The sequence below is a fragment of the Candoia aspera genome, chromosome 1 (genome assembly GCF_035149785.1).
Source record: "Candoia aspera isolate rCanAsp1 chromosome 1, rCanAsp1.hap2, whole genome shotgun sequence".
NCBI classification, from domain to species: domain Eukaryota; kingdom Metazoa; phylum Chordata; class Lepidosauria; order Squamata; family Boidae; genus Candoia; species Candoia aspera.
In genome coordinates, this window is record NC_086153.1 from 231,147,744 (window position 1) to 231,208,691 (window position 60,948).

At 42.8% G+C, this 60,948-nt stretch overlaps 1 protein-coding gene and 1 gene segment (V, D, J or C); one reads left to right on the forward strand and one right to left on the reverse strand.

Annotated features, from left to right (window-relative positions):
- LOC134487343 (Ig lambda-1 chain C region-like) overlaps nt 1-6,392 on the forward strand; it is an 11,305-nt gene extending 4,913 nt beyond the window's left edge. Inside the window, 3 exon segments of the C gene segment in view lie at nt 4,810-5,148; nt 5,881-6,003; nt 6,374-6,392. Coding sequence covers nt 4,810-5,148; nt 5,881-6,003; nt 6,374-6,381 — 470 coding nt within the window.
- A 17,831-nt stretch (nt 6,393-24,223) lies between these two features.
- SLC43A1 (solute carrier family 43 member 1) lies at nt 24,224-53,307 on the reverse strand. Its single transcript, XM_063289094.1, has 16 exons — nt 53,006-53,307; nt 52,261-52,326; nt 45,282-45,460; nt 43,766-43,949; nt 43,260-43,315; nt 42,633-42,709; nt 33,757-33,849; nt 33,143-33,276; nt 31,406-31,587; nt 29,806-29,952; nt 29,305-29,340; nt 28,256-28,394; nt 27,992-28,133; nt 27,742-27,815; nt 26,892-27,015; nt 24,224-26,306 (listed from the first exon to the last, which is right to left on the reverse strand). Exons 3-16 carry the CDS (start codon nt 45,433-45,435, stop codon nt 26,133-26,135), a joined length of 1,716 nt encoding a protein of 571 aa, XP_063145164.1. The 5' UTR covers nt 45,436-45,460; nt 52,261-52,326; nt 53,006-53,307; the 3' UTR covers nt 24,224-26,132.
- Between the last annotated feature and the right edge of the window lie 7,641 nt (nt 53,308-60,948).

Consider the following 60,948-nt stretch of genomic DNA (forward strand, 5'->3'; position numbering starts at 1 on the left):
TTTTTTTAATTATGTAAGTACTAAGAGGAAGAAAAAGGAAGGTGTGGGCTTGCTACTTGGAGAAGATGGCACGGTGACAGGGAGAGGACAGAGCTCATCGGCTCCTAGTTTGCTTGGACTTCTCTGCAAAGGAGAATGGGGTTCAAATAGACCTAAAGATAACATTTGATACAAGCAGGAAGTGGCAATCCAAGGTAAGTAAAGGGAGCACCAGGCTACCATGAACAAGTTAAACCTCTAAGACAAAAGTCTTGACAGAGCTTGTAGATATCACTGAGGGTCATTTTTCTGTGATCTTTGAAAATAATTTGAGTCACACATAATGCCAGACAATTGGAGAGGAATAAATGCTATTCCAAAAGTGGGGAGGGGAAGAGGACCTGAGTGCAGACTTTCTTGACAGTAACCAGTTAATTAACATGGGAATGCAGTGGACATAGTATATCTTGACTTCAGTCAACCATTCAACAAAGCCTTCCATGATACTCTAATCAAGAAGATGGCCAAGTGTGGACTGGGTTAGGCTACCATTACTTGAATGCACAGTTGATTGAACATTCATCAGTAGCTCCATATCAGGCTGAAAGGTGTTTCCTATCATAGGACTCCATGCTAGACCCTGTATTGTTCATAGATTTATAAATTACTTGGATAAAGGGTTAAAGCATATTATCAGATTGGCAAATGACAAAAACATAGGATAGCAAACCCCTTAGAGCAGGTGCGGTGTACCTCCCTTGGGGAGATGCAGACAGAATTCAGGGAAGGTGTGAAGAACCTTTTAGTTGTATATTGTTACAATAAATCCCCCTTTCCCAAAGTTTCATTGTATTGTTTTCATTGTTCATTTGTCTTCATACTGGTGTTTGGATTTTTAAGGGAGATGTGTACATTAAGTACACACTAAAGGGAGGTGTGATGGCAAAAAGTTTAGGAACCCCTGCCATAGAGGGAATATTCAGTAACAAACTAGAACAATGGACAGAAACCAGCAAGAAGAATTTCATCAGGAAAAAATACAAAACCTTTCATTTGGGTAGGAAAAACTAAAGGCATCAACATAGGATGAGGGAGTCCGTACTGAGCAGCAGAACATGCAGAAAAGATCTGGGGTCCTGGTGGATCAACATGAGCCAACAGTATGAGTCCCTTTTGGGAGATGGGCGGTGATCAATTTGATTAATAAATAATAAATAAATAAATGATGTAGCTGTAAGAACCAGCAAATACAACCCTGCAGCAACAGAAGTAAAATGTAGGGATCAAGAGAAGTCACTGTTCCTCTCTATTCTTTGTTGGTCTGACCACATCTGGAATATTGCATCCAATTCTGGGCCCCTGTTGTCAAAAGGACACTGACAAACTGGAGCATCTGGGTTTTTAAAGAAGTGAGCAACCAGAATGATAGGAAGAAAAAAAATCATGAATAACAGTTGGTGACATTGGATATATTTGTCTAGAGAAGAGAAGACAGGGATGAGACATGATAGCTGTCTACAGACATCTGAAGGACTGTCATGTTGAAGACAGGGCAGAATTATTCAAAGTTATTTCGGAAGACGGGACAAAAGACAAGGGATTTTAATTATAAATTGGATTTGGTTGGATATCCGAAGAATTTCCAGATGGTTAAAAGCTGTTCTCAGCCATGGAACTGACAGCATTGGGATGTGATGTACCCCTCCTACTTTCACTGAAGTTTGGATTGCCATTTGTTTGGGATGCTGTAGTAGTGGATTTTTGCACTGGGCAAGGGATTGGACTAAATGATCTCCAGGATTCCTTCCAGCCCTTGTATCCTATGATTCTGTATGATTCAGTTTTACAGCAATTATGATGATTAAAGCGCCACCAGCATCATCAGCATTATCTCATCATCTATGATGAGGCGCCTTGATGTTGCTGCTTCTGAGCCTGTGGGTGTGGGGTGGATGCTGTGCGTAGGAGGGCCAGCCCCGGCAGGCATGGCATCGAACCTCTCAGACGAGAGGCTGACCTTGTATTCCTCCCCAGGCAAAGCCCGTCCTCTGCCACCCGCAGCCTGTCCACTTGGGGACCTGCAAAGCCTAGCCTTTCGCCTCGACGCCCTGTCCAGCACCACCACTTTTTCAGAGGGGATTCCTGGGCAGCTTGGGTTTTTTACAGCAAGGGTTGAGTTAAAAACGACAGACACAGTACAGTGGTGCAGGCAAACGTCTTTTGGTCAGCATCCTCGGGGCCGGCTGGCCGGCGCCAATCCCGAATAACCACCCCAGAAGTTGGAAGGGACGGGGGGAGGGGGGAGGGGGTATTGCAATTAAAAATAGAAATCGGCGATTTCAAGCTGGAGGATGGCTAGGAGAAGTGACAACCAGCTGAGCCTCTTCGGGCTTGGCCCCGAGATCTGAGGACACCCCCACCCCACCCCGTGCCCAGCGGTCGCCTCCGAAACGCCTAATATCGAGAAACCGTCCGGCGTCGGCGGAGGAAGCGTGAATAAACGCTCTGGATGCAGTTTGGACGGTCGGGGCTGCGCGCAAAAAGCAGGAGGAAGTTTTTGCCGCGCCTCGCCAGGCTGTGTCAGTACAACGCACGGTGGTATAAAGCGCGTCTGATACTCGGCGGCCAGGCGAAGCACCTGCCGCGGGTTACTAGGAGCAGCGGAGTAGGGTTCGGATCCCAGGGCCACTCCCGGGAGAAGAAGTGGAGGGACCAGGACAGACGTCGTGGCGCAGGGCCGTCTAGCAGGCTGCCGAATGCGAAGCGAGGGCTCCCCACTTGCCGGCCGCCCTCTCGCCGGACTGAGCGTTTGCGATGCCTTTGGCCGAGCGGAGCTCAGATTCTTGCCGCCTTTTGGACGGTACGGTCGCTAAGCTGGGCTCCTCTCGGCGTGGGATGACCCTCGGGCGAAGGGGAGCGGCGACGCAGGCCTCCAAAGTCTCGGAAGCAGCCGGGAAGATTTTGCAAAGGCGCCCAGAAAGATTGCAGCGCTGTGATACCAAGCTTTCTTCCCTCCGGCTGGGACGCAACTCCTGGTCTCTGGTGAGTCCGAAAGCGCTTCGGTTCGCCTTCTCTCTCTCATCTCCCCCCGAACCCCGATTGCATGCCAGGGAGCAAGTCTAGTTTGTTCCGGGGTGGAGAGTGGCAGAGGATTAGATCCCCGGGGGAAAGTGTTTTCTTGCCGCGGGGGTGGGGGGCCAAGTCGGATTTGCTCGCCTGTGGCAGGCAGTCCGCGCTCGCCTTCTGTTAGGCGTGCGAAGGGAGCGCCAAAGGCATCCGCTGACTCCCAGCACAAAGGTCCCGCCGGATTCCAGGAGGATTCATCCGAGCGCGCGGGAGGCGGGCGGCGGCGGAGAAGCGAGAGCAAGGGAACTGCCCCTCGCTCAGGCGGCCTTCAGCAGCAGCAGCAGCAGGGCTGCTCTCTTGCTTTTCCCGGCGCAGCGGGGCAAGGGGAGGGTCAACGACGCCCCAGAGCAGTCCACTTGGGCGAAGGGCAAACTGTATCCCAGCCGGGGAGGAAGGAACCGCCCTGCAACCTAATCGGAGGCTGCGCTCCCGAATAAAAGCGAGCGGGTCCTCCCGACCAGGAGCCGTTTTCGCCGCTTTCTGAGAACTAGAGCTTTTATTGGGAAAGACTGGTCACTAGTGGGAGCCGGAAAGAACGGCCAGGGGCGGGTTTGGCCAGCTTGTCGCTGAGGTCTGGTCTGAAAGTGGGCCGTTGGAGCCTTCCAGCTGTTCTGCTGGAAGAAAGCTCAGACTCCGAAGCAGCTCTTACTGCTTCAGACAGGTTTAATGCCGCCTTTCCCAACCAGTTGCTCTTCGGATATATTAGACTGCAGTTTCCATAATCCCAGGCTGGTGAAAACGAGAGTCGCAGTCCAAGGCACATAGAAGGTCGCAAGTTAGGGAAGGCCGATTTAATTGAACCAGTGCTTTGGGAGCGGGGAGTACCTTCGAGTCAGTTCTTGACTCCTGGCAGCTGCCTGGATTGGTCCCTGCAGTTTTCTTGGCAAGATTTTTCGGAAGTGGTTTGTCATTGCCTCCTTCCTAGGGCTGAGAGAGTGACTGGCTCAAGGTCACCCAGCTGGCTTTGTGCCTCAGTTGGGACTAGAACTCACTTCTCCCAGTTTCTAGCCTGGTGCTTTAACCCCTACACCAAAGTGGCTCTCAGTGCATTTTAAGGGCTGTAAAACAAAGAAAAACTAGGTCATACAAGCAGCTTTAAAAACAAAGCAGTAACAAGACCATGCCTTGATGTTCAACAGTTAAAATAACAACATCCCCAACTGAGTCTTGAGCTAGTTTATTTCACTGTTGTTAGCATTTGTTTGACACAATTATTTCTCTTACTTTAAACTTTAAAAAACTTAGAGAAAAATGTTCACTTAAGGAGTGCTTTGGTATAAACAGTCTTAAAAGTAAACCCAGCCAAAGGAAATGGATGTTATCATTCACAACTCTGAAAATACACTGGAGTTAAAACCAGAGACTTTGTTCTGTCTCAGCCATCCTGTCCATTAATATGATGCAAGGGTACCATTGGCATTAATTGATCTGGCCAGTGGAAGCTTCCATCCAAGTGGCAGCAAGGGACATAATTATACTGGAGTTCGGCCTTCTCCAGTGTCATACCCCGCAATATATATATAGCCCCAGCCAGTACATTTCCAGGGATTGTGCAGCTGCCATCTGGAATATCTGGGGTCACTCCAAGCCTTTCAAAAGATGGAGAAGGGACCTTTCTGGCTTATTTCTGAGCTTTGCTTCTAATCACAGGTTGGGGTTGGCCCAGGCTGTACGGGCAAAACACAAGTTTCCTCTCCCCTGCAGATCCAGAGTGCGAGAAGGAAAACCACCCAGAAAGCGTGGTTCTCCTGAGTCCCTTGTGCCACAAAAAGCGCATCACCCTTGTGTGCCTGGCCCAGGACTTCCCCTATGAGTGGCCCCTGAATGTGGCCTGGGCACGCGATGGAGAGAACATTACTGACCGACTCTTCTTTGCCACCGAGCCAGTCCAGAGACAAGGAAAATGCCACTTTGCCATCGCCAGTCGCCTGAGCATACAGGCAAAGGAGTGGCAGGAAGGCCACAACTACTCCTGCCACATCTACCAAGGCACGCTGGTAGAAAAGAGCGACTGGGTGAAGAGCGAGTCAGTCCAGAAGGGAGGTAAGCAGATACTGGGCAAGGGAGCAAGGAGCAGTGGGATGAACCAGCTGGCTGAGCTCTGCGATCTGGAAGATGGGGCTGGAAAATGGCCTATTCTTTTTCCTTTCTGGAAGAGAAAACTTTCTGGGCCTTGGAGGCTGATTTACTAGCAGTCAAGCATATCTGCTTCCCCCAACCAAATGGCTGTTTATTACTGGATCATCCATGTAAAGTCAGGGTTTTACAAGGAAGAAGGCTGGCCAAGAGCTGGCCCAAGCAAAATGGCAAATTACACCTGCCACCTCCACTGCGAGAGAGAGAGAGGGAGAGAGAGGGAGAGAGAGAGAGAGAGAGGGAGAGAGAGGGAGAGAGAGAGAGAGAGAGAGAGAGAGAGATGTCCCTGCATAGTCCCCAATGGCCAAGTTGTTCTGGCATAAGGCTGAGACAAAAATCCTGCAAACAACTTTCCTTAGAAGTACCAGTAACAAATCACATTTTAAAATGCACAATTTGCTGCTTTTGTATGATGAAATAGATGGACTGTACAAGAGAACTCGCCAAGACCTATTGCGCATCTATTGAAAGGATTAATGTTCAGCAGAATGATTTGCAAACTCAACTCAAAAAATTTGGGTTGCAAGCTTTGCAAGATGGAAGGGGGAGGGGGGTATTACAGTACCAGCCTCAAATGCCCCTTGAGCATGCCACTAGCTTCTGTTCCAATGACCTCTTCCCTTCTTTCTTCAGCACCAGCTTCAAGCATCTCTGAGGTTCAGCTCAGCCTTTTTGCAGCGCACTTCATATTCCTCCTATTGGGGGCCAAAAGCCTGGCCTACAGTGCTGCTCTGGGCATCTACACAGTCTATAGAAAAAGAGGTAAGGGAGAACTATCTCGGCTAACAAGGAACAACTTTCTGATTGGGTTTAAACATCATATTAAATGATAGTTTAATTATTATTTATTGAATAAGCCACAAGTGACTTGACTCACACAATATACAGTACTAAGTCAACAAATTATAGTGATGGGTTCACACAACATGCTAAGAGAAATTAAACCACTTTATAGTTTAATGTGGGGTGCAGGTCCCACCTTTGTACAGCCAAAAGCCTTGATAGTTGCTGGGTATACAGGAAACCCACTCTGGGGTGTCTTGTTTGGGGACATATACTTAAGTGACAGGCAGCCATGTGTTGATGGTCATTGCTGACTGCATTCTTACATCTGAATTTACTTCCTTTGTAGGTCTCTAATTGCATTACCTGCTACAGCAGTGTTCACTTCCTTACCAGCCAAGGCACAAATTTACTTATAGCTGCAGGCCTTTCCCAGCAAAGATCCATTCCGTTCTGAGGTTTTCACATCCTTTTTCTCAGCCTCTTCCTTCCAGAGGGACTCGTTGGTCACTTTATATTAAATTGCTCTATGCCTCGAGCAAATTTCAATGCTCATTTTCTGCCTCGTAATAAAGATGTTCATGTTTCCTTATCTTTGTGTGGAAATTATTAATCTAGGTGGGTTTTCATATTGCTGTCTCCAAATATTGGGTGAGCAAGGGGAAACTGCATCTATTCAGAGGAAATCACTTCTCTCAAGTGACACATTTTCCCATATAGATATCATCCAAATCATATCACTGTTCTCATTAAATCCAGGGTCGCTTATACTCCACATGGTGGTTGGACTTCATGTTCTTCATTGCATTCAGAATCTTCTGATGTCCTCCATCAAGGCAATGTGAATGTAGAAAGGAACAATGTCACTGTTGGATGGACAGGTTTCATATTGCTGGAATATGAACCCTGATAATGGCATCATACTGTGCTTCTATCACCATAATCAACGGAAATGAAAACACAGATGGTTAAATTAGAACTGGTTCAGGGAAAGTGGGAAATAATTGTGATTGTTGCATAGTAGGAGTGAGAATGGATGCCATTCAAGGCTTCAAGTCATGTCAAGCCTATTATCTAAGCTAGGCTTCAGCCTAATCTTCCCAGATGCATTTCCCATAACCTCCCAGTCAGCAAGGCTGAGGGTTGGAGGAGTATGGGAGCAGAAGGGTTGCAGAACTAGGGGGCACAAATTTGGGAGTTAGACTTAAGTTATCCTTTACAACAGCCAAATGAATCTGTCTGTTGTACTTTGGGAACAAAGCTGAGAGATGCACAGCAGTTTAAGCTCTTGTTTTACAGGGTTATACAGAAAGCAGATTGTGTCTGCAGGTACTTAGGTGTTTTGTGAGAAATCTTAAAAGGGAGTTTGACTAATCAAAACATTTGCTTATCCTTTTATATTAGTTGGTAAAATGAAACAAAGCCTGTTGATTAAATAAGATGTCAATTTTTTTAGTGTGAAAGGACAAGGATCTCAGTTCCAGTGCTAAAAACAAGTTTCAGACAATAACCTGTAATCATTCAGATGAAGAATTTGGCTGTATTCTTATAACATATTAAGTCTTGGTTTACTTAAAATAGTTTCTTGAATAAACTATAATTGGCTAATTTATACAAGTGAATCTATCAACACTGGTTTACAGGCCACAATAGCTGGATTCACAGAGCCAAAAACCATACACTTCAATAATAAAGACCTATTTAAAGTAATTTTTCACAGAATTGCAAAAATGTAACAGTAGGTATACATTTAAGATGGAGAAAGTTAAAACCACATTAGTTAGGAAAAATCATAGTAATTGAAATGAACATTCTACCAAGGTTTAATTTTCTGTGCAAATATCCCCAATAAAAACTAAAAAAGTATTAAATGATGGGCAGAGACAAGTAACATTTTTTTTGTGGACTAATAAATGACCCTTCAGCAAAGGATCGTTACCTTGTCGTGGTGCTGGAGCTTGAGCACCTCAATGATGCCATGAGCTAAACCGTGAAGGGCCACCCAAGACGGGAAGGTCATGACAGAGAGGTCAGACTAAATGCAATCCCTGGGGAAGGTAATGGCAACCCACCTCAGTATTCTTGCCGTGAAAACTAAATGGATCAGTACAACCAGAGATATGTCGGTATACCATCGGAAGATGAGACCCCCAGGTCGGAAGATCGTCAAAATGCTACTGGGGAGGAACAGAGGATGAGCTCAACTAGCCCCAGACGTGATGACGCAGCTAGCTCAAAGCCGAAAGGACGGCTAGCGGCCGACAGTGCTGGTGGTGAACGGCAAATCCGATGTTCTAAGGATCAACACACCATCGGAACCTGGAATGTAAGATCTATGAGCCAGGGCAAATTGGATGTGGTTATTGGTGAGATGTCAAGATTAAAGATAGACATTTTGGGCGTCAGTGAACTGAAATGGACTGGAATGGGCCACTTCACATCAAATGACCACCAGATCTACTACTGCGGACAAGAGGACCACAGAAGAAATGGAGTAGCCTTCATAATTAATAGTAAAGTGGCTAAAGCAGTGCTTGGATACAACCCAAAAAACGACAGAATGATCTCAATTCGAATTCAGGGCAAGCCATCTAACATCACAGTGATCCAAATATACGCCCCAACCACAGATGCTGAAGAAGCTGAAGTAGAGCAGTTCTATGAGGATCTGCAGCACCTACTGGACAACACGCCTAAAAGAGATGTTATTTTCATCACAGGAGACTGGAATGCTAAGGTGGGCAGTCAAATGACACCTCGAATTACAGGTAAGTATGGCCTGGGAGAACAAAACGAAGCAGGACACAGGCTGATAGAATTTTGCCAAGACAATTCACTCTGCATAACAAACACTCTCTTCCAACAACCTAAGAGACGGCTTTATACATGGACTTCACCAGATGGACAACACCGAAATCAGATTGATTACATCCTTTGCAGCCAAAGGTGGCGGACATCTGTACAGTCGGTAAAAACAAGGCCTGGAGCTGACTGTAGTTCCGATCACGAACTTCTTCTTGCACAATTTAGGATCAGACTAAAGAGATTAGGGAAGACCCACAGATCAGCTAGATATGAGCTCACTAATATTCCTAAGGAATATGCAGTGGAGGTGAAGAATCGATTTAAGGGACTGGACTTAGTAGATAGGGTCCCGGAAGAACTCTGGACAGAAGTTGGCAGCATTGTTCAGGAGGCGGCAACAAAATACATCCCAAAGAAAGAGAAAACCAAGAAGGCAAAATGGCTGTCTGCTGAGACACTAGAAGTAGCCCAAGAAAGAAGGAAAGCAAAAGGCAACAGTGATAGGGGGAGATATGCCCAATTAAATGCAAAATTCCAGAGGTTAGCCAGAAGAGATAAGGAATTATTTTTAAACAAGCAATGCGCGGAAGTGGAAGAAGACAATAGAATAGGAAGGACAAGAGACCTCTTCCAGAAAATTAGAAACATTGGAGGTAAATTCCAGGCAAAAATGGGTATGATCAAAAACAAAGATGGCAAGGACCTAACAGAAGAAGAAGAGATCAAGAAAAGGTGGCAAGAATATACAGAAAACCTGTATAGGAAGGATAACAATATCGGGGATAGCTTTGACAGTGTGGTCGGTGAGCTAGAGCCAGACATCCTGAAGAGTGAGGTTGAGTGGGCCTTAAGAAGCATTGCTAATAACAAGGCAACAGGAGACGACGGCATCCCAGCTGAACTGTTCAAAATCTTGCAAGATGATGCTGTCAAGGTAATGCATGCTATATGCCAGCAAATTTGGAAAACACAAGAATGGCCATCAGACTGGAAAAAATCAACTTATATCCCCATACCAAAAAAGGGAAACACTAAAGAATGTTCAAACTATCGAACAGTGGCACTCATTTCACATGCCAGTAAGGTAATGCTCAAGATTCTGCAAGGTAGACTTCAGCAGTTCATGGAGCAAGAATTGCCAGATGTACAAGCTGGGTTTAGAAAAGGCAGAGGAACTAGAGACCAAATTGCCAATATCCGCTGGATAATGGAAAAAGCCAGGGAGTTTCAGAAAAACATCTATTTCTGTTTTATTGACTATTCTAAAGCCTTTGACTGTGTGGACCATAACAAATTGTGGAAAGTTCTTAGTGGTATGGGGATACCAAGTCATCTTGTATGCCTCCTGAAGAATCTGTATAACGACCAAGTAGCAACAGTAAGAACAGACCACGGAACAACAGACTGGTTTAAGATTGGGAAAGGAGTACGGCAGGGCTGTATACTCTCACCCTACCTATTCAACTTGTATGCAGAACACATCATGCGACAAGCTGGCCTTGAGGAATCCAAGGCTGGAGTTAAAATCGCTGGAAGAAACATTAACAATCTCAGATATGCAGATGATACCACTTTGATGGCTGAAAGTGAAGAGGGACTGAGGAGCCTTATGATGAAGGTGAAAGAAGAAAGTGCAAAAGCTGGTTTGCAGCTAAACCTCAAAAAAACCAAGATTATGGCAACCAGCTTGATTGATAACTGGCACATAGAGGGAGAAAATATAGAAGCAGTGAATGACTTTGTATTCCTAGGCGCAAAGATTACTGCAGATGCTGACTGCAGTCAGGAAATCAGAAGACGCTTAATCCTTGGAAGAAGAGCAATGACAAATCTCGATAAAATAGTTAAGAGCAGAGACATCACACTGACAACAAAGGCCCGCATAGTTAAAGCAATGGTGTTCCCTGTAGTAACATATGGCTGCGAGAGCTGGACCATAAGGAAGGCTGAGCGAAGGAAGATCGATGCTTTTGAACTGTGGTGTTGGAGTAAAATTCTGAGAGTGCCTTGGACTGCAAGAAGATCCAACCAGTCCATCCTCCAGGAAATAAAGCCAGACTGCTCACTTGAGGGAATGATATTAAAGGCAAAACTGAAATACTTTGGCCACATAATGAGAAGACAGGACACCCTGGAGAAGATGCTGATGCTAGGGAGAGTGGAAGGCAAAAGGAAGAGGGGCCGACCAAGGGCAAGATGGATGGATGATATTCTAGAGGTGACGGACTCGTCCCTGGGGGAGCTGGGGGTGTTGACGACCGACAGGAAGCTCTGGCGTGGGCTGGTCCATGAAGTCACGAAGAGTCGGAAGCGACTAAACGAATAAACAACAACAATAAATGACCAGAGATTAAATGTAAGTTAATTACAGGATTTGAAGGAATAAGATTGTCTGGCAGCTCCAAACTAGCTTGCTGTCTACCTTGGATTACAGACTGGATCATATCACCTCACGGTTGAGTTACCTTTAAGGAGGGAGCAGAAATCCCAGATGATTTGCACAAGTATCTTTGGACTGATACCAACAGAAATAAACAGCTTATGAAGAGATCATGCAATAATAAGCGCCATAGCAATGATTTGGGACACATACAGGAGAAGAATGTCTGCCCAGACTTACCACTTCTCACCTTGTTATTAAATATTTATTTTAATAAACAGGAAGGCACAAAGAAACTCACCAAGTGGAGAGAGAACAAATAGTATAAACTGCAATATTTGATTATTAATAAGACAAAGGTAAAATGTTTTGAGACTCTCTTTGAAATGGCCAGAACCACCCAACCATCTGCAATTTTCAAATAAACACTATAGCTTTAAAAGAATCTCAAAAATGAGTGGGAACACGTGGAGACTTGCCTGAATTTAAAAACCCTTTAACACAGAGCATTTGCTGGGCCTTATCTCTTGAAATATGTCTCAGAAACCAAACAATTTAAAGATTCTATGATTAAATGGATGCAGAACTTAGATATAATATTTTATATGCCACAAGGGGAATTTCAGTGGAAATAAAACATTAAATTCACACCAAATATTATACTTAGAAAAAACTGGCATAAGATGTTTTACTGCTGATATATCACTCCAGCATTATTTGCTAAATTGACAGTTCATTCTCTAAAAATTTTTGGCAATATAACAACAATTTTTCCTTATTTGATGGCAATGTTGTAAAGCTGAACAATTACAAAAATTATTTATAATAGAATGAAACAAATTCAAAAAGCTAAATTTCCTTTCCAACCTGCTATTTTTTAAATTAAATATTACTAAATCTTACTTTCCCACTAAGTATACCAATTCCAGCCTTGTAATTGTTACAAGAATACTTTACCCTTCCTATTGGAAAGCAGGTCCAGTCCCTTTTGCAGAAGAATGGCTAATTAAGTTGTGGGAATATGTCTCGAGATCCAAAATAACTTTGACTTTCAAAAGTAAATTTGACTCAACTTGGAAACCATTTTGGGGTTGTAGTCCTATATATAGACTTCTTTTTTGTTGTTTATTTGTTCAGTCGCTTCCGACTCTTCGTGACTTCATGGACCAGCCCACGCCAGAGCTTCCTGTTGGTCGTCAACACCCCCAGCTCCCCCAGGGACGAGTCCGTCACCTCTAGAATATCATCCATCCATCTTGCCCTTGGTCGGCCCCTCTTCCTTTTGCCTTCCACTCTCCCTAGCATCAGCATCTTCTCCAGGGTGTCCTGTCTTCTCATTATGTGGCCAAAGTATTTCAGTTTTGCCTTTAATATCATTCCCTCAAGTGAGCAGTCTGGCTTGATTTCCTGGAGGATGGACTGGTTTGATCTTCTTGCAGTCCAAGGCACTCTCAGAATTTTCCTCCAACACCACAGTTCAAAAGCATCTATCTTCCTTCTCTCAGCCTTCCTTAGGGTCCAGCTCTCGCAGCCATATGTTACTACGGGGAACACCATTGCTTTAACTATGTGGACCTTTGTTGTCAGTGTGATGTCTCTGCTCTTAACTATTTTATTGAGATTTGTCATTGCTCTTCTCCCAAGGATTAAGCATCTTCTGATTTCCTGACTGCAGTCAGCACCTGCAGTAATCTTTGCACCTAGAAATACAAAGTCTTCCACTGCTTCTACGTTTTCTCCCTCTATTTGCCAGTTATCAATCAAGCTGGTTGCCATAATCTTGGTTTTTTTGAGGTTTAGCTGCAAGCCAGCTTTTGCACTTTCCTCTTTCACCTTCATCATAAGGCTCCTCAGTTCCTCTTTGCTTTCAGCCATCGAAGTGGTATCATCTGCATATCTGAGATTGTTAATGTTTCTTTCAGCGATTTTAACTCCAGCCTTGGATTCCTCAAGCCCAGCATGTCGCATGATGTGTTCTGCATACAAGTTGAATAGGTAGGGTGAGAGTATACAGCCCTGCCGTACTCCTTTCCCAATCTTAAACCAGTCCGTTGTTCCGTGGTCTGTTCTTACTGTTGCTACTTGGTCGTTATACAGATTCTTCAGGAGGCAGACAAGATGACTTGGTATCCCCATACCGCTAAGAACTTGCCACAATTTGTTATGGTCCACACAGTCAAAGGCTTTAGAATAGTCAATAAAACAGAAATAGATGTTCTTCTGAAACTCCCTGGCTTTTTCCATTATCCATTGGATATTGGCAATTTGGTCCCTAGTTCCTCTGCCTTTTCTAAACCCAGCTTGTGCATCTGGCAATTCTCGCTCCATGAATTGCTGAAGTCTCCCTTGCAGGATCTTGAGCATTACCTTACTGGCATGTGAAATGAGTGCCACTGTTCGACAGTTTGAACATTCTTTAGTGTTTCCCTTTTTTGGTATGGGGATATAAGTTGATTTTTTTCCAATCTGATGGCCATTCTTGTGTTTTCCAAATTATATATATTATATATAATATATATATATATTATATTATATAGACTTCTACCACATCCAGAATTTGAGTTTTTCTTAACATAAAGTCTTAATATTCTTACCTACAATAATCTGCTAAATGAGGATAGACCTTCAACTGCATAGATAGAAATTACTATAATTCTTAACCTCATTTTTTTATTTATACTGTGCTGATTATTGCTGTTGAGATATAAAGAATTGTAATTTTTAAAACAATAAAATATACTCAACTATTTAAAACTAATTAAAGAAATATTGAAAATTTAACCTATATCTATCATGCTTGTAAATTCACTGTTTATTTACTCTAGTAAAGGTAACGGTTTCCCTTGACATTAAGCCCAGTCGTGTCCGACTCTAGGGGACGGTGCCCATCTCCGTTTCAAAGCCGAAGAGCCGGCGTTTGTCCGTAGACACTTCCGTGGTCACGTGGCCGGCATGACTAAACGGAACGCCGTTACCTGCCTGCCAAAGCAGTACCTATTAATCTACTCACCTTTGCATGTTTTCTAACTGCTAGGTTGGCAGGAGCTGGGACTAGCAATGGGAGCTCACCCCGTCATGCGGATTTGAACTGCTGACCTTCCAATCGGCAAGCTCAGCAGCTCAGCAGTTTAACCTGCAGCACCACCATGCCCCTTTATTTACTCTAGGCTTTCTTTTTTCTTTCTTTTCTTGTTTTTCTTTTTTCCCTTTTCTCAAAAATATAATTAAAACGCATGCTTTGGCTTAGCATGATGTAGGAACTCAGTGTTTTATTCACATATTCAGGCTAGCATAGTGTATGAGTCGTGAGATGCAGCAGTGGTCCTGTCCCTCTAGCCACCATTCTGAATATGGCTACGTTGCCAATGCATTACATTTCATTCCACTTGGGACACTTTATGGGTTTTGTGAAAAAAGAAAAGGTAAATACATCTTCTAACGTGGAACCATGTCCATCCCAGACTATTTATGACTGGGATGCAACTGAACATTTCTTGCCTCATGCTATTCTGTACTAGTGGACAGTTTTTAAAATTTAATTTCTGCAGCACAAAGTACAGCCATAGATCTGTCTTTAAAGCTTATGTTTACTGCTTGTTTCAAGCTGGGGGCCACATCTGCAAGCCAGGGCACAACCAGAACAAAGAAATAGTTGGGGAGGAGAACAAAAACACATTTAAGTTTAATTAAAATGCCAATACTATTAATACAACAATTGCTCCTGCATTTAATATTTTTCTCCTATCAGATTCATACTTACAATTTGCTACTAGTGGGGCAGGGAGTGCAAGCCTCTACAAGAGCCATTTTCAGTTCTGAGATCTCTAGCAGCCCAATCCTGTTTTGTTTTTTTTAATAATTTCTCATCCAGATGCTTTGGAAGTATTCTGGTTATCAGCTAATACGCTTAGAACACCACTGAAATGACGGCTTATTTATTTATATTACATATATATATATGTAAAACACATCCTATTTTAAAACAACTCAAAATAATTTACAGATGCACCATTCAATTAATTAATAAAACATGAATTAAATTACTGTATTTTAATAAGCAGCATACTGTAATAATATGGTAACAGAGGAAAAAAGCAGCAATATAAAGTTAAAAGTATCACAGCAACTTTATTATTAAAAAGCCTGGGAAACTAACAGTGTCTTTGCCCAGTATAAAAAAGATAATAAAGATGGTACCAGAGGGACCCAGAGCAACCAGTGACACGTCCTGCTCTCAGCTAACCTCTTGCCATCCAGGGACAAGCAGAACCACCTGAAGGCTGTTCCATCCACACCTAGTTTGGACAAGTTCTCTGGAAAGATGCCGGGCCAATGGTATGGAAAACTGCTGAGAGGTCCAGGAAAATCAATAAAGTTTATTTATTTAAAGCATTTTTATGGCTGCCCAACTCAGACAGTGTGACTCTGGGTGGCGTACAAAAGAAAGAAAAAAGACAGTCAAACCATCTCCATCTCCATCTCTCTCTCTCTCTCTATATATATATATATATATATATACACACACACACACACACACATACACTGTATATATATACTATAAAACTATATATATATACTATACTATATGTATATAAACTATATATATACTATACGTATATAAACTATATATATACTGTGTGTGTGTGCGTGTGTGTATATATATACACACATATACATACATACTATAAATATAAATAAAACCAAGTAGACAATAAATGGCAAACATGGCTGAAGAATAAGATAACTCCTAAAAATGGGAACTCTACTCATCCTGTCCCTTTCCCGGCCAAGAACATTCTACAGGGCAAGCAAAGTCCTTTCAGTGCCAAAAGTGGACCTGAACCCCAACTGAAATGGGTCTAGATAATCTATTTTATCAAAGAGTATTTGGATCCAATCAACCACTACTAATTATTTAACTAGATATTTAAAATACACAGGGAACACCAGGCAAGTCAAACTAGGGTTTGTTTAATCTTTGTCAGCTTCCCCCAGTGACTGTTGCATCCCAAAGCAAAGCACATGTTGGGGTTCCTGCTAATTTTGTTATTGCTGTTTATAACTGTAACAGCAAGAATGGATGCCTCCCCTGCCCCCCCCCCCCCCCCCACGCCTTGACTCATTTCTAGCTTCTGTATCTGGTTCATCTGCAGCTGCAGGAACTGCTTCCTGCCACAGAGAGCTTTGTTTTGTTGCTAAAAACAGGGTCACCTCCATTTTATGAAAGAAACCAAAAATTTTAAAACCCTTCCCTTTTAGCACCTGCACAGTCAAGGCAACTATTTTACCACAACACTAGCTGAACAAAGAAGGGGGTGGGGGCGGAGTGAGATTGGCCTTTTAAAAAAAATAGCATTCTTCCCCTGTTGTTCTTAAAGAATGCTGTGCTTTCCCCCTTTCATATTGCTGAATATTTCTCAAGCCATTATCAAATAAAAGCCATATTTTAAGATGCAGTTGTAGCTCCGATGTGTTCTCCTCAAAGTTTTGGCTCCCATCATGAGAAATCACAGCTTAGACATCAAACACTTCCGTTCGTTGATACAAAGCAGTATGTCACACACAGCTCTACCTCCTTTCCTTGGTCTGCTTCAAGCTGAGCTGATGACTTCACACTCATATCCAAGCAGTTTTCTTGGCAACAGTACAAAAATGGTCTGGCACTGCCTTCTTCTGGGATGTTTTTTGAATTCCCCGTATACCAACAGCCCTGATGTTCTCTGGAAATCTCCCATCTAAGCACTGATCAGGTCTGATCCAGAAGAGATCTGCCAGGCACGCCACTTGCTGAGATGAGGTTAGGTTTCCTTCTATTAGACAGGTTCATTTGGCCTCAGCTTCTGCTATCAATGAGCTGGCTTGAAATATGCTCGAAGTCTACAATGTGTTTGGAAGCCTATGTTGGCTAAAGGGAAAGAAGTCACCAATATCCACACCTTTCCTCTTGTAATGCAACCTTCTATTTAGAGGAAGGAGAACCTGAGATAAATCAAATAGTATCTGCATTTAAATTCATGTTATACTTCTTCAGGAGAAAGTATGATTTCATCTGTTCTCTGCATCACAATATGTTCACGTTGCCCCCCACTGGCTTGCACATTAATACCTATTATCAATGCCTATTTCTTTTTGTGCTCTGATCTTTCTCTTTCATGTTACGAACAATAATTTTATTTGCTCTGTTTTGCTACTGATGTAAAATATAAACTATCCATTTAGAAGTTTTTGTATTTTAGCACTTGAAAGACATTGTCATGACCTCGTTGCAAGGCACAAAGAGCCTCACAACGTAGATCATGATCATCAAGGAAAAGAGGAAGAAGATAATCAGAACAGGGATTAAAACAAGCACCCAAAGCACCCACACCCATGGACCCATATGCAGCTGAAAAGAAGGACATTGGATGAACAGAGATAAGCCGCACCTGGTGCCCTGGAGGACACACCAGAATCGAGAAGACAAGAGAAGACACCGGGGAAAACGCCCAGGCAGCAATCAAGGGTCCCATCAAGAAGGATTGGGACAATGGAGGGTGGAGGAGCCCGGGGTCATACAAGAGGGTATAAAATGGGCACCTCCACACCACACACCCCGTTCCCGTTTTTCGTTCTGTCAGCCATCATTCCAATAAACCAGAAATCCTTAATACCCATTAAGTGAGTCTGTGTCTTATTGCGAAGCGAGACTGACCCTGACAGACATGCACATATGGTCATACAATCTATTGCTTTTCAGGCAAGGGGAAGTGATTAAGAATAGCAAAAGGACCAGCCAATTTGTGCTAAGCAGAGTTTTCTTCTGCTGGAAACTGACAAAACCTATTTCTGCTAAATTTGATTCTGGAGGAAAGAATGGGCTTTTGACCAAAAGTTATTCATACAACACCCTGCACCCCAAACTAATCAACCATTGATTGATTATGTGCCATCAAATTGTTTTCAACTCCTAGCAACCACATAGATAGGTTTTCTCCATGATGATCTGTTCCTAGCCTGGTCTTTCAAGTCTCCCAACAGTGCACTCACTGCCACTGTAACTAAGCCCATCCACCTTGCTGCTGGTTGTCCTCTTCTTCTCTTTCCTTCTACTTTTCTTAACATTAGAGCCTTTTCCAGAGATCTGGGTCTTCACATATACCATACTTTAGCATATTATGTGCACCCAGAAAATTGGGAGCTCCACAACATGCTTCCACTTTGGCCCTACAAACTAATTTGCATACAACATACAGTACATGTATACATAGGGCTGGCTTTAGGTTAAGGGACAAATAGGCACTGGCCTAGGATGCCATAGTTTAGGGGCACCAACACCCCCTCCTTCTAAATCATTCTAAAAATGCAAATCTTTGCATTGGCAGGAGATGGTACCATCAGTCAATGTGGCCTAGGGGCACGATATACCCTTCAGTTGGCACATTGGCACATACATACAGCTGGATTGGGTTCACATTGGGTTAAGCAAATCATGACTGTGTGCAATATGTGAATTCGTCCAATAAGGGGATTTCTTTTACCTTCTAGAGGGTGCACATCCAAAACAAGAGACTTTCATTCTTTGGGGCACTCTGAACAAGCTATACTTTTCAGAGGCACGTTATTCCTCAGATTGGGATTTTCCTATCTTATTCCTACTTTATTCCTAAGAATGGGATCTCTTCAATGAACGGATGTATATTTTGTAATATGATCTCTGGGAAATGTGTATTGGAAAAAGGGCATGTACATTTTAAAAAGAACATGAACATAAACTAATGAATATTGAATATTTATTGCTATAAACCTAGACAAAGCTTTCTGGCCTAATGGCCACATAATTTCTATGCTTGTTTTGTTCCAGTTCTATGCCCATGAATTCCCTACATTAACTGTACCTTTAGTTGAAAGGATTTTTTTTTTCTGATACTTTGCCTTTCAGTTTAATTGAGCTGTTTCTGACTTGTATATTATGAATAATGGAAAACAAAGGAAAGCTGCTTGACATTTTCCAAACATAGATTCTTTATATGTGTAGGAGAAAATACTATTTCTAAAATATAATCAAATGTTCCTGAAACCAAGTTTTTAATTATTCATAGATGGCAATCTTGTTTGCTTTAAAGTCCATTTCAAGAACCTTAAAGCAAAACTTTCCTACATTTTTTAGGTGTCCATTTCCCCCCACCCCCATTTCATTAAGCGAAGGTACAGTATAAAGGCTTGTAACACTAAGAACTTAGGAAAACCAATAGCACATTAGCATAGACTCTGGTTCATAAAAATAAGATCTGCTTCAAGATGAGTTTGAATCCTGGTAACTTCATGAACCACTGTATACAGATTTCTTGGCAGCAACATGGAGGTGGTTTGCCGTGGCCCTCCTCCAAGACGTTTTTTGCAATTTCCCAGTCTAGCCTCCAGCCCTGGTATTCCCTGGCAGTCACCCAAGTACTAATAAGGCCTGATACTTCTTAGCTCCCAAGGCCAAACATCAGGGCCCTAAATATGGATTGAAGGAGGAGGCCGAATTCTATCTGGAGAGAAGACAGCAGGCTGCTTCCATGAAGTCACACAGATCATGTTGCACTCCATGAATTCAACCAAATGCAAAATGTTGTGCTCAAGGTATTCAACATCAGGTTAAGCCACTGAAAACCATTAACTAGAGCAACCCAGTGCCATTTTACACCTGCCCTCCTGCAACGCTTAGCTTCTTAACCAAATAGAGGGGCCTTAGTTCATGCACATTATGTCATTTGAACCTGGAGTAGCTACCATTGTTAGTTTGTGGAAGCTTGAATTTAATCTCTAGGACAAGCATGGTTATGCCTTGTTTGCCATCTTTGACTGACAAAGCATGCCAGCTGGGTTCACACAGACTAAACCCAAATCATATTATGGCTTATGGCACTGTGGGACTCCAGTTTTGACTTCCAAACTTTCTTGCCCTATAAAGAAAAGGTAAAGGTTTTCCCCGCACAGTCGTGTCCGCCTCTAGGGGGTGGTGCTCAACTCCGTTTCTTAGCCAAAGAGCCAGCGCTGCCCAAAGACACTTCTCCGATCATGTGGCCAGCATGACAGGCATGGAATTTTTATATTATAAAATGTTATGTTATAATTTTTATTATATTGCCCTATACCATGATGAAAATTAACTTTCTTCTCCTGTCATAAATACCACTGCATGTTTAACTGATTGCCCTTCCCATCCAAATAAATAAATCAGTTTACACTGCTGGATTTTTAAAAGTTTCATTGGTAATAGTTTATTTATTATTCAAATTTTGTTACCGCCTATCTCCCCCAAAAGAGGGATTCTGGGCGGTTTACAATAAAATTACAACAACAAAAAAACAGTTGTATGTTGCCTACAAAAGCAGACATCCTAATGGGTAATGCATTAAAAACCTAGTAAACCAACTACTGAGAGAGCTCTGAAGGGCACTGAAGAAAACTGGCAAATACCATCCAGCTTTTATTTTCAAACTTACCATAAAATAATTTTTCCCCAATAGCATCTCCCAGCTGCCTAATCCCACAAACCAAAAGACCAAACTGACAGTATAACCAGTCTCTACACAGAGCATGGGCTCGAGAAGGGTCGAGCAATGAGTTCCTCCCATTAAAAAAGGTGAGGGAGCTGTGTACGCACTCCACCAGAGAGCTCACAAGTTAACCGGACAGGAGAGGAAGATGCTGCCAAATGAGGCACACTGTAGTATACATATATCTATAAAAAGAAAGAGGAAGGGGGCAGAAATTACTCTGCCACTCCAGTAATTGTGTCATGGGTACCTACTAGATAGTCCCTCTGACACTTGTAGAACCCTCGTTAGCTATAGATATTCAGATTTTGTGAGCTGCCTGAGGGGGAATTCTTGGATTAGAAAGATAGGATATTAATTAACTAAGCAGAAGGAGCTGTCTTATACGGAGTCAGACCAATTATTCATCTAACCCAGATCTGTCTAGCCTGATTGGCAGCAGCTTTTCGAGGTCGGGCAGAGCTGTTTCCCAGGCATACTACCTGAAAACCTCTCACTCAATGTGCCAAGGATTGATTTGGGGACTTTATATATGCAAAACCCTGTCTCTGCCCCCGAGCTACATCCTTTCTCCCTGCCTGCTACAGTCACAGTAGCAACAGATGCACCTCTTGGAGAAAAGATGGGACTTTCTAAAAAGGAAAAGGTGTGCATGTGTGTGTGTATGGCTTGATGTTCTCCAACACCACATCCTTGGCAATTCTCACTACTGCTGTTGCTTGCTGCTCTCTAGCAAATCAGTTCAAAAACTTTGGTCCAAAACCAGAAAAATAATCAGTGTCATTGCCTACTGAGGTATAGATGGCCAGATTCACATGTTATCAGCAATCTCCCTTACTTCTGAATAGGTGACCGTGTAAGTCTGCAGGCACACAACCAAAGAGAAGTGTCTGCCCCAGCTCTTTGGAACAGCCTCCCACCTGAGGTTTGAGAGATACCTACCCTTTTAGCCTTCCAGTGGGCCGTGAAGACCTGGCTCTTCCCCGAGGCATTGGGCTAGGATGGGAGTTGAGCTGGGAGGATGTCTGATCTGGCACCTGGGGGGAAGGGTAGGTAAAGGTAAAGGTTTCCCTTGACATAAAGTCCAGTCGAATCCGACTCTAGGGGGCGGTGCTCATCTCCGTTTCTAAGCCTTGGAGCCGGCGTTGTCATAGACACTTCCGGGTCATGTGGCCAGCATGACGACTCGGAACGCTGTTACCTTCCCGCCGAAGCGGTACCTATTGATCTACTCACATTTGCATGTTTTCGAACTGCTAGGTGAGCAGGAGCTGGGACGAGCAACGGGAGCTCACCCCGCCGCGCGGTTTCGAACCGCCGACCTTCTGATCGACAGCTCAGCGGTTTAACCCGCAGCGCCACCGCGTCCCTGGGGGGAAGGGTACTTTTGCCTTTAACCACGTTTTTATGGAATGCTGTGAGCCACCTAGAGTCTTTGGCTTATATAGGTGGCCATATAAGCCAAACAAACAAACAAACAAACAAATAAATAAATAAATATCAAAGGGTGCCACTGTGTTGGGTGGCAACGTGCCTTTCCTCCATCACTACCCTGAAAACTGATTTATTCTCACTGAAAGGAAACAATTGCACGAATTAGCATTCAAAAACAGCAAACATGTTGAACATCATCCCCAAGTTATAACCATGGGGTCCTTACATGTAGTAACCTGCGTCAGAACCTGAATAAAATCAACTCATACCAAACACAATTGTTATCTAGAGTTTTGAAGTGATTTGGATTGTTTCCTGTCTCATGCAAAGCTTGATACTTCTTCCAGTGTCATGGCATCCAGCCGCCTTTTATTCTCTACAGCCTCTTGCCACTTTCTCAGTTCTTGTCCTCTTCTTGATATAAGCATGATACAAGTTGCAAACCCCCTAGTAAAGCTCTCACCTCAACCCAATTCCAGCAATCCAGTTCAGTCAGGGAGATTTATGCATGTATTCAAGCCTCCCAACGGCAATAGCCTATTAGTTCAGAACTGCAGTTCAAGCAAGTTGGATTCATATCCAGATGCAGCCAGAATATACACAGGTTGCCTCGCTTTCAGTGTCTCATGAATACTTAGCACTGTCTCCATTCTGGTGCAATTGGACATGTGTAAATGCCTTTTTAAGACACAACTGGGATTGGATGCAGGTGAAAGAGGGAGGGTTGTTTACTTGCTGGTAACACCAAATATCTCTGGACATTCTGACCTGTCTCAGACTAAGCAGAAGTCTCAGTAGAGCTACAAACTCTGTCAAGACATCAAGCAAATAATGGCATTGCCCTAAGGATATGGAAGTCCCCATCAGCTACATTCTGAAACTTGTCTTATGCTGACCCAGAAGACATAACACTTCACCTCTGGAAAATTTCTAAGGGCACCATGAGTAGAATCCGCCCTGTCTTCTGATGCCAGATCAGCCAGTGCACTACTTAAAGAAAGGCAATTCCTCAATTTAGGCTACATGATACTGGGAACATCAGTTATTATTCTGTCCCATAAGGAACTTTTTGCCATGTTCTGAGATAACCTCCTAATTAAATGTTTCTGATACTGCTTTTAAACAGGCCTTCTCTCATTCTCTATGTCTTGGCCATTGGCCTATTCCTATTCTACCATTCTCTTGGCTAAGGGGATCATGCAGGCAGTGATGTATCAACTCCATTTACTCCAGATGAAATGAGTAAGATAAATCCATTTCACTCTGGTGTTCACAATACAGACTGTTCCAGTTGCCCCTGGCAGGCCAGAACTGAGAGACAAGAGGATCTGCTGCATTTTCTAATGGGCAGCAGCCACCAGATCTTTCTGGGCTGCTTGCATAGGTCAGGAGTGACAGCTTTTGCAGAAGCCCCTCTTCTGCCTTGTAGGAAAATGGTCCACCAGGAAGAGATCCTGGAAAACTACTGGCCTTCCCAATTGTACTGCAGGCCTCTACCTCCTCCTTATTAAGAAAAATCATTAAAAATAGTAGAAACATGGAATCATTTAAATGCCAGTAATATGTTTTTCCTTCCCCAAGACATCAGGCATGAGAGCGTCACTCATCAAAGGCTGCTTCTAAATCAGATGAGTGACAAACTGAACTACTGTATTGTCATTTTGTGTTTAATATGCAGAGATACATATACATACACACACACTGAATATATATAGAAGTTGCTGCTAAAGGAAAGATCTACTAAATTAACTGAGGTAGAAATGGTAAGTATAACCTGTTCTGGATCCCTTATGGATTTGCAATTCGAGAGTAACCCTGGAAACATTACGTTTAGACATCCAGGTAACATGTATATCCAGAAATAGGCTCTTCTCCAGCTTTGGCAGCCATGTCAGTTGGACCCCTTTCCAATGGTTGAAGACTGGTTATTTTTGCACAGGTTCTAGTATACAGTAGTCGAGTGGTGTCCATGGGCACCATATACCAGGAGATACTTTGTCCAGCAGCCTCTCTACCCCAGTTGGTATTATATATAATGGAATGATGTACAACAGAATGCCAGATTCTAGCTTCATATTTATTTCCAAAACCCAAGAATGTTTCTGAAAAAAGTCCTATATATTCTTAGAAAATGATGAGTGATCAGAGTCTACTGCTTTGTTTGGAAACATGCCTAACTCACCAGAAAAAAGACTAAGCGATGTTGGAATGGTGGGCTAGAGATGTTAAGGGATCATCTCACCAGCTTGTCTTCTAGTAAATGGGTGTTTTGTGACTACAAGACCCACCAGGATAGCCATTTATGAATAGGCAAATCCCATTATGGCAGCCATTCAGTGAGAGTGCCATGTTTCCAAATGTTGCCCATCTAGCAATTTTCACTTAGCTTCTACAGCATGCTATACAGAGACAAGTCCTTGAAACCGTTTCAAAAAATTCCACTGATTCAGAATACGGCAGCCAGACTTTTAGCAGGAATAGGCCAAATATCATTTGCCCTGGCTACCACATTAGCTGATGGTCCAGTTCAGCTTGATGACTTTGACCTTTTACGGTTTAAGTTGCCTGAGTTGAAAGGGTGGGATGAACAACCTGGTCCCCTCTGTTGTTCTGGAACTGAGTACTCATCAACCATAGCCAACAGTGCCTTCTCCTCCACTCTCTCCGAGCCACAACCAATTATGGAAATTTGCAGTTATCTTGGAGTAGGCCTAGAATAATTTCAGGGTTGGTTCTAATATACAGAATTCATTTCCAAGGGAGAGCCAGCCCAGCCCAATTAAGTGCTACTTTATGTACCTCATAAAAACTTATTTTACCATGTTTCCACCATTTCTATGTTTTTAATATACCTGCATTTTATCACTCACTGTTGCTTTTACTTATTAGTTTTTAGATAATTATTAGGTTTAAAGTTGCACAGAATGTGATTTAATTTTATTGTTGAATTACTGTATGGCTTTATTTTGTTTTAAGCAAAACCAAAGCCTGCTTTTAATAGAAAGGCAGCAATACAGTTTCAGTATAAATAAACAGGAAGTTTGGCTGGGATCTGCCAGTGCAAATCCAGTCTCTAAGATTTGGAGTTTCTTTTGGAAGGGCCCAGTCTAAAAGTCAGTCATGAAAAATTGGCATTTTTATTCTTCTGACACAAGTCCTGTTAAATCAATGCCTTCTTACATTTCTGTAGTATACACACCTTGTCACACTTGCAATCAAGACAGATCAAAGAACAGTATCTGGAAAAATTCACAGCACTCTAAAGGCCATTAGATTCATCTCTGGGGGACTATTCACAGGGAGGTGGCTTGTTTTATAAAGCTTAAAACAGCCGTGGGGCTGAGGCATGGCCTGCAGCATTCATTACTGAGCAATGTTATAACATTGCATCCAATTTTTAGATGCCCCAACATTAGTTGTCAAAACCCAAGGGAACAGAGAACACACTGGACTCCCCAGGACTGTTAGCAAACAATAATCACTTTGAACTTATTTCTGGGATTTTACAGTCACTTCCTGATTTTATCTGCAGTAATTATCATGCAGGGAGGAGGGAAGTGGTGAGAGTTGATTTCCTCACCAGGGCCAAACAACACTGGAAAATTATGACTGGCAAGGTGCTGGAGGTACTCCACCCTGCCAACTCTTCATCCAAGATATTTTTACAAATGCTTCTTGGTCTGCAATGCTCAGTGACTGCTGTTCTAATCATCTATTTAAAAATCACTGGGCTTTTTAAAATACTCTGCAAAAAATAGAGTTTTGCTTCTATATATAAAAAATATAGATAGATATAAATATAGATAGGCATTTGTTGAGAATTAGAAGCACCTCGGTTATTTTCATAGTTCCCAAATGTAATGTTCTCACAGTATTGTCTCCTCCCGTTGCTCCATCTGTTAGGCACACCAATTCCACATTCTGTTCCCCATCATCCACAACTCCCCATCTTCCCCACTCCTGATTTATATAGAGGTGGCTTCGTTGTTCAGCAAGCCATTGGCAGTTGTATTGTCCTGGAGTTTCACGTGAGCACCATCTCTGGCCATTTGCTTCTGGATAAGTTTGTGGCGGTGGTAGAAGAGATAGCAGGGGAGCAGGAAGCCCATAAATGAGAAGATAAGGAGGGCAAGGTTCACCTAGGAATAAAGCAAGGAGGATCACTTATCCAACTGCATATCCATAAATTATGTCTATTTATGATCAGTGATAGGAACTGGTAAGAAATTGCTAATTTTGTTTCTGGACTAGCCCCTGGAAATGAAGACTGCTTTGCTTGCATCGAAGTCCCAATTCTCCATTAACATTGTTTAATTCAAGGCAGGATCACACACATTTATTTATTATTTTAGAGTCTTGAGACTCCCTGCTATAGATAATTATATGCCCATAAAGAACTGTTCCATGATTTGTCCTCCCTGTCCTGCATCAACATCCTAGAGAAAAAATCAGATGACAAAGCCCATCAAAGCAAGGTGCAAAGTTATTCTGTACCTTGTGGAGCTTCTGTGACATCACTAACACCTCTCCTTCCCAAAAAAAGAAAACTGAGGACCAAAACATTTTGTTAGTATGGGAAGAAGCATGTCAGCCTGGCACTGAGCTTGCTAGAATGTTTGTTAGTAAATCTAAATAATGGAAGTGGATTTCATACTGGAAGTAAAAAAAGCACCACATTCCTTCTTCAAGGAACTCCTATCTTCATTCAAACAGCTGAAACTCACCCAAAAAGGATCCCCGTGTAATGGCCCCACCATAGCCATGAAAAGTGGCTGTTGGAGGAGAGCAAATACAGCACTGATCAATGACTGGAGCCCGGTCAATGTACCAAAGTGATTGGAAGGATACCTGGCGACCAAACATAATGTGAGGAAAAGGACTCTCAAGAAGCCAGAGAGGCTACTGACAACCCTCCCTCACCCCAACATCTACACAGAAATATACACTCTTAACAGCCACAAGTTTCTCTTTTGTTTGGAGAAATGGAAATCTATCAGTTGTTCAGGGCTGGGGAGCCTGTGGTTCTCCAGATACTGCTAAACTGCAACTCTCTGCAGCCCAGTCAATATGTCTAGCAACAGAGAACGCTGGGAATGATAGTTCAACAACTTCTAGAAGGCCACGGGTTCCCCACCCTGTTCAAAAGCTGTCCAATCTATCAATATTCTAAAGATTTAAAAGCCTCAATGGATTAAACATGTATTTAGGTCTAAGAAAATGCTAATGGAAAATGTAAGAAGCAAGATAAACTGCCACTCTTGTTCAAAAACCATGAACGGTATTTAGGCTCAGTAATTGAAGAAGAAATTTAAACTGATGTTTGTCTTCTGCTTCACCATCTTCCACTCCTAGGAAAGATTTGCTGCCTTGGGAAAAAAGACAACACTGAGTTACACAAGAAAAGAAGAAAGCCAACCCAAAGAGTCTTCTTCTTCTTGGACAGCAGACTGCACTGCTCAGATTAGAACGACTACCCCATTGTCAATCTGAGTGGCAAACAATCCTACCAAACTAGGCTGCTCCCCCTGCACTCGCTCGGAAGGGCAAAAGGTTCCACCTAGTGGCGTAACTCACACAGCAGCATAGAGACCTCCACAGGCAGAATGGAAAAAGCCACGCACCATGGTGTGAAGGATGAAGGTCACAAACTGTAGGGGAAGAGACAAAGAAAGATGAAACCAACAGAGGTCATTAAGTGCCAGAAAGCCAGGCTCAGGAACTGGTGAGAGAAGGAAAACAGCACTGAGGCAGCAGAAGTACATTATCGGAGGAGGGAATATGCCAAGGAGCATCAGGAGGGAATGAAGAACACAACAGAGGTTACCTGCAGAGGAAGGTTGTTGATCAAGCCGGTGATACCAAACCCAACCAACAGTAGGTTGGTGGTGACAAAGGCTCGGATAGTATTGGTGAGCTTCTGGATCTTAAGGTAGCGGATTTTAGGTGGTCTTCCTTTCACCTCAGGGCTAGGAAGAGAAAGGAAAATCATCATTGGTCCTCCTGTTAAGTGCCCCAGCAGCTCCACACTCAAGCATTAGTCCCATTCTACATGTGCTCTTTTGACATTTGGAAATTATGGAAGTCTCACCTGATAGATCCAGCACGGTTTGCATTTCCTGGTGCATCCACACAATCTTTTATGTGCCAGTCCATCACATAGCCAATGAAGGGACAAGTGAGAAGGCATAATAATTGCATGACACCAAAGATGGAGGAGTAGAAACTGACTGTCCAACCAAAAAGAAAAGGTGGGGGGAGAGGGAATGAGAATATAATCTAAAGATCCCGGAGCAATGTTCTTTCCCTAACCAGAATAGATCAGATGGTCATTTTGGAGCCCCAAGGCATATTATTCTAAACTAATTGGGGGAAAAAAGGATGGGATAAAAATATAAAATCACATCACATCAGAACAGAAATGAAACCTTCATTCAAAGCAGCAGAAATTCTCTGGTCCAGCTTATTTATATACTTGGATCAATCTGCTGACCATCATTTCATCCCTTGTTTCCCCCTTTTGCCTTGCATTTCCCATTCCATCTCCCTCATTCAGACTACCCTTACTTTTCCTATCTGACCCACAAAAATGCACTCAATCCCCAATACTGCCCACTATGTTTGCCAAACACCAGAGTAGTGATCCCACAATTTATTGTTTCCATGTTTAGCCTCTCCATTTTGTGGAAGTTCCTGTTATCATTCACAGTGGTACTGAGGGTTCTGCTCTTTCAGCACTCTGATTTCACTAACGTGAAAAATTGTCTGCTTACATCTACCCAGTAACCAGAGAACTCGGGGGGGAGGGGCAGGCCCTCAACTAGGGTCTGTGTCACCCAGGGCAAACATGGATTCCGTGCCCATTTTGGCACCCCCCCAGCGCGGCGCCTGGGGCACATGCCCCACTTGCCCCCCCAGTTGCGGCCCTGTGGGGGTGATGTTTGGAAGTGCTTGGGCTCGGAGCAATGGCTAGAATTTTTAAAAGGAGATGGGGAATATTTGGAGGGTCTGTTTCCTAGGAAATGGAAGATTTCACCTTAAACCTTGGACAGAGAACTGAATGTAGAAGTCCTTTATCAGATTACATTACACATATACTTTGAGAGACCTATCTTAGCCCCAGGCAATTAAGGCTCCTGCCTGTTTTCTCGGCTTTATCCTCCAATTCTTTTGGCACTGGAATAAAACAAAAGAAAGAAAGAAAAAGGCTGTATCAGAGTAACCAGATTTCTTTTCAGAACAGAACTTTCAACAAAAAGTCCACTACGCAGGGAGAAACATCCTCATCAAATAACACAATAGAAAGAACATCTAAAATGCAGCTATGAGCAAGCATACGTAGCAGCACTGACTCAGTACTACCAACACGTACTAGCGGTCAACTTCTAGTGGTAATAACTGACAAGAGCAGAAGAGAGATCTAAGATTCCTGCAAACTACAACTTTACTATTATTAATGTGTATCTATTGCTTATTCCCAGCAGATTAACTCGTCTAGCAACATCGCATCGATATTCATTGGACGGCTTGATCAGAGTTGCTTCTCCCTGTCTCATTCATCAGAGATTCCCCTTCCCTTCCCTCCCACTGTTTCCTTTTCCTCCTGCAATGCTTCCAAACACCCTTCCCCACTGGGCTCACCAGGGTCCACGCCACCCGTCACCTGGAACTCCAGCATCTTGTTCATAGCTGCCATATAGAAGATGATACGCAGCTGGGTCATGCCCATTGTGATGAGGCTCCACAGAAAGATGGGGGAACAGACACTGCGGCAGAAAGGGATGGGGCCTGCATCCAGAAGGAATACGCTGTGGTGACTAGAACGCTTTTTAGACAAACAAATGAACATCCTTCCCATTTACACTGTACCTATCAGGGAGGAATTGGATCGTGTCTCTGAGACAAGGCTTGAAGATCTCCAGAAGATGCTTTATGACTACCGTCCCCCAGAAAAAGTAAGCTGCCACGGCCAATATATTTGGCATCAGGTTGAGAAAGACTGATCTAAACAATCCTTTCTTAGCACTCTGCTTTCCAGCAAAGTTAGTGATAAAGATTCAACTCAGGGCCAGAGTTTATGATCTCACAGGAATGTACTGGTGATTTCAGTTGGACAGACTATACAGTAGTTCAGGAGGCTTTGCCAGTACTCAAAGGGTAGTGATGCTTAGTGCAGATAGTTCTTGCTTAACGACCGCCCTGTTTAGCAACCATTCAAACTTACAACAGCACTAAAAAGTAATTTTGTGGCCAGTCCTCACACTTACGACCATCACAGCATCCTTACGGTCACATGAGTGACATCTGGGCACTTTGCAACCAGTAGGCATTTACAGCCATTACAGTGTCCCATGGTCACATGATCACCATTTGCATGCTTCACAACTGGCTTCCAACAAGCAGAGTCAATAGAGAAGCTAGCAGCAAAATCGCAAGTCACAGTCACATGATGTCTTGCTTAACGACTGTGGCACTTAGCGAAGGAGTTGCCAGTCCCAACTGTGTCATCAAGCGAGAACTACCTGCAGGTAGAGGGGATTTCTGCTTCACAGTATTTGTATCTTATTCAATCAATTAAAGAATTTTTTTCTGTTGTTTGTAGTCCTGTATTGAATTCAAGCTCCACAAAGGTATTAGCAACATTGCTTACTTTCTTTACAAGGTTTGCTGTTTCCCTGGTTGATCTTCTAACCTACATCTGCTGCAGGATTGCTAGAAATCTTATGAGAGAGAAAAGACTGCCGTCCTTTAAGAGAACAGCTTAAATTCAGCTACAACACTGTTTTTTGTTGGTTTGGTCAAAAGAACAGTAGTTTGGGCTGGGAATCCAGATAATTTCTATTTCTGCTTGAATTTTTTTTTCCACCTACCACTCCCTAGAACAGACAAAGGAGGTTGTTTTCCTCCAAAATTAGGACTGAAGCCAACAAAGAAAAAGTGCTAGGTCTCTCTCTGACCAACAGAGGGAGCCAGATGCCAGGGCCTGTCCTCTGCAGTGGCAGCCACAGCTAACAAAAACTCCTGATGCAACAGGCCCGAAGTTGGAGAGGGGGAGGATACAATTTAGTGCCAAATTGACAAGCTGTGCCAGTTCCCATTTCTTAGGAAGCCTGGTACTGGCGCCCAAACCCCCTGCACTTCCTGGGACTTCCTGGGAGCAGCCTTGTCAGCCAGGCACATGTCAAACCAAACTGCACCCTGCAGCTCCTCTCACTGAGCTAGGGGACTGGTGAGGACTCACGCTGGGCAGTTTTGGTGGCCTCTTGGCAGAGGTCCTGCACCGACGGGTAGAGGGCCTCCTTGCCCCCCTCCTGCTGCGGTTCTCTCTGGCTCAGCCGCTGCCCCACAGCGGTCACGTGCATGTAGAACCGGTCACCCGTCACCTTGTGATCGAGAGCTAGGCTGCTCAGTTTGATCTTCTTCCTGTTTTAGGGACATGGGGTCAAGGAGGGGAGACAGAGCTGGACTCACATACTGCACCAAGCCCTGTCCCAGGTTGTTTGGCTTTGGGGTAGCCTCTCAAGTGAACCCAGCCTTTATGGGTTATAAATACAGGGACCGTATTTTCTTGGAAAAGATAAAGGACAAACCTGAAAAGGGGGCAAATCTGAAAGAGATTCATAAGGCTAAAAAAATGTTTATGTTCATAACTTTGCTTTACAAAGGAAAATTTAAGAGCAAAACCAGGAAAATAAATAATTAAATTAAGTAAATCTAAAAGACAGCTTTCCAAAATAAAGGACTGTCCCTTATGATTAAGGACATATGGTCACTGTAGTTATAAAGCATGGTAAATGAATCAGTGTTTTGTCTGAACTCACACAAAACACTGCTTGTTCAATAAACTATGATTATGCAAATCATGGCTTAGCATGATACATCTCGGAGGTCAGCAATGATCCTGGCAATGTCACCTCACACTAGATAAAGCCAAGCAACTGATAAAAAAGGGTTCTCCCTCCCTTCATTTCTGCTACTTGGCAGAAAGCAGAGGTGAAGAAAGGATAAGAGAGCCTGGAGTGCAATAGAAACATGTATCAAAAGAGCCTGATGGGCCCCAAGCCAAATACAAGCAGCGTATGAGTGAGATTGGAGCCTCAAAACTTGTGGACTATTCCAAGGGAAAACAAGCTCTTTTCGAACTCTGAGAGAAATGCCTTGGGGCTGAAAACAAAAGCTGAGCCAAGGCTGGCATCAACACCTGGCACCTTTGGGCACCTGCCAGGATTTGGATGGGATGTGCTATGCCTGTTTCAGGAGGAGTGCCAGATGTTTGGGCCTACCAACTTTTTCATCCCCCCTGAGCCCCTGACCCAGGGGAATAGTAGAGAAGAATCAAGTTGAACTGCCTGAAGTTCCACTGCCATGCTAAGCTTTCTGTTCATCATCAACCAACCAACAAGAATATAGTAGCAAGCCACTTTTCTGGAATGACCCCCCTTAAGCAAGATGCAACTTTTAGCAAATGGTGCAAGAACAGTACTTCCCAAAATCAAGTCAACACATGGCAGCAAAAGCATGCCACCAGAAGATAATCAAAGCAATTCAGGAGGAAAGAGGGTCTGTGAAGGAAGCTCCATAGAACCTGGCACATCTCTCTTTCATAACTACTTAAGATACCAGAGCAGAGAATGCTGACCTTGACAGACAAGAAATCGCAAATCAGCCCAACTTCCACTTGGCATAATGTACTTGAACTGTCCACAACCTGGTGTCTCCAGATGTGCTCCTCAAATACCAAAATTTCTAATGAACTTGGCCAATGGCTAGAAACTAGGAGTAATAAATCCAACACATCTAAAGAACACCAGATGGGGAACGTTTGGTGCAGTATACACAATAGGGAGGGAGAATAGCCACAATATAAATTCTTGAGAATCATCATTCTTGCACTCTCTGTTTACTGGATGGTTTGCCTATAGAAAATATGTATAACTTTGATTGGTTAGTGCTAAATTGCCATGCATTTCCTACTTACGTATAGTTGGCCTCTTCTGGAGCTGGGAAGGACTCCTTAGGCCAGTTGATCAGGCAGTTGAGGAAGATGAGGCAAGCTAGGCCTGACCAGACAAGCATGATAACGATGAAGGAAACTCCTGCATCATAGATCAACTAATAGCAATAGGACAAGAGGCAAAATAAATGGGTGGAGTAGTAGAAAAGCCACAGAGAAAGGCTGAGATGGTTTTGGACATTCCAACGAGTACCCAGAGAAGAGGCTGAGGAATTCTCTAATATCTATACAGAAAGTAATTCCTGTGGATTCTGTGCACATAGTTGAGAGCATGCATCCCATCTCTTCACCTAAGCTTTGGGAAGCAATGACAGATGATATGTCAATCAGACCTTCTTCTACTCTCCCTCCCTCCTCCCAGTGGTAAAACATCCTTTGCTGGCAAACTACACATCTGGATTCCTCAAGCTTCTCTCTCAGCCTAATGAAGGAAAACTTTCAGTCTCATCAGGCAAGAGAGAAACATGCAGACATACTGTACAACCCACAACTGCTTTGGGAACCAGGAGAGGGACTCTCCAGATCAGGAATCTGGGATTAGGGCTTTCCTTGCTGCATCACCCAGTCCTACTACATACCTTAACCCCAGGAAATGTAACAGCAGAAGAAGCATAAGACCCAATCAAGAGTGCCATGAAAGTAGAACGCAGGTTTCCGAACATGTTGGGCAGCTGAAGAGATACAAAAAGAAGCAACAATAAACAGAAATATACTCCCTAGCCTGGTCCTTTCAAATTACTCTCTGTTAGAGTCCTTTATTTCGAAGTCCTGTAGACCGTAACGGGTATAAGCTTCAGGTACCAAAAAGCTGGATCCTTCATTAATTTCCATATTCTCATCTGTATCATTCCCACGTCTCCTTCTAAATTCTCATTTTCCATCAAAAATACATATTCAAACCAAATGTATGTCGCTGTTCAACAATTTACAGTGCAATGCTTCACTTGTGTACTCAGAAGCCAAGACCCAATGGAGTAAGTATGCCTAGGACGGTAGCATTAAGTAACTAGTGCAATGTTTATTTTAAAATTATGTACTGCTTCCTATTTAAGAATCTCAAAGCAGTTTACAATAAAAATCGGCAATTAAAACAATAATTTATGGTTTAAAGCATACTGTGCATTAAAACATTATATACAATATACAGAATACATAACAAAAGAATATGAAAGAAAAGTAACAATAGAGGATCTAAAAATCACAGTGTTATAATTAAAAGGCCTGGGGAAACAAAAATATATTTCCCTGGCACTGAACCAATAATAGCTCACTAGGGAAACCATTCCAAAGTTTCCTGAAGATGACCTTAGTGTACAGGTCAGAACACATGCAAAGAGGCATTCCTTATAGCCCCAAACTATGAAGGACTAAAATCAGCACCTTGAACTGGAAATAAACTGCATGACCCTGGAGATCATAAAGAACTGGCATGATATGTTCATATTGCCCAGTTCCTTTCAATACTCTTGCTACCAGGATTCTGTACTAATTGAAGCTACCGAGCCATCTTCAAGGGCAGCCTCACATACATCCCATAACAGTAATCAAACAAGAAATTTTTAGGGCATGAATTATCATTCTGAAGTTATCTCTATCCATTTAGGGCTGTAGCTAGCATAGCAGCCTAAACTGATAAAAGGAACTATGTGCCACAAAGGCCATGTGGGCCTCTACATTCAAATATGGATCCAGAAACACCCCTAAACTATGAACCTGATCCTTTAAGGGAGTGCAAAACCATCCAGAACAGACTCTGGGTACATAAATCACTAACAGCACTCTGTCTTTTCTGAATTGAGCTTCAATTTGTCTATCTTCATCATCCCGTCCATTACCAAATGAAGTCCCTGCTTCCATGTAGATACTGACCAGCATGGAAGATACAATGGAACCTTGTGGAGCCCCACAATGGGGTCAGTCAGAAATCCTCCATCATCACTTTCTGCAGTCAGCCATCCAGAAATGAGTAGAACCACATCAAGGCTGTTCTGCCTACAGTTAAGCTGTTCGACCTCTCCAGAAAGATGTCATGGTTGATGGTAAGCTGCTGAGAGAAGCTGGAGAATCAATAAAGTTTCACTCCCCCATCTTCTCCAGACAAAGATCATCAAGGCAGTTTCAGTGTCAAAAGGCCTAAAGCCTGACTGAAATGGATCTAGCAAATCGTTTCATCCATGAGCATCTGGATCTGATCAACCACCATATCCTTGCCCAGGAAGGGAATGCTGGCCCCTGGCCTATAACTATTTAGATTTTCTAGAGCCACTGATATTTTTCCCAGGAACAGTCTCACTACACCTTCCTTTAATGAGGTTAGGATCACTCATTCATATAAGCAGGATTTATAACCTTCCAGACCATGCTGAGCATGCCATTCCTGCTGAATACAGCAAGCCATAAGGGACAAGGAGCACACAGATGTGTGCTTGGCTGAGTTGTTCAAACATTTGTCAGTGTTAACAGGCCCTAAAAATAAAATATCCGAAGAAATCTGATGAAAACTGAGCCCTGAACACTTCTACAGATTGGTCTGCTGAAGCTGTAGAATCTAAATCATGATTATTACGATCAATTTTGTTTAGCTAACATGACACAGCTATGGAGTCCTTGGTGCTCTCTGAGCCTTGTTGTTTTCTTGCAGACATTTCATTGCCAGACTAGGCAACATCTTCAATGCCCCAGACTAGGCAACATCTTCAGTGCCTCGTCTGGCAATGAAATGTCTGCAAGAAAACAACAAGGCTCAGAGAGCACCAAGGACTCCACAGTTCAGCCCTGAGCTACAAATATTCTCTTCGACTGATGACACAGCTAGCCATCAAGGATACTACATGATCTGTATCCAGGCTGGATCCCAAACAACCCTGAACCACTCAGAAAAGCTGTGCTGGGTGACACTGAGAAGATGCAATGGTGGAGGAGAAATTGTTTTTTGCTTCCATCACCAACACGAAGTATTTGTGATAATGAGCTCTTATGTTTGATCATATTCAAGATGTATATTTCCTCCACCGGTGTTTGCCATCTCTTGACTTGCCCTCAGCAAAATGTGTACCAAGGGGCTGAATGCTCTGACATGGGAGAGGATGTTCAGGAGCATCATCAATTGCCCTGCTCATCTCTCTATTCCACAGGCAGCCAAATCATCAACAGGAACACCAACCCTACTAACTGACAAATCCCCCAGAGCCTTTTGCAATCCATCAGCCTCCTGGGGATGGGGGCAGACCACTTTAACAGGTCTCCCACCTCTGCAGAGAGAACAGTCTCAGTAAGAAGTAGTCTGAGCATGACAAGGGAACAGATGCAAAGTTCCCCACTTTCAGACCACCATCCTTCTGCCCAGAAGAAAAGAAGAAAACAAATCCAAATCCCTGAAGTCCTAAGCAGCACAGGCCAGGTGGTCCAGGCATGAACATTAAAGCCCCCCAGGAGTCCTCAAAACTAAGCCCAAGACAACCTCCACCACCAGATTGGGAGGCTGTTGGATGGTGGGGTGGGTGATATACTAGCAGTTTCAAGTAAACCTGCCTACCTCTTTTCCTCTGAAACCACTCTAAGGGAAGGCATGGTGCCAAGCATATCATTTGGTTTGGATAAACATTGAAGCAGAGAATGGCTCTTTCTCCAGTTCTTTACCACATGCCTTTGTCTAAGGCAAAGGGGAAAGGTATGGCACCTTATTCTGCCTGCTTACTGGCTGGTACTATCCACCTGTACCTTGAGGGTGTTTTCCTGCTTATTCCAAAAGATGCATTGGTCTCCTATTGGCGCAGGTATAATCCTTGTATGTTTTGAGAAAACAATGTCTATCTCATACAATTTGCAATGGAACCGAGTTTTTAAGCAGAGGGCTCTGATGAACAGTTGGTCAGTGTGAATTAGCTTGAGGTCACCTACACAAGCAAACTGGGAGAGAGAACAGCCGTTCTTCCTGCCAAGGTCATAATCATTACTCCTTGCAACATGGGCTTTGCAGAACCTGGAGTGACCAGAGGCACCCTGTGTCTTTATAAATTGTGAACAACAGGAAATTCCAGCAGATACAGACCTTTGCAGGCCCAGCTGATAAAGTGCCAATATTCTCTCTTCTGTATGGCTCTTAAAGGCACAGGCTGTCTTTGGTCAGCCAACCTTGGCCATGTTACCTACATGGTACTGTCTCATAATACAGGGCATTCAAGGAATCTCATACAGGAGAAGTTGCACGTGACCTCTACCAGCTACCAGAGTAACATATGCCACACAGCCCACACCACATATACCACACAGCCAATCAAGGAAAATTTAGAAACACACGTACACACAGACAGCAAGATGTTTAAATCTATATGGTTGAGTTCTACCATTTGTTACACAAGAATTAAAACTTGATAAATTTTGCAAGTCCAGATATTCAAATTCACTTGTTATCTTTGTAAATTACTTAAATTATATGAGCACAGAGAAATGTTAATGAGAGCCAGTAGGGCTGAGAGATTTAACATAAAAATCTCATAGGCATATGGGTGTTAAATGTGATTCAAAGGGATAATGTTCAGATTTTTAATGCTTTTATCCTGTAACATTTTGTTTTGCTTTGTTTTTACCTCTAGCAAATGAAGGGAAAAAAATCAGCCTTGGTAATGTACTTCTGTCTGCTGATGGAGGATCACATAACTGGCTAATGCTCAGAACAGAAAGACAGAAATCTAGCATGTTAGGAAATATAAGACTATACTAGATTTCCAAATACATCATGCCTTCTCTGTGCAAGAATGCATTTTTTTTATTTGTCTGAAAAGACACTCAGCCTTTCAAAGGGCACAAAGAGATTTTATTCTACTCCCTAGCTGTTACGTCTGAGAATCAGGCCCAAAAGCAATGCTATATTTATTCTCTAGGCTAAAAAACCAAACTTCTGTGTCAAGAAAAGCCTTGGTTATTTTGTAAATTGCCTATTCTTAGGGTGAACAATTGTTTCAAAGCAAGGCCAAATTTTGGAGTTGTTTAATTTTTTTCATCTTCTGAGAAGTACAGGTGATGTGACTCTTCCTCGCCTAGGGTTAGGATTTTGTTTTTTTGGGGGGGGGGGGAGAAAAGCTACAGGAGAAATAAATACCTTAATTCTCATGGAGGCTTATTACATCTGTTTTGTCCCTTACTATGGACAAAATGGTCAGAAAGCTCTGTTGCTGAAAAACTCTGGTTTTGTTACTGAATTTTGGCTGCACAATTTGGGGGCAACAAAAATGGGGCTGAGAGTCATATATAACCTGTTAGTCATGGGCAGCCCATCTGTGATCTATACTATTTATTTGTAGTTTGATGGGTTCAGACAGCAGATTAATAGATACTAGCTTCAAACTTACTAGAAAGTATGCCCCATTTAAGTCATTGGCACTTCCTTCATTTGGAAAAAAAATGTTTAGATTCTACTGCACATTGCTTAATAGGGAGAAATTTTAATCAGTGATGCTCAGTATTAAAATTATTTTTGTCCTTTTTTACTGTAATAAGGAATACTGAGGGAAAGAGAAAGACAAGCAAATCTTCAGGGGAATTCTATGAGCTTAGTACTCTGAGCAGCCATCAGGACAACAATAATAGAAGAGCTGTGATGAGAGATCAACAGCATAACTATAGCTAAAAGAACAAGCCTGTGGAGAAAACACAGCATCTTTCCAGAGACTGGTTCAAGTCCTGCTGTAAAAACAATGCCTCCATGAAAACCATTTTCAAAAGACTAGTCACACATATATGATTACATTAGGACTATATAATGGCTTCTTGTCCTTATAATTGTGCTTTTTTCTTTTTTAGAGACAAGTCACTATCAAATCAGAGATCACACTTCTGCCCGCATGGTCTGTCTGCATGGTCTGGGATGCAGCTTTATGGTGCAGCTATAGTGTAAAATTATTGACCCACGGTACAGATTCTCACAGATCTTTATGTTTTTTGTAAAGAGATAGCCTTGAGAAATGCTCATATCTACAGTATGTCCACAAACTGCTTGATGAGAATTATACATTCTGGAATCAAGCAATGGATTCCCATGATTTTTCAGGCAGGTAACAGTTCATATCAAGGTGTGTTACCCCCATCCTCATCATCTACTATTTGCATCATATTTGTTGCCATAAAAACCAGAGAAGCAGAGCTTGGTGTACAATATTGCCATTACTGCTGTGCAGTTCTTTGGATTCACGCTCCAAAATGTTCTTTGGAACATGTGAAGCACTCATGTGGTATCTTCTGTAATTCTTCAAAGAAGCTGCCTTTTACCCAGGCTTATGGGGCTGCTTTAGAGACATACAAACAGGTGCCAGATGAGTGGTCACTCTGAGCCCAAACGGCAAAGCTTTAATTGCCATTGTGAGAACAAAAACAGAAACCACTCAAACCTGAAGCGCAGGTGCCAAAAGATGCTCACAGGTATTACACAGAAGCTACGTAAGCTGACTTGAAGGAATCCAGAATAATGGTTTTTGCTCCAGCAAACCCTGCCGCTAATGGAAGAGGAGGGAAAATCTTTTTTTCCCTCCGATGTCACCTTCCTCCTATGGCCCCGTGTGTCACTTCCTAAGGAACTTCAGAGTGGACCACTAGACAGATTTCCAGGGGCAAAAAGGTTGGTTTACTAATCCCTCTCATAGTCTTCTGCTACTGAAGGTGTCCACCAGCAACAGGAACAGTCGCAATAGATTTCACAGGCGGTCTAATTTCAATTCTTATACACATGCATAAAATCCCTGCAAAAATATCTTGAATGTACACAGTGCAAAAACAGATCTGAAGCACAAATTGTCAGGAAAAGTTGTTCTCTTTTCAAAAACTGCCAATGAAGAACAACAGTAGTGTGGTTTTCAAAATTGTGCTAAGACAGAGATTTATCTTTGGCACACAGCTTTTTTCTCCCCTCCCCCCACAACTAAAAAGCTGGGCATGTAGAATTTAGAATTACATACATCCTTCCTGTGGCCTTGAAGCACAATGCATCCTGCCTTTTACATGGAAAGTTTGAGCATCCACTGACTAATCAGAGCTCACATCCATGCCCTGGATTGTGCTGTGAAGGTAACGGCTCTGGCATCCTCTGGGTGCCAGACAGCACAGGATGCACTACAAAGATTACAGATCGATCGCTTCTTGGGATTGCTTTGGTACAAAAAGGTAGATTTGAAGCACAGACATTCACTGTTTTACAAGCAAACTATTTAGTCAGCCCTCACAGCCATGACTACAAAATGACGCAACATAAACCTCTAACAGGGTTGGCATGCTCTGGATCCCATCAGTGAAGAAATGCCACCACGCTGGAGCTCAGAAACATGACTTTTCTGAGGCTGCTCCTGCTCTCTGGAGCACCACCCCATCTCCCAGGTCCACATAGCCTTTTAAGAAAGCCTTGATACCTTGGTTTTCCTCAATAGATTCTGGGACAAGGCAATTTATGACCTCACTTGGTATATGTTGCTTTATACTGCTGTTTCCCCACTGTTGAGTAGTTGATATTTTTCTTCTTTTTTGCTATGTTAAGCCCTTTTAAATTGTTTCGTATATTGGCATGCTGCCTAGAGCTATTTCCATGGATAATGAACTCAATCAAGCAATCAGCTGGTCAAATTACAGGTGCAGCAATTCCCAGCAGAGCTGTGGCAGCAGTAGAGACCTTTGCGCACCCTTCTCCTTTTGGCAGGCAGGCACTTAGAGCCACCGTTGTGCCATAGTAGCATTACAAAGTGCCGAATCTGTTCTTTTTAGAATACATTCCCTCAGCAAGGAGGTGAGACTTTATTAGAGCAGGAATGGACATTCTTTGCAACCTTGAACTTGCTTATGTCTCCAAGAGCCTCCTCTGGCTGAGGGACTAAATTCTGGATTCCCATCGTTTTGAGAAGAGAACCATACATACGTGCAGTGTAAGCCTCAAATAAGCTTAATGCTGTTTAAAAAAGACATCTCTCCCCCAACCCACTCAAGACAGAATATCCCAGCTTTGCCCAAGTCCACAAAGTAGCTACACTTTTTGCACTGCCACACCTGCAGAACTGGCTGACTCCAATCATTCTGTCCACCTGGTATGCTCAGGCAGAGTGGGGGCACTCCATGTCCCCTCAATAAAATGCTGTCATCTTATGGGACTGAGGAAGCTCACCTTCTCTGTTGTAGCCCCTATCCTCTGAAATGGCATATCCCCAAGATACGCACGCCTTCCAGTCTCCAAGTGTTCTGGAAGTCTCTTAAGACCTAGCTCTGCTCTCAAGCCCAGGGTTAATGTGTTAGTGGAGCCCCTGTCATGTGTGTGCGCGCGTGTGCATGTGTTTTATTTTCATGACTCTTTGTCAGAGCTGTTATGCTGTGTTGTTATGTTTTAAACTGCATATTGAATGTTGGGAGCCACCCAGAGTCTTTTGGAGTAGAGCTGCTATAACATATCTAATAAATTGTTGTCATCATCATTTGCTGTGGCCCTTGCCCCATTCCCCAGCCACCAAATAGTTCTTTACTCTTGAGTAGAGGAGAATTTTGAGGTCCCTCTGTGTAAACCAGGACTGGGCAGCCTCTCAGAAGTCACAAAGGGGTAAGACCACATTACACATGTGGGCCAGACAGATTTCAAGGGAAGAGTTTGGGTGGACTTTTTATTTCTTTAACTGCAATATATTTTAGGATTTACACTACAGTTTTAAGGATTTCCTGCTTTGAAAAGGTGGGGAAACTGTGCTATTGGTTTCCTACAATCACAGTCAGAAAGAGCTCTACAGGCCACAAAAAGGAGGTCCAAGGACAGTGACTGTCCACTTTTAATGTAAAACAATGGGAATTCAGGATGTTGTGTACTCAAGAGCCAGCTTCTCAACTATGACTGCACTACAGAACTGGATCTGATTTAGAAGGTGCAACTGGAGACCCCATATATGAGCTGAAAGCTTAGTGATCTGAAGAATCTCTCTCTCCTTTTCTATTAAGTGCTTTCTGTGTTTCTTATATCCCTGGTTTTACGAGACAAGATTCTTGGTAAGTCTTTCAGTTCATAGAATACATTCAGCCTAGAGTACAAGAGTACATTTAGACTCAGTTAGGAATAAGTTTGTAATAAATGTGTCTGAATGAAGTGAAACAGACATACCCAATCAAAATATGCCCAAACCCCAAGCTATGGTCTCCGTTTAGTAGAAATTATGAAATAGATCTTGGCAAAGCCAAGCAAACACAGATTGTGCCTGGTACTCCTCAGGATGGGCAATATAGTGAATCTGAGTGAAAAGAACAAAATGATTACGAGTCAGGCTCAGAACTGTAAGTGAGGATACCTCTGTACCTTAAAACCAAGAGATATGCAAAATAATTCAAGGTCAGAATGTTCCCACCCTGAAACATCCCATCCTGACCCTGGAACAGGCTGTTCTGACCATGCTGGAAGCATTGCAGTTAGACAAGCCAACCCAAAGATTATTTCAGTACTTACAGTTAAGGAGGTGAAGGTCAGGCAGATCCCACCAAAACCATTTAGGGAAAGGCCAAGAAAAATCAATGGAGAAAGAACTGGGAAGGAGAACAGAAATATGGGATGAGAAGATGGATGGTGTTCACAAGGAATGGAGGGGATTTGTGAGAAAACAGAAATATAACAGAGGACTGAGTGGGATAGCAGGAAGGCTTGGGAACCTGGTGTAAGTTTTCTAAAGGACTGGATCAGCCTTCTCCACGATTGCCTGGCTGGGGATGATGCAAGCTCTAATCCAGCACATTTGGAGAGATCAGATTGGAGATGATTGAAGTGGATTTAAGACTGCCAATGTGGGAACCCATCTTTTTAAGATTTCTACAGCCATTAAGAAGGATGCAGCCATAACCCTCCTGGTGCCATCTCTCTATGAGTTGGATTACTCATAGTGCAGATCTGGGGCGGGGGGAGAGGAAACCAAAATGGGTGGGTTGAGTTGTACAATAGAACCAGAAGAAAGTCAGGTGAGCGAAATCACAGAAGCCTCTTTTACAAAAGAGGCTAAAAACGAAGGAAAGAAGGAAGGAAGGCTTTCCTATTCGTAAGTAATTAAAAGTTACTAATCCACATAACATAGATTCTTCTCACCTAATGGGTTGTAGGCAGCCAGGGCTATGAGAGCACAGGAAAGGGCAAAGCTGGCACTGTAAAGGAAGTAATAGATACATCAGGTCATTGGTGGGCTAAGTTATGTCCTCAAAGATGCTTTCTTCAGCCTGTGCCCTCTAGATGTGTAGATCACAACTCCCAGAATTCCAGTGGCCATATTGTGAGTTGCAGCACAACACATTTGGAAAGCTCCAGGCATGGAAATTCTGCCTATCGAAAATTATTCCCCAATTATCTCACAATTATACTCCCCACCTTAAAAGCTGCAATCCATTTTCAGTTCTTACTTCCCCCACCCAGGGCACTTTCTAAACTACAAATTCTACACACTCTGTTCTATTCTACACTTTCTAATACTTACTCATTTCCACTGAAATGGGAATTTGTGCCCTAGTAACCTCCAGACACTTTTTTTTCTTCCTAAGTATTTTTTTCAACGGATCACGGTGCCATCTGCCCCAGCCCAGAGATCTTTTTCTTCCTACCTGCCAACTAAGCGGAGTGGCCTGGGTCCAAGTCGGTCCATCAAGATGCCAAGAGGCAAGGTAGCCGCACTCAAGAGAAAGGAGCCAATGGTGAAACCCAGGTTGAGCATTTCGTCCTGTTCCACACAGCTGAGCCAGGGATAGGAGACATTAGCCATAGTTGAAACATTGGTGTTATTCATATCTAAAGAGAAAACGGCAAAATGGCTCAGGGCATTCATCGCAAATCTCACTTTTGCATCTGTTCTATCCTGGGGCAGGAGGATTGCTTTCTGTTCCTGAAGGAGCACTATCAAATCCTGTTGCACATCTTCCTTCTTGCTGCACTGAAGAAAATGCAACATTCTCATGCACCGCAGAGAAAGCAGAAGGCTGAGCAAAAAGACCTGGGAAGGAACAGGATCTGAATTACATTCTCAGTGTTCTAGCCCACTGCTGTGGCACCATTCCTAACATAAAGAGATTGCTTTGCTAGTAAAAGAGGAAGCCAAGAAACCCAGGGAGGGATTTTAAGTTAAAGAGCATGTGGGCAGGGGGTAGCAGTGGCTGTGGCCCTCGTTTACAGTGAGAGCAGGTCTTTCTAAAATTTTAATAAAGTCAGCCAGTGATCCGTCACTTGTGAAAGATTTAGGAGAGGCTGTCATCTGAGGTGCTACCCCACAAGGAACAACAGAAGCCTGAATCCAGAAAATGAGAGGTCCAGGTACTTGCAGAAAGTGAAGTCTCTCTTTCCGATAAAATGGTCAGTTTTATAAGGAAGAATACCATGAGAAGACTTCTCTGAGACAGTGGGTCCTTGAGGAGTAGCAGGAGAATAAGGGCTAATCCATCCACTGTGTTTATTACAAAAAGATGGTTTGAAACAGCCGTTGTGGGATTGCTAATCTTGCATGGCCACAGTGAGGTAGCACTGTCTGCTGTATTCTACAACATGGAATGCTTCACAGCCCTAGCATGAGTCCGGATCATGGGAAACTTCACCCGATGGGGAGCTACAATGTGGAGATCTGTTTTATGAGAATTAGTGATGATAAAAGATCCTATAGAAGCTGTTCTAAGCCATCACCATGTAACAAAACCAGCTCTGTCCACTTTGTACTAATATATTTATTCTTCCGTCTTCAGTCCCTCACATAAATCACAAGGTTTGTGTAGAATCCTTGGAAGAGTCATATGAATGCTGAACCCCCAAGGCTGAAGTTGCTGAATCCATTTGTACTGAGATCCCCTTTCAATCTTTTATCACGCGCACAGTATTAGTGCAAGTTACTAATCAACCTTCTGTCAGGTTCACTCTTCATTCTGCCCCCCACGCCACCCAAACCTCATTGATAGAACACAGTTTCTTCTTCTGGAAATGTTTTGATAAATGCAGAATTTGTAGGGGGGAGAGCAAGGATTTGGGGGAACAGCAGGTACAAAGCTTTGCTCAGAATATCTTGGGGAACCTACTCACACCCCACCTTACCCTTTTATCTCACCTTTCTCCTATAGGCTCAGACCCCATCCAGCTCACCTGTGCACATGTGGGAGTAGAAGCCTTCAAGTTTGAGCATAATGAGTAAGGAGCCCCAGCCCAGCAAAACAGCGGAGAAGAAGAGATTTTCTACCACCGCGGTACAGGCCATCCACCAGCGTCGCTGGTATGCCTGATGCAAGGTGGGTGCCATCTTCCCTCTGGCTTGTGAGAGGAGGCTGCAAACAAAGCAAGATCATCAGCCTTCTGGGCACCCAAGGACCTGAATTACAAACCAGCCTCTGTACTTTGCATGCTGGTATGAAACAGAGATGGAGCAACACAATGTTATTTACTATCCCACTGATTTTGACCTGGAACATTATAGATAAGACACAATAAGACACAGAGGAGCTATAATTCAGTGGTAAGACACTTGCTTTACATGCTAAAGGTCCTAGTCAATCTCCAGCATCTCCAGGAAGGGTTAAGAAGGAAACCTTTAGACCTCCTGCCCATCACCGCCAATAATCTTGTATTAGGTGGAACAACAGTCAGACATGATGGATGGAGCTACCTACTTTTAAAGAAAATAATGGGATACAAAACTCTTCTGAACTCACTGGAGTTATTAAAAATCTAAACAAGTAAATATCCTGAAGCAGCACTCCAGCTTGACACTATATGCTGGGGTGGTGATACTTGTCTACTACTATACCCCAGAGGGCAAAATTTGGCAGCCCCAAGGAAAGGAAGGGGCAAAATACTGTAAAAGGGGAATATAGAACCTCAAAAACTATTAAAGAAGGAAACTGCTGGCCCAGCCATCAGCCTGAGGGCAAAAAGCTGCTAGGATTTCTCCCACAGAGGACTGAGCCACACAGTCAGTTGACTTGTAGTGATTGGAGTAAAGCAAAGGAAGCCTGGCAGCTGCTGCCAGTCACAGGGCAAGAGCCGCAGAGAGGTTGCAGCCCCTCCCGCTGGAAAGATATGCCAGCTGTTGGAACTGCCAGTTGTTTTGTGAGTTGCCACCTTCCCCTACACCCTTTTTTTTCATGAACAAAAATGAAGACAAAATGTAAGATAAAACTACGCAGAACTGCAGAGAGGCAGTGAATAGGAAGAGGGGTGAGGATCCCTGTAGAATGGCAGAGAAAATAAGTGCTTTAAGGAGCTGCAGAGAGGTGCTATGTGAGCACCAGCCCACACACAAAAGCACTTTTTTCGTTTGAAATGGAAGCATGGGATGGTGCAATAAATCACACTAAAGCAAGTAGCCGAGTGTGCTAATGGAGGGAGGTGCAGCAAAGTGGACAAGTAATGACAAACCCTGCCCCATAGTAATGCCCCATTGCACTGTACAAACCACTCCTTTACATGCCTGTGTTGGATGCCACTGTGGGGTGGGACTTGGGTAGTGATGTCATATACTGTGAAAGGAGATCTTGTTTCTTGCTCGCTGGCAAAAACCAGGCCAGTGGGCCAAGCCAATTGGTTTGTTTTCTGCTGGTAACTGCCTATTGCAGGCTGAGAGCAGACTGGCCTCAGTGTGCTGCTTGCTGGCCTGTTTTTCATCAGTAAGGAATAATTCAAGCACTATTTTTTTAAAAATTGCTGCTATGAGCTTTTTTTTTTAAGTATTTATTTTCTGGAAATCAATTACATCAATTGACTTCACCAGCTATAGTGCAGATGCCCATGTGTATACTAAAGTTTACAATTTCTCTGTATCAGAAGTGCTATTTTGACAGGAGGATTCTTCACAGAACCACCTACAAGTATCTCAGATGAATGGCACTGAAGTCATAGATGGATCACGCATAAAGTTTTTAGCTGAAGGAGAACCATTATAGTGTAGCAACTGGAGTATTGACCTAAAACAGTGTATGCCATGAATTCAGACCCCCCCACTTGCTTACTGAATGATCTTGGGATATCCTGTCTCTCTCTCTGTTTAACCTACCTCAGAGGATTACTGGGGGAACAACAATGAGGAAGAAGTCACATGCACTGAGCACAGAGTCTCTTGGAGAAAAGGCTATAAATATTTATGTAAATTAGGGATGGCAATCCAACTACACATATTCACTTTTAAAATCTGAAAGAGGCCATAGCAGTGAATTAGGACACTCTAGGTTCAAGACCTACCTCAGTGGCAAACTTTCAGAGGTGCCTCTAAAAAGCTCACATGTTAAGAGCTGTAACAGACAACTTAAAAATGTAAATGTGTAACCTAAAAATGCAGAAGCCAGATTGCTCAGGCACAGAACTTTATCTTTCCTGATGCTATGCCAACTTCCTGAATTCTGATGTTAGGTTTTTCATTTTGAACATTTGGTTTGGGACTAATATTTTGAAGTTCCAGAGATGCAAGGTGGATCTTGATTGATTTAATGCTTTATGTAATGAGGCAGAATGGGAAGTAAACAGCTTGGTAATGAAATTCAGAGATGACACCAGATCCAGAAGCATTTGTAAACAAGCACAATGGGGAAGGGAAAGAGATGCTGATAGCTCTTTCTTCTTTGGAAAATGGAAGGAACAAGACTGCATCATTTAGCACGGAAGCTAAAAAAGAAAGGAACCTTAAAGACAGATGTTACTTGAAAGGACCCAGTGCCAAAAAGCAGCTGCTGCTTGAAATGTTTGGGAACCCATATTACAGGAATGTGTTGTCAAACATTGGAAGCATGAGACTATATGCTCCACAGCACTAGCAGAGTAGGAGTACCAGGCTCCTTTCCTAGAAAAATGTGGGCAAATCCTAAAAGGTATGAATGTCAAGGTTGGAATATTGGGCCAAATACCTGTGTGGCTAGAGGCCTGACTTTCATTTGATGAGTCACTAGTTTTATAACCAACAGGGGATGGAATGCACAAGCAGCGCTTGATCTGGGCCATATGCTCTGCCATGCTAAGATGTTTTATATGTAATACACTGTTCCATAACTCTGATCCGGGTTAGAGAATGCATTAAGCTGTCATTTTATCTTTGTTTCCCCTTCCTTTAGGAAAATGGATTCCTCTTCAACATTTTCTAATACTTCACTGAAATCTGCCTTCTGGTTTCCTGAAAAATTATTCCCATGCCCCTGGAAAAGAGGCTTCTGTTTTCTACTACTTTTTTTCTATTTACAATTTATTTAGGTAGTATTTGAGCTTCCTTTGTTACTATGAGGTGGTAGGGAGTGATATTGTTGGTGTTCCTGTAATTTTGGGGGAGGTTTCCACACCTCTGGGGCACCCCTGGCTGCTCACGCTTCCTAATTGGAGAAAGTGCTGTGGAATAAATTCCTTCATGATGCCATTACCTTAACTGTAACTAAACTCTACTGAGCTAGGGAAGCTGCATATCAATAGAGATGATCACATTATGCTTAAACACAATTCTTGGCCATCTTATAACTAAAGTATAAGATTTACACTTAAATATGATTTTCCCTTCTTTGGGAAAAAATAGTAAATTCTATTTCGTTTCCTTCAAATTGAAGGAAAATGGCTGAAAAGCGCAGAAGAAATTTCACTACTCTGTTTAAATATTTTGCCTGGGCTAAATAAGAATATCCCTTAGCTGAAGGTGTAGGGAAACCAGAAATGACGTATTTTGGAACGATGCTCTCAAAGATGGAATTCTTTGGGATACAAGGCATCAGATCTTAGCAAACTCCAGCCAAAAGCTTTTAACAGTCAGATCACTCCTAAGGTATAGGAGGAATGTACAATATTAAAAATAGGTACTGTACTTTCCAGATCTCTAGAACATTAAAACTGATAAAACCTCCTGTTGGCTGAAAACTATAGGAGTTAAAGTCCAACACATTTGGAGGCCACCCAGATGAAAAGGCTATGCTATCTCCACAGACCTCTTTCATAATGCTCAGCTGATCATCTGATGTTTAGCAATACTGTATTTGCAGCTGTAGATGCTATTCTTTAATGAAGCAATTGAAGTGAATAAATCTAGTCTGATCTCTTCCAGTTGCTACCAACTATCTGTTATCTAAATGGAAAGTTTGTTTGATGACTTCTTCCAAGGAGACAAGGATCTAGGGCTTCTGATAGTACTGTGCATATTCCACAACATACAAACTGTATGGCAGATCCTTATAAATCATTAGATTTTAATATGGTTCCCTGAGTTTCTATTTATTTTTATGCATCCTGAATAAAGTAAATGAACAACTGCTACTGCTTTTTTTTTTTAACAGAGCATGCGGTCAAATGGAAAAATTCTTAGACTGAAGCAGTCAAGTACGTGCCTAAGCTTTTATTTTCTTACTGCACAGGACCTCTGATTATATCTTGTTCAAGAAAGAAGGGTATGAATCACAAAAATAACAAATACCCTGCCCTGCATTTCATTTAGTGACATTGAAATGTTCTGTGAAATACAGTAAGTTACAGTGATACATAGGCTGAAAACCAGATGCCTTATTATTTTAAGGATGAAAAGCAAGCTTCCGTCCCTCATGGAGTAATGAAAACTTCAGAAATACCTAGGCCAGGGTTTTCTCAACCAGGCTTCTGTGGACCCCTACGGTTCCACAAGAGGTCACTAGGGGTTCCCTGGAAGATCACAATTTATTTTAAAAATTATTTCAAATTCAGGCAACTTCACATTAAAAAGCTAAGTTTCATTCCTTATGTATAGTTTAAGAACATTGTTAATGCATATATACAGGCCTAAGCATGACACGAATATAATAATTTTGTTACTTGTGGCCTATATTTGAGCCTGAATGTGCAGGGGTTCCCCAAGGCCTGAAAAATATTTCAAGGATTCCTCCAGGGTCAGAAGGTTGAGAAAGGCTGGCCTAGGCTAAGGATGCTAAGATAAACATCTAAGAATGAAGCTGTTAGGTTCTGTACAACTCCCCTGTGTGTGCCTTGCCAGGCTGTTAAAAATCTATTCATCTTTGAAGCTAGTTAAGTACAACAAAAGAAAAGAAGGAGAAGGAAGGCTTACAACAGGGAGACAGATTCTTTCACTCATTTCCATTTCTCTATGCTGAAAGAATCAATCTATCGGAATCCAATTATATTAAAATACTGTACCTACCCCACCTAACTTTATACAAATAAAACAGTATTTTCTGTGAAACAAAACCAAATAGGGGACTGTTATGCTGCAAAGGTAAGTCGGCCTATAGAGATCCTGTAGGCATCTTTACAAAGAAGGAAACATGAGTGGTTGCTATCCAATGCTGCCAATTATATTAAAACTAACAATCTATGCATTCAAGGATTCCACTTCTAAATAAGTAGTGGTCCTCCCTCCCATTTTCAGCAGCAGGATAACAGCATGCAGGTGCCTGAGCAAGCTATGAACCAGCAAACACAATTGTTTTGGGTGCTCCGAGCAAAACTTGTAAAAGTGAATCTAGTTTTTCACAATTGCTTGTAATGCAGTGTGAGAGAAAGAGAAACAGTATACTAGGAGAGAACATTATACATTCTTCTAGGATCATAAACATGATGGAGAAACCTCTGGAGAACCACCACGTTGCTTTTTAACAGAGGAGGATTCCAGATGGGCACTGTCATCACAGCAATGGTGCTAGATAATGATCTCACCTCCACATCACAGGGACTTAACTAGCTAACCTGAGAGAACTTAATAGGCAGAGGAAGGCACTGATCATATTAGAGTAATGCTACAGAACTACAGAATGTCAAGGATTGTTCAGGCAGCAATCCAATACATATTTATTCAGAAGCATGGCTCAGTGGAACTTACTTCTGAGCAGGCCTACATAGGATATCAGTGCAAACCTACCTTTATTACTGTTTGAGGGATGCAATTTAATTTTCCCCCTCACACACTACATTATTCTGGACAGTCCATGAAAAAACACACAGTTGTCATGGTAAATTTGGGTCTGAGGTCACTAACCGCCTTATTGTAACTTCAAGTTTGGCAGATGAACAATGTAACTATTATAAAATAGTGAGTCTTGTTTGTATTGTTCTGCCTGTGTAACAGAAGCCTGTAGTTGTTGCTAGGAAGAGTAAAGGGTTATAAGAAGATGATAGATCAGATCAGATCAGATCAGATCAGGCTGCCAAGAAAAAGAGGTGACATCTATAGAACAAGAGAGGAAGAAGCAGGAAACTGAGCAGTTGGATAATGAGAGATAATCATTGTGACTCTTTATTATGAGCCAGCCAAGACTGTACAGAGGGGAAAGATAGCTTTTGTATGAATAGGCCTCTTTGGAGACCAAGATCAAACATTTTAAGGATGCCCTGATTCAGGGAGTTCCTGACAGAAATCAAGGCAAGGGCTTCAGAAGGACCCAAGTACCAGTACCTAACAATTAAAAGTCCGGGCATATTGAAGAACTGAGTCTACAGACTTTCAGGGACAGGGAACTTGTTTGTGACCATCCAAAGCAAGTTTGTACTGTAAGACTGCTGGTATTATCAGCCTGTCACTGACATCAACAATTAAACTGTTGTTAGATTAAGACTGATCACTAAAACCCTGTCTCATTTATAATTCAGGTCTTGGCCAATTAACAACTTCTTGGGCCTTCTTCACTGGACTTGCAGATACTTTCATTGCCTCATAAGGCTGATCATCTTGAAAGATCAGGAACAGGTCATCTGAGCGGGGATAAAATAGTACATTTGCCTTAGATTTGTGACTTGTATTCAAACTATTCAGTGAAAGTTACATGTGTGGCAAATTTAAAATTGAGTCTCAGGAATCTCCCCCTTGCATCTGAACTACGAAGGGGTATAACATATTGCTGTGATTCTATTCAGCTGGCTGACAGTGGGAAATGGTGAAAACAACACCCCAAATCCCTCACCTTTGTGTGGCTGGCTGCAGTTTAAACTGAATATAGATAAGCTTCTGATCTAAGAATATCAGGCAAAACTAATAGAGAGAAGGGGCAAAACTTGTTCCAGGAAATTAACATCTGTTTGAATTTAAACTGTGACAATCCAGAGGTTGTGAACAAAAACAAAAACAAAAACAGCACTCAGCATATGAGAGGGAAAGGTGCTCTTTAAAAATCTACAGTTCCCTTACCAATTACACAGATCCAATACTGGCCCAGTCCAGTCCTTCTGCAAACTTCTGAGCGATCTTTAAAAGCTGTGGGGAAGTACAGTTCAGGAAAGTTTGAGGCCTGGGACCCCTTGGCTCCCTCTTAATTCCAAACAATGCAAGGGGTGTCCTCTCTGTTCCCACTATGTACTCCAGCCATAAGCGGGTTTAGCAAATACTGTAGTCACTTCCTAGGACCTCCCGTGTGACCTGTTTATTATTCTCCAAGTGATCCCAAAACCTGGGGGTGGGGGGCAGGCCGCTGCGGACATCCCAGTACTTATCATCTTCAAATACGTTGTAATCGCCACACTGGGATCTTTCGTTTCAACTAGTCCCCCCCCCGCCCCCGCCTTCCTCAGGGGGTCCCCACTCGGGCGATTTCCTCCCCAATACACCCCCTCCTTCTCCCCGTTTTGGCTACCTGCCTTCGGGCAGGCCGAGAGGCAGCCTCATTTCCCCAACTCGAGCAAAACCGGGACGGGCAGAGTAAGGCTGGAGGGGGTTGCCCTCCACCAAGTCAGCCCAAGCTGGAGGGAGCCGCGGCCGCTGCCACGTGGAAGTCAGAGCCCTGCCTAGTAAGGGAGTGAAGCCATACAAAGAGGGCTTTCGGGCAACCCTCGCTCGCCGACACCCTCCGGCCCCCGTCTCCCTCCGCGCTGCCCCTATTTAATCCTTACTTCCAGCCCCGGTTTCCCAAACTGTCCCCAAGAGTTAGCCAACTCACTTTCGGCTCCAGCCCTTTGGCGGGCTGAACTGAAGGCGCGTCTCCTCCTCTGACTCCCCGAGGTATTTGCTCTCAGGCGTTGCCAAGGGGCTGCCCTGGGCGCGCGCGGCGGGATCGTCCACGGCAAGCCGCGGAGAAGACGACTGAACGCGCGAGGAGCCCGCCAGCGCTCCCGCCTCGGAGGTTCGCTCGCCTGCCAGCTGCAGGGTCTGCTCAACCCGGAGAAAGAAGCGTGTGTGCCGCGCGGTACCCCGGGCAGGAAGTGTTTCTCTCGCTCGTGTCAGACCGGGAGGGGGGCAGGAATCGAGGGACTCCTCCGCGTGTGACTTTATAAGGTCATCAGTACGTGTTTGTGCACTTAAAAAAAAAACGGGAACGTGGAACTTAGGGCCAGATCACGAGAAGGGGAGAAAAAGTACACGGCAAATATGCAGAGAGATAGTCTGCTCTTTGAAGTCCGCCCAGGCATCTCGGCTCTCCTGGACTTCACCTTCGGTCGCTTCGTCCCAGCCTGGCTCAGCAGCTAACATGGCAACTTCGCTGGGGAGAGCCCTCGGGTCACAGGCGGATCCTCTGCCGCAGCGTCGCACAACGTCTTCGGCACGCTCACCACAAACGACGGAAACATAAAGAAGAAAAACCGACTTTCTTCACTATCGATCCTGTTGTAAGCGTAAGCGGGGTTCAGCACAAGAGATGAAACAATATAAACATTGCTATTATAACACAGGTGCAGAAATATGTGTTCCATACTGCTGTGATCCTTCCAGGACAATGCAAAACAACTTTTGGGGTAGTCTAAGAAATCGAGAAATTAGAGGAAGACACCAGGTATTGTTATCTAGAACAGATATTGCCTTAAAGCTATCTTCTATCCATTGATTCAGCTGAGCTAATGCGTGCAGTGACAGATAGGTTGCAAAGTGTCATGCTGGTCTGCTAGAGTTTGCTCCAAGATTTAAAAAAAAATCAAATCAAACCATTATGTTTCTCCTTTTCTTCATGCCTTCAGTATAACTACAGTGGAGGGCAGAATAAGCTGACATTAATTCAAGAATATTTTTCAAGCAGTTCCCATATGATAGTGTGATCAGGACCACCACAAGCAGGTGTGCAAGTTGTGCACTGCACAAAGGCACCATGACACGGGGGGCACCAAATTAAAAATGAATTCTCCATTCCAAACACCAGCCAAGTGTGTCGCTTATGTCAGATTCCACTTCTTCTAAAACAAGTGCTGTATATCAATTCAGGGAAACCATATGTACCACACAATCTGAAACTATCAGTGACACTAACATCTTCTGGTGTGCATATTGTTGCAGTTCCAGGAGGCTCATCCTAACAAACATGCCAAGTCCTCTTCTACCCAGTGACAAAACAACACCCCTCCAACTTTCCATTGATTCTCTGAGTTAAAGCTTATTCCAAACTTCTGGTCTAGTCTTAACCACTGTCCTGTTTCTCAGTTAAAAAAAATTAGCAAATACAGGTAGTCCTCGCTTAACAACCACAACTGGGATCGGCACTCCATAACTAAGCTGCACATTTGTTAAGTGAAACTGTAACCGTTCCAGACTTACGACGCCGGTTCCACCATGGTCATTAAGTGAGATCACGTGACTGTGACTTGCAACTTACTGCTGGCTTCCCCATTGACTTTGCTTGTCAGAAGCCAGCTGTGAAATACGCAAATGGCAATCATGTGACTGCAACAATCCTAAGTTCAAGGATCAGTCATAAAGTTACTTTTTCAGTGCCATCGTAACTTTGAACAGTCACTAAACCAGACAGTCATTAACCAAAGACTACCTGTAAAATTATTAAGGGGAGAGGCAGCCAAAAACTTTTTGCCTAAAAATGTCTTATAAGTTAGCAGTGGCCCATGATTTTTAAAAATATGATGGCCTGCAAGCCAAAACACTAGCTCACAGTCTAATCCACCATAGATAGGTTTTTCTTGTTTTTCTAGATTCCTTTCTCCTAGATTCTAGTTTAAAATTGCTTTCCAAGAAAAGAGGACAAGAATGACACTTGCCCTGTGACAAGGAATCCTAAGAATATTGTTTGAAGTTCTAAGCTGCATATATCCACTGCTCCTGCTGTGAGCTCTGGCTGTGAAATTACTGTCCTCTCACCAAGCACATTGGCTTAGATTTTCCCCATTCCTATGTGACTGTGGTTTGCGTTGCTCCATCTATTGTTGCTCATGAGTGTTCACCAATCCTTGTATCGTTTCAACCACCTTGTAGTTTTGACGCAGTGGACTAAAAGACTTCGAGAAAGGACAAAAAGACACAGCTCCTGAGATTCTCATTTTTAAGAAAACAAACTTTAAATTTCTCACACATTCTCATGCCCTCAGGTGCGTCAGAAAGGCACTCTCTCTAAACTTGTTATCTCGTGAACTTGCTGGACTGGCTAAGGCAGCTGAGCACCCGTCTGTCATGTAGCAAGAGTAGGTAAAGGAAGAGGACTCAGGAAGGAGGGGGGGATAAATAACCACAGTGATATTCATGCAAGGGAAAATACTTGTTGGCAACTATGTTAAATTTTTGTAGGTAATTATAGTAGCACTATAAGGTCAGGAAAGCCACATAGGCCAATGCAAGTTAACTGCATGGCAGGGCCTGAATGATATGTTATTTGCAAGACTAAAAGCATTTATGATTGTAACTCTGTTGTTACATATGTTTGCAACTATGATTGTAACTATGTTATTTGCAAGACTAAAATCATTTATGATTGTACACTCAGATGGAGGAAGTGTTTAGTTATCATAAAAGAAGTAAAGATACTATAGTTTTTCAGTTTAAGAGACTGGCTAAAATATGATGTGTTTTAGGACAGAAGGATAATTCACTAACTGCTTAGCAATATCCCTCAGTTTCAAATATTATTTCACAGATTTACATTTCTGTACCTATTCAGGGCACATGCAATGAGCTCAGTTAGAAACAGAACTGAGAAGCCCGCTTAATGTTGATTATTCAGTACAACAAAACTTTTATTTTTTTTAAATTCTCCCACTCTAGCCATTCTGTGCATCTACTTTATGCATCTGCTGAAGTGAGCTGCAGCTCACCAAAGCTCATGTCTTTAATAAAATTGGTTAGTCAGAAAAGGTATTAACAGAGTAATATACTGGTGTAGGCTTTCATGGCTAGTATCTGTTGTGCAGTGTTGGGCTTCAGGGTTTAGTGACCGTGGTCTAGAGAACAGATTTCCTGATGTTTCACCGGCAGCTGTGGCTGGCATCTTCAGAGACAAAGTGATCTGCTATGCAGACCACAGGCAACTGAGCAGGGACTGACTGGCCAGCCGCAGTTGCTGGTGAAACGTCAGGAAATCTGTTCTCTAGACCACGGTCACTAAACCCTGAAGCCCAACACTGCACAACTGCTATCAGACTCTTTTTGATTTTTGCTACAAGATGGACCAGCAATATCATGCATCAATTAATCTCTGGGATCCTTGAAAGGACATTTGTATCCCACATGGATGTTGCTTTCGCTAAGAAAGTGAAGCAATATGTCTGCCCCAGTGCTCTATTTTGGTGTGATGTTGAACATGGTATTTGGGTCCTATAGAAGATTTTTCCCAAATAAAATGGATATATGATTTATTTACTTATGCAAAAGTTTTCAATTATCACAATTTATTATTTGTTTATACACAGTTTTCTAACAGTTACAGCAGATGGATAGTGTATTAACAGTTATCTTGTGGAAAACTGGTACCTAGCATTAGAAACACAATCCTAGAGTAACATGTAGAGCCAGTATCCCAGTGGTGCAGACATATCATTTTGGAATGTAAAATCCCCGGATTTTTATTCATGTGACTAGGTATTAGCAGCCAGAGCAGCAGCAGAAGAGAGACAAGCAGACATAAAGGCATCTTGTCCCTCTTTCCCAAAAAATAGCTGCTTCTCACTAACCTGGTTGCTTAGTGTTCTTATTGTGAAAACCTCTGAGAGCTGTTTAGCTAATTAGGTCTACCTGTTTGGCTCATTCTATAGCATTTTATCTCCACCATGGTATCCTCAAGTGTTGTCCAGCAGGTGGTAATACATTTGTTAGCATCTTACTTGGTGGGGATAGAAGTGGAATTCTTGTCCATCTGCTCTGATAAATTTGCTCAGTATTTTGAGAAAGTCTCTTGTGTCTAATCAGAACTTAACACCATAATTGAAGAGTTTCTAGATTGGTATCAAAAGCATTACCTAGTCATGTTTGGGATTATTGGTTTCACTTGTCAAGGCCTGAAAAAGAAGATAAATGCTTGAGTCTGTTCCACTACATGCAATCTTAATCATTTGGCTGACAAAAGCTAGCAGAAGTTTGGCTGGCTAGTTTGAAAGGTTGGGAAAGGTCTATCTAAAATGGGGGTGTGCCTGTGGCTATGAAAGGTGATAGTACAGTCTCTTCAAATAAGGACTTCCCTGAACTCAGAGGTATAGGGGACACCACCCAGTTGCTTTCCAGACAAGATGCTGAGATAATGGCAGGCAATCAACTTCAGACATCTTGAAGGAAATATTATCTATTCCACTCATGTTCTGTTAAGGATTCTAGACTGAAGTAGTCTTGGTTGCCCTGACTGGGAAGGGAGATAAGGGAACTATCATCCTGCTAACACACTTGTGTCTCTCACCAGTTTTTGATCTATTATTGATTCTAGAGATTTTTTGAATGAGCTATGCATGGCAGGAGAGCCAATTTGGTGTAGTGGTCAAAGGCATTAAGCTAGAAACCAGGAGACCATGAGTTCTAGTCCCTTCTTGGACACAAAGCCAGCTGGGTGACCTTGGGCGAGCCACTCTCTCTCAGCCCTAGGAAGGAGGCAATGCCAAACCACTTCCGAAAAACCTTGCCAAGAAAACTGCAGGGACTTGTCCAGGCAGTCTCCGAGAATCAGACACAACAGATTAAAATAAATGAAAATAATGCATGGTGGAAGCTGGTGGCACAGTGTTACGGTGGTTCCATATTCTTTCCATCTAATAACCAGATGCTGATTCCAAAAAGTAGCACTGGAGGAGTTCTGTGTAACTTCATGCCTGTTAGGAAGTCTAATCTCTATATGAAGCTCCTAGGTGAGATCGTCAGAGCAGTATTGGAAAACCTATTTCTCCACATCACCAGAATCAGGCACAGTTGTTGGATCACTGTTGAAGTCTATGAGTTGGATGGGAAGTCCATAAGCTAAAATTGAATTCTGACAAAGACCATGCTAGGTGGTAGACCTGTGACCCAATCACAGTACAGAAATTCATGTATTTTCATTTAGAGTATGGTTGTGCACTTCACATGGGGTTACTTTCGAAAACATTCAAATTGTAGCTAATTCAAAATATAGCAGTAGCTTGGTACCAGAATCACCACTGGTTTTAAAGGAATTGCCTGGCTTCCATTAGGCTTCAAGTCAGAGTTCAATGCTAATGCTATTCAAACCCCTAAATGTTTTGGGACTCTTGTGTTTAAGGTGAAGACATGCTTTTCCCCATGTCTTCAATTACCTGAGCATTAAGATCTGCCAGGGAGTCATTCCTCTATTAGGGGTAGTGTATAATGTGGAAATGCAGAATATGGCCTCTCTGCTGTGGCACCCAAATGGGATCCCCCAGAAGCCAGATTGCTTTTGTTTTACATGTGGTTTTTCACCCAAGTTTGAGGGTCTCATTTGTGCTCTGTTTTTAAGTAGGCTGCTATTTGTTTTATTGCTTGATCGTTTTAGTGGCTGTTTTTATTGTACTCTGCCTTAAGATCAGCTGAGATAAGGGGGTGGGGGCTTATACACAGCATCAGTATTCAAATGCATTATAAAAAACACTTTTGATCAGCAATAACACTGATACATCTAGAAAGACACACGATATAGGATACGGCTAGCAAATGCAGTGTATGTATTATGCAGCGGTTTCTGAACAGCTGGGTTTGCACAACAGATTTAGTCATCATTAGCCTAACTACGATTTACTCCATCTACACACTTTTTTGAGATTACGGACAATACACTGAGCGATAAATCAACACTACAGGCTGGGTTCAGACAACATGCCAAGCTGAAATGTGTCTGGCTAGTTTGTGCTTCAGTTTATTAGAGTTAACAAATGATATGTCTTACCTAGGCATTTATTTGCTTTCTCTTTCTGTCATTTAAGACTAGTAATTTGGGAGCCTGTGGCCCATAAATTGCTGAACTACAGTATCCATCATCTCTGACCATTGATCAAGCTGGCTGGGGCAGATGAAAATTGACATTAAACCACCCGAGAGGGGTGACTTTGGACCAGGCACTCTCTCTCAGCCCATCCTACTTTCACTGGATTGGGAAAAATAGGAGAAGCTACCACTTTGTCTACTGTCCTGAGCTCTTGAATGAGAGGCAAAATATAAATCGAATAAACGAACACTTCCCCATCTCTCCATTCACTGAATGTCATTTTGAGTTGTCAGTCCAGCCCTGCAGTTATAACAGAGACATTGTTTAAATTTTGTCTTTATGTAATTTGTTTTTATTTTAACCAGTTAGATCAGGGGTTCCTAAACACCTCACATCTCCCCTAAAAGTCCAAACATGAAAATGAACACAAATGAACAATGAAAACAATACAATGAAATGAAAAGAAATAATACCTCCCCTGGACTCTTTCTGCACCTCCCCAAGGGACACACACTGTGCAGTTTGGGAAACCCTGAGTTAGATTAATGTATCTGGCCCACCTTCATCCACGTTGTTTATGAGATTTATGAATAGCGTAAGATGATGCACAATTAATTTTTTGGGAAACACTCCTTCCAATATCCTTAGTGTACCAATGATCTAGTTCACCACACTCTGAAAATACTTTTTTTAACCTGACACATATCCACCTTACAGACAGCCCCTTCTAATTTACATTTCTCCTTTTTATTTATGACAATATATGTGGGATCGTGTCAGAAGCAACATATTCAGAGCCTTTAGCACGGTGCAGAAATATAGCCATTTGTAGGTAATGTCAGTGTATTGAATATATAAGATTCTGCCTGAAATTCTCTCCACCTACTCTTGTTCTTGAAATTCCTAGATGAGCAGCATGTGAAATAACTTCAATCCATAGGAGAAAATATCTCTGGTTGTACTGATCCATTTAGTTTTCACAGCAAGAACACTGGGGTGGGTTGCCATTACCTTCCCCGGGGGTCGCATTTAGTCTGACCTCTCTGTCATGACCTTCCCATCTTGGGTGGCCCTTCACGGTTTAGCTCATGGCATCATTGAGGTGCTCAAGCTCCAGCACCATGACACGGTAACGATCCTTTGCTGAATAATGAAGATCTGGTTGCTGAGAACAAACAAGTAATTATGAAATAATTCTGTCTTGTTGAACTGAACAGGGGCAGCAACTCAGCTATCTGATTATTTAAAAGACAGGGTTGGAGACTTAGAGGTGGTTAATGAGCAAGATAATCTGGACCAGGAACTGAATACAGAAAAAGCATTCTGATGGTTCTAGTCAATGGATGGACATAGAATGGAAATGCCACAAAAGGTGACAAAGCCTGGGGGATGTGGCTTTAATATGTAAACATCAGACAAACTGCTCAAACCATAAGGACAGCTTTACCCTTTGCAGAGGAAACATGGATTTGCTTTCCATTTAGAAACCATGGCAGAGGAAATCAGTCCCCCTTGTTAGCTACAGAACCCCTGATAAGGGGAATGCAGGCTTGCACAACTAACATAACAGCAGCAACCAAAGGCTAGCCTACTAATGCTGACAGGGACTGGGGATCAATGCTAATGCAGATTTAAACTTGAGAAGCAACAGAAGGGGGCAGACTGAGCCACCCCATCCCTGTGAATGTGTGAGGCTTATGCCCTGAAGCTTAACAGGCCACCATAAGGAGTGGGACTTGGAGGAAAAAAGAATGTAAATAAGGAAGCCAGCAAAC

Coding starts and splice junctions, on each gene's coding strand:
- SLC43A1 (XM_063289094.1), bottom strand. CDS start 45,435: ATGGCACCCACCTTGCATCAGGCATACCAGCGACGCTGGTGGATGGCC. Junction 28,134..28,255: donor AACCGTGCTGGATCTATCAG/GTGAGACTTCCA, acceptor TTCTCTTCCTAG/CCCTGAGGTGAAAGGAAGAC. Junction 26,307..26,891: donor TACACGGGGATCCTTTTTGG/GTGAGTTTCAGC, acceptor CTTTATTCCTAG/GTGAACCTTGCCCTCCTTAT.